This window comes from Adiantum capillus-veneris, chromosome 21 (assembly GCF_014529385.1).
Source record: "Adiantum capillus-veneris isolate H3 chromosome 21, ASM1452938v2, whole genome shotgun sequence".
Classification (NCBI taxonomy): Eukaryota; Viridiplantae; Streptophyta; class Polypodiopsida; order Polypodiales; family Pteridaceae; genus Adiantum; species Adiantum capillus-veneris.
This window is the reverse complement of record NC_140951.1, coordinates 139,021,604-139,093,692: the sequence shown is the minus strand read 5'-3', so window position 1 is coordinate 139,093,692 and position 72,089 is coordinate 139,021,604. Positions and strand designations below refer to the sequence as shown.

Below are 72,089 nucleotides of genomic sequence, written 5' to 3'. Positions count from 1 at the left end.
AAATCCCCAAAAAATAATTTAAAAATCGCGATAAATCCAAAGTTTAGTAAAACAAAGCCAAAAAGTATGCCAAATTTTTTACAAATTAGGTAACTAGTTTCTGATCAAGAAAATATTTTTTTTTGCTTTATAAAAAATATTTAGTCCTCCATAATTGGTCTATTTTTGTGCTTTTTCTCAATTTCGACCATAGTTGCCCATATAATTAGGAAACATACAAAAACTTACAAGTAGGGAGTATATACAAGAGTACGGGGTTACTTTTGGTCCTGACATGACCTGATCCCCCTTTAAGTACTTACGGGCATTACTTAGCATTTATATAAAAAACAAAATCGCAATAAATGCAACAAGGTCTAAACCATTGATAAACAGTGCACGTTAGAATGTATAAATTCGTAAATCTATTGTTCCATGGTTTTATATGCCTCCCCCCTCCCGTGTCTAAGTCCTCCAAGACAAACTCGAAATTATGGGTACAAGGTGGGTGGAGCAATATTTCTTGGCCCATATAGCTTCTATTGTAGGAGTGCAACACGAGTTTTCATAGGCATCTGGAAAAATTCAACTAGGCTGGTCGTGTTGATAACTTGCTTGGGCTACTTTTCCTTACCCGACATATGGTTTGGATGTTTACTTTGTGGTGTTGCCACGAGGATCCATATCCAAGGCTGATTTCTTTGTGCTGGGCATAACCTATTGAGTACTCAGATTTGCTTTATTGACTAGGTTGGTTTTTGAGTCGCTAATTGGTGCTTGGTCTTTTGGTTTGGCTTCATAGAGAGTTTTGATACACTGCACTTAGGTATCCAAATAAGCTTCTGTGTTTTTTGAGCTTAAAATTAACTTTTTTCGTACCCATATTTTTGTGATAGAATCATGAGTGGGCCATATGGGTGATAGAGTTTGTAGTGGTTTGTGGACTTGTAGTGATTCTTGTGCACCTACTACATCTTTTTTGATCCATACCTGCTTCGTTAGAGTTCGTCCTTGGGTATCCATCTTTCTCTTTTGTTGTGTGTTTGTCTCTTCTAATCTTCTGTCACTTTTATCTAGGTGAGGATGATTCCACCTTGGTTTGAAGTGTTGGTTCTTGTGGCGACTCTTTAGGAATCCACTGCATGCTTCCTGTATGAAAGAATTGTTTACCCTTGTCAGTCATGTTTCCTGTTGCTAGCTCTGTTCACGTTACTTTAGTTAATGAAACCATTTGATCTTGTTTTCATTCTGAATCCACACCAAATCGCACTTCCAATCTATTTGAACAATGTACTTCCTTTGTCATGGTTGTCCCATCAATAATTGGTGTTGATCTTGTTGATTTTCTACCACATAAAATTTGTGTGGGTAGACATATGAATTGATTTGAACAAATAAGATTACCCGCCCTAGTCCTTTGATTTGGTGATTAGTTAGCTCTGTATTTCTTGTTGTGTTCTTTGAAGCGTCACTCCTTGTCCAAGCTATGTATGTAAGCTGAGAAAAATGACATTTCCTTGGGCTCTTGTATCAAGTAGAGCGGTGGTTTCTACTTGATTATTGACGCTTTTGACCTTGATCCCTCAATCCACCCTATCTTCTTCCAATTCATTTATGGAAATAGCATTGATCCACAATGGTCTCCCATGTTGTTGCTATTGTAAGAGCCTTTGTTTAGCCATTTGTTCTTTAGCCTCTGCTTGTGCTTCTTCAACAATCTGCTGCTTTTTTGTTGTTCGTTGATTTTCTTTATGAATCTGCTGTAGCATTTCTTGGGCTAGTGGCACGTGATACTTCTTAAGCTTGCATCCACTAATCCAGTTAGGCATTTATTCTCCTTCTAATGTTGCAAGCTTGATGACCCCACTTGGTGATAGATCTTTGAGCACAGAGGGTCCCATCCCTTGCTTTTTGAGTTTCTTAGCATGTTGTTTAGGGTATACACCAAGACATAGTCCCCTGATTTGAACTATTTTGACAACACATGCTTATTGAAGAACTCTTTTCTTGCCTTTTCTTAGCACAGATAGATGCTACCACTTGAAGACATAGATCGCCTAGCTTTTCTAAATCCTGTAATATTAATGACAACTCATGACCTGTCCACTCTAATTGTTTAGATATTGTCAAGGTTGGGATTAAGAATTCAATGGGTAGTATGACATTAAGACCAAACACCATATTCTAAGGTGTTGTTCCAATGTATGTCTTATAGGACACTATATATACCCATAAAGCATAATGTAACTTATGGTCCCAATCCATTCGTGAATCTGTCACTATTTTTGTCAATACTTTTCAAAGTGTTTTATTAGTAGCTTCGGCCTTGACCATTGGCTTGTGGGTGATAGGGGCAGACTACTTATGAATAATCATGAATTCCTAAAGAAGATTTTCAATAACTTTGTTTGCCTCTATCACTGACAATTTCTATGGATAATCCATATCTTACAAAGACATGTCATATAGAAATTGTGCAGTGGTTCTGGCATCTACTTTTTGTGTGGCTTTTTCTTTAACCCATTTTGTAAGATAGTCAGTGGTAACAATGATATATTGGGCATGAGATCTGTAAGCGGGTGGTGAGATTGGTCCACAAAACTCTAAACCCCACTTAGCAAAATCCCTTTCTCCCATCATAGGCTGCTCACTATGGAGAAATGTTTTCCACTAACTCGTCCATGTGCTTGCTTTAGGATGGGCAGATTTTCATTTTTCATTGCATATATTCTAAGTTGGTTGTCCTTCCCTCTTTCGTGAAGTTGATTTTCAATTAAGGTGAAGTCTTTAGCTTCCAATTCAATGGCTCCTTATCTTGCTTGCACTATATTTTTTTGGAGTGTCCTTGTTGTTAGGTAATCAACCATATATTGACTCCATTGAGGTGACACTGTTGTCTGAAACAATGTGGCATATTCCACAAGTGAATTGTTCCTACACGTAGCACAATTCATGAGAAATTTACGTGCATCTGCACGCATATCTAGCCAATAGACTCCAAGTTTATTTAGGCATTTGTGTGTCTTCTTTTGGGAACAATGGAAGGCTATGTCTTGTACATAGGCTTCCATGAGATAACATTCATATTCGTCCGGACTTATGCATAATTGCAATATTCCATCTAGATCGAGATGGTATAATCATCCGCCTACAAGCTGAAAGTTTTTGGCTTTTTGAATGTTTGTTGCTTAAGGTCCTATTTTTTCCTATCTCTTGAGACCATTTAGGAACCATCTCAATGTTGAAGAGTTATGCATCCCATATGTCATCATGTACCCCTTCAGGTGCTTCTCCGTTTGGTAGAGAGGTGATACGATGTAAGGTGTGTTTTGCCTTTCTTAACCACTACCGTCAAATCACACTATAGCTATATGATGAACCAATTCTCCTTGTATTGCAAGGTTTGTTGACTAGATGCAAGAGCACTTGATGGTCTATGAAGAAAACAAATCTATTGGACAAAAGATAATGCCTAAATTTATTTATGGCATATATGATATCTAACCCTTCTTGTTATGTGGTTGTGTAGATCTTTTCTACGCTATTCAATTATCTACTAGCATAGCAGGTTGGGAAATTCATTGTAGCTTCTCCTGACTAAGCCAAGTTATAGCCTATTACAAATGCCAAGACATCAATGTGAGCATGGCATATTTTATCCCAATCTATTGCTTTAAGTAGTAGTGGTGCTATTATAAGCACCTCCAATGTTTCTTCACACTCTCGAATCCAATCAAAGAAATTTATTGATCAATACAAGCATTGTGCAATGATTGTATACATGCATATGAACCGTCAGTAGTACCACAGTGTCCCATGAAGGATTGTACTTGCTTGCCATTAGTTGGCCTTGGCATTTCTACAATCACCTTGATCTTGTCAAGATCTGTAGATATACCATTTTAAGAGACGATATGCCACAAAATTCTAGCTTGTCTTACCATGAAGACACATTTTTCAGGATTTATGTAGATTCTATAAGTCTTGTATTTCTTGAATACCTTCTTGAGATTCTCAATGTGTTTTGTCCTAAGGATAGAGTGAACACAAAGTTCATACATGTATATCTCTAAGAATATCTGCAAGTTTTCCTTGAAGGCATGCATCATTAGCCTTTGGAATGTGGTAGGCACATTGGTCAAGCCAAAAGGCATCACCCTATAAGCATGTATTCCCCATTTTGTGGAAATTTTCATTTTCTGTTGGTCTTCTACCACGATAGCCAATCGGTTGTACCCTGAGAATCTGTGTAGAAAGGAGTAGGCTTGCTTGCCAGCCACTCGCTCGAGCACATGCTCCGTGATTGGTAAAGGGTACTTATCTCTAATTGTTGTAGCGTTCACTTCTTGAGATCTAGACAATGGGTGACACCCAATCATTGTGTTCAATCTCATAAATGAATTCTATCTCCTTGATCTTTTCAATCTCTTCTTTAATTTGTTTGGCAAATATGTCATTATAGGTATAGGGATGTTGCCCGCAAGGTTTGGCATCAGGCTTCAAGGGGATCGTATGTTGACGTATTGATGGATCCACTCCTTTGAGGTCCTTATATGACCATGCAAAAACATCTCTATACTTGAGGAGCTAGATAAGTAGCTCCTCTTCTTCTATGCTCAATTCCATTGCTATGTAGACTGGTCTTGCATCCTCTCCAAGTTCTACCAGGTCTATTTGTTTTGCATTTTTGTGCCATCATGTGGTTCATTTCCTTTTTTCTCTCTTATTGGTTGTGTCGTCACTATTTTCCTATCCTAAGTTGTTTTTTTATAGTGGGAAGGGACATTCATCTTTTCCTTTTTGGGGCTCTCTTCTTCCTCACCTTTTATCTCCATTGTCCATTCTTCTCTTAACGTTCTCTTGAGGTCTTGGTATTTCTTTTTACGCACTATCTTGGTCCATTTTGGCTCCCCGAACTTATCTATACCTAGTTCTTTTGGTTTCTTATGTTTCGTCTCATTTTCAATCTTCTGAGCTTGCTTCCTCACAAAATCCTAATGCCTTCTTTTGTTTTTGTGTCCTGAGTTTTTGTGAATTGACTTGAGATTTTGTCCTTTACACAATCTTCTGCCCTCACAAGCATTAGGAATCGCGTTTTACCTTTTACTCTCGGCAATCAAATTTTCTTTAGCCATGTTTGAGGCTCTTTTCTTAGTATAGCATTGTTGCCTTCTTGGTTTTGATTTGGAAGGTCATAAAATTTGACATCTGGTATGGTCTATTCTTGATCAGTAGGGTTGTCAGAGCATTTGTTATTTACATCATTATCAAATTTGAAATGTTCTGGAGAGTCGTAAAACAAATCTTCCTCTCCTTTTTTGTCTTATTTTCTCATTTTGGGTTCATTCGAGGCTTGACTCTTTCCCTCTTCCTCAGTTGCATTGAACATGTGATATGGTATTACACCATAGCCAGCCATCCTTGTCACAAAAATTTGTTGTGGGACCATCCGCCTCAACAACACACATCGAAGGTTGAAGGAATGTGTTCCCATTCTAAAGTCTCTAGTGCTTCCTTTGGAAAGGATTGTGGGATGTATTCTTTGCCTTCTAAAGCCCTTTCTAGGATACATTCTTCGTGCTTAAAGCTCCCACAATTTGAAGTTCCACATATCCATAGTCGTTTGGATTGAGCTAACCATGCTGGGAGTTCCAATCGAGCTAATGTAGCTAAATCAAACTCTTCAATAGGAGTTCTTGTCAAAATCCTTGTAGCTATGGTTTTTTAAGTTTATTCTGGTTGTGGTCTCCATGTTTCTTAGGTAAATGTGGTTGTATCCCCAATCCTTGACCATTTTAGTTGTCTCATGAATGGTCTTCCAGTATGATGTCATAGTTTTTCTTCTTTCCAAAATCAACAATGGCAAATGTATGCTCATATTCAATTCCACAAGAGGTGACAATCACTTTCTCTACAAGTCCTAAGGGTTTCTCCATATATCCATATGCGATCTAAAGTTTCATTCTTGTTGCTCTTAAAGCAGGTTTTTCCCATTATTTTCATGTTTCTTTTGTAGCAATGGCTACCCAGCCCTGCTGTTAAGAATTTCCATGGTTGTGACTCCTTGAAATTCTACAGGAATATTTGTGTTGCCATCTTCACCTTCACATTATTTTCCAACTTTGTTCAACGGTATTGGCCTGGTAGTTAGGTGAGTTTTCTCAAGTTCTTGGATTCCCCCTTGAATTCACATCAAAGGGTCCTTCACACAAACTTTTCTAGACAGCCTCCTACCATCGTCCAATGTTAGGTTGTATTCATAATAGCTCAACTAACGTTATTGTGCATATCAAAGATGTTGACAAAATGCCTATCAGCCATTTAGAGTCAATGACTTTCTTGGAAGAGAGTCTCTGTGATGGGATTGCAACAACATTTGATTTTTCCTCATGCTCTCCCATATAGATGGTAGTGTTCTTAGAAAATGGGGTTGGCTATCTATAGATAGAAAAAATCCTTGGTCTCCCCAATATAATTGTATTCCTAGATTCATTTGAGATCCTGCCTCCAACTCATCTATTAGTGGAAAAAACACTTATCTCTCCTCACTGGTCTAATTTACGTGTTTGCTCACCTCATTAGCTTCATTGGCCTCTTAGACCTGTTTCCATAGCTCGTCAAGACCATGTATTTCTCTACACTCCTCTAATATGCCTAGGTGGAATCCATCAAAAGACTGATTCATGGTATTTATCGCTATCTTTTATCTTGGTGCTAGTGTTTTGGTTTTTGGTTCGTGCTTCTAGCTAGAATCTAGTTCTATTGGCTCTTGGTTTGGTGGGATTATTGGTGTTGATGCAATAATCACATCTTTTGGTTTCCCAACTAGGGGTTCTTGTAAAGCTTGGGCTGTTTTTCTGACACATTTCAAGCCTCTGCTTCTCTAGTTCCGCAAATGGATATGTCATGTACCTTTGTTCTTGAATTTGGTTGTTTTTAGCCATGCATCATAGGCTTTGAGGAGTGCATCTAATGGTTTGTTAACCCTTTCTACCAAAACCGATCCTCTTGAACTAGCACTCCTAGGTTTCTCAATTGTGCCTGACTTGGTTACTACCGTATGGGTTTCCTTCGTTTGTCTCTCCTTTGAGCTTTCTCAAATTTTCCCTTGTTTGTTTTAGTTCTTCAGCTAAGGAAGTATGTTCGCGTTCCCTCCCATCTTTTATCCTAGCCTTTCTAGCTTTCCAAGTGCTTTGTTGACTCTTTTGTTCAATGCTAGGGGCATCAATTTTTGGTTCTTTTGTGATAGGTTTGTTTATCGTTTTTTGACTCTTGTGATCACCTAGATTGGTATCACGTTTTTGTTTTTGATCCACTATTAGATGGTATTGCCTCTAGTATATTCAACATTACTTTTGCTCCTTTGTTAGGGTTCTTTGGACACTTAGGAATTAGATGAGTGATTCCAAACTGAGGAAAATATGCACTCACTCTTATGATTTCATCATGAGGATAGTCTCTTATTAGGTGGTCACCACCACACTTATAACATGGTCCATTGGGTTGTTGAGTTTCTCCTTGAGTAGCTCTATGGTTGTAAGCAGTCCTTGATCTTGCTAATCTTCCATTAGCTATAAATAGTAATGTGCATTCACCCAAATTGTATCTACCTTCTCCTATAGCATGTGCAATAGTTGGTGATGCAATAGATCCAATCATGCTCCATGGTTCCGAGACTTTGGGTTCTTCAAGTGGATAGTATGCCTTAGTGGTCATATATCCACTAGGCTTTTTGTATTATGCAAGGATTGGCACAAGTGCCTGCTCCTCAAATTATTCTATAGCTAGTGCATATCTGACTCTTACAGCTCTCTTTCATGGTAGTGGATGTTGTTTTCCTAAGACTAGTTGTGGTCTTTCAACTCCAAATGGTCCTGGAATATTCTTGTTGTGTATCTTGGTACTAGTGGGGCTTGTGCTTGTGCTACTTAGGCTTGTAGGGCATACTGGCATTCTTTTACATAGACCTTTTTGTAATAGCACTCTTCAATTGTGTGATTTGTCCATTTTTTCTCTATTGCACACCACTTAGGTTGCTTAGCCTGTGGCTTACCAAACAGATTAATCCTCTTGAGCACTTCTTTGATGTATTATTCTTGATTTAGTAGAGATTCAATTTTTTGTATTGACTTGGCAGATTTGGATTCACTATGATGTGACAAGGAATCATCATCTAAAATCCTTGTATTCTCCTTCCTAATAGACATCAAAATTATCTATCAAGTATAGATCTTCTTTCGTCAACTCATTCAATGTGCTCTTTTTCATGTGTAGGTCTTTTTGGAGATCTGTGTTCCTCAGTCCTTGGATAAAAATGAGCATTTACATTGACTGGGTTGGAAGTTCTTCTACTAGATAGAACTTTGAATATCTCTTCAATCGTAAGGCTGCCTTTTGCAAGAAATTCCCTTCTTTCTGCTTGAATTTATGGATTTGCAAGACAGTGGTATGAGCTATCCCTCTTTGAGAGAATTCCTCAATAAACTTTTCAAAAACCTCCTCGATTGACTCAAAATCCCTACATTCTATGGAATCAAACCAAGTGGCAGGATCCTCTTGGAAAACCTAGGACTTCCTCATCCTTGATTACATGCACAAAGGCTACCACATGATCCCTAGGATATTTGCTCTCAAAATATCTCGTCTACCCACTTCTAGACCTGGGATGGTCTAATCCTACGGTGATCTACCAACCTAAGCATTGGGTTTCTCAGGCCTCCTCTATGAGTTCTTTATGGTCTTAGGTGTGGTAAGGTTTTGCTCCTAGAGGCTCTCCTAATCCATAATTCTTGGCTGGTCTTGCAGGTGGATATTCCTCTCTTTGGAACCTTTCTACTCATTCTTTTTCTTGATGTGCTGCTTCTACCCTTGTCAAATTTGATGCTATTTTTCTACTCTCATCTTGGTATTATTGATGGAGTGGTGGTATTGCTGGTTCTCCTAGACTTGACATTGATAACCCCCTTTGTTTGCATTCTGTTATGTTGTTGCATATTGTTAGAGTCATGCTTACAATGATGGCGTGTTGCTTGCTGGTCTTGATGGTTGGGCAATGGTTGTCTATTTGTCCACGATGTGGTGTCATAATCATCGGAGAAAGGAGTGTGGACTTGCTAGGGGTGTGTAGGGATTTTGCTTCTCTTTAGGAGCCTTAGTCAAAAATTCTAGAGTTAGCACTCTTTCCACATCCCAGGGATGGATTGACTCATATTCACGTCCATACTTATCGCCAAAAATAATGCTAAGTGATGTTTTCGTGTCATAGGAAAACAAGTACATGAATTTGTCTATGCTTGATTCATTCACATGGGGTTTCATGCATTGGTAGTATGAGATGACCCTCCCATCCATGTGCTTGTAAATCCCAATATTTCATGAATTGTAGCCACTCTCTTGTCATGAATGTAAAAATATCCAGGAAGGTTAAGCTTAGGAGGTAGTTCTGGGGTCTCCATGACCATCTTTCCTTTTTCCACATTACATCCATACTGATTGTAGTTTTGTGGGTCTATGACAATGAGGTACTGGTTCCCTTCCTCATCGCGGAATCTATCACCATTATAGTGTATTGGAACTATATGGATAAGAAGGAATTTAAGTGGACTAGATGCGATTTGACCTACTGCCACCTCAAAATGATGTTCACCAGAGCACTGGTCCTTTTACCTTTGGATTGGAGAAAGGATTTCTATGTATTTATTGATGCTTTCGATGTCACAACCGGAAGTATACAATTATAGAAACCAATTAATGGATGGTTTTGACCAACCTACTACGCTAGCAAAATCCTTTTTGCAACCAAAAAAGAACTATTTGATGATGGAGAGAGTGTCTGAGAATGGTGTATGTGGTGAAGAAGTTCCGACAGTATTTTCTCCAAAAAAAAAATATCATGTGGATCACTCGACATTTTTGTTCCTTGTGCAACAACAAAATTTGGTAGGTAGAACGGCCAAGTGGATGATCCTACTACAAGAATTTAAGTTTTAAGTGGTACATTGACCAAGAGTGCACCATGTGCAGCATGTGATCACAAACTATTTGTCCCGACTAGATTCAGGGAAGGCCCCCACTGGTGTTGAACATGAGTTACTAAATACACATTTGTTTAGAAAAGAAGCAAAACAGGAAGATTTTACACATCCGAAATCTTTTCCATGGACATGGTATGATGAGAAGATGATCTTCTTGAAGGAAAGCATTATGCCGGTCCATTTGACAACCGATCACAGGAAACAAGTGGCATTGGAAAGTAACATGTTTAAAATTCTATTGGGTTATCTTTATTACAGAGATCTTTGGGGAGTACTATTATGGTGTGTTCAAATGCCAGAACAATGAGAAATACTTAAGGAGACTCACGAAGGTATTGTTGGTGTTCATTTGTCCAGGCCTTTAACTCCAAGAAAGGTGTTTCAAGTCGAGCTTTGGTGGCCTATAGTTCATGCAGATGTAATGAGGTTTGCAGCTCAATGTGACATCTACCAAAGGATTGGACAGCCAATGAATAAGGATAGGTTACCCCTCAGTTTGATTTTACCACTTGAATCGTTCCAAAAGTGGGGGTTGGATTGTATATGTCTGATCAAACCAACAACAAAATGCTCTCAATGCAGATACATTTTGACTTGGATTTTGTACAAAGTGGGTTGAAGCTTGGGCCTTAAGAGAAGATAACGTGGTTTTAGGTGCTGAGTGTTTCTATGATTGGTTTACCACTGGAACTGGTTAGTGATTGAGATACCCATTTTCTAAATAAGGTAATAAGGGAGTTGTTGTGGACTTTCTAGCTCATCCATAATAAAAAATACCCCTTATTATCCGCAAGAAAATGGCTTGGCAAAAGGTATCAATAAGATATTATGTAGATGTTGAACAAGTTAGTAACTGTTGGATGAGATGATTGAGATTTGAAACTCTCTGCGGTGGCACTTTGAGTGTACCGCACTTCATTTAAAGTGGCTACGGGGTTTACTCTATTTAAGTTGGCATTTGTAATAGAATCCTCCGTGGAAAGTTGTGGTGCCTTGTATGCACATTGTGGTGTTGATTGATTGTTACATGAGGATTTGGTGGTCTATCAAATAGACCAATTGCTATATTTGGAAGAGCATAGATATACCAGTTTTTTTCTGATGCAGGAGTTCCAGAGAAGGAAAAAGAAACAAATGGATCAGAAAATGTGGCTCAAGATACCTGAGGCATGAGATTTAGTGCTAATGTTTAATTCTTGACAAGGAAAACATAAAGCAAAGCTTAAATTGCAATAAAAGGGACCATATTGTTTTTAAGAAAGTCTCGATGCAAATGAATTTTTCTTGCAAAATTTGGATGGAGCTATGGTTCCAAGTTCAATGAATGGATTCATTTTGCCTAGTAATCATAAGAAAAAGCTTAGGGTGCTAATCCATCCTGCTAATTGTTATAATCAAGCTAGCATATGGCTTTGACTGTGGCATTAATTCTTGTGGGAGATATTTGAGGCATCATGAGTAGGATTCTATAATGTGTAGGGTGATTGTGACAAGGAATTGTGACTCATTAACTGTCACACATGTGAACCCTAAAATTGATGCATGTTATGCAGCAATATTGGACATGAAAAAGGGATTCTATATAAGTGGGACGAGTTATTTGGACCCTTTTTTACTTGTTATCCTCTCTTGCTCTTGTGTGCACGTTCTATCTCTCTCTGAGCAACTCTGCTTGATGCATAGCTTTGTGCAGTTTGTCATTCTCTCACTGCAATTTCTTGAGCTCTCTGCATACCAAAACTTAATGTCACTAGTTGTAGCGCTTGTGCTTGCAGTACTCGTGCATCGGCACCTTCATCAAGTCTTCATAGAAGCGCTCATCCCAATTTGACATGGGAAACTCGACATGCAGCATGCTCGACCTTACAATGGTGTATCGGCCTCACTTTTCATGTCATCATAGATAAGCCTTTCTGAATCCAAAATTGTCTTGATCATTTCATCAATTTCAAGCTCAAACATAGCCTCGTTGGGAATGTGCTTTGCATCTTGTGGCCTCACATATGCTGATTGAGTAAAGCGCATGCGAGCACGTCTATTTAGCTGCAAGATTGTTGCATGTTGGCCAGCATTAGATTCCGACGAGTTGTAATTGACAACAACTTGCTCAATTAACATTTCATATATACCAATACCAAATTCTGTATCTAATGGATAATATAGTCATTTAGATTAAAAAATTTGATCTTTGATCATTACAAAGTGATATCTTAAAGTTGTATCTCTGTGTGTCCACCCTTTGGGATGACCTTTCACTACATGTACATGGAGAAGGATCAAGTTGTTACTTGCATCCATACAAAAACATTTAGTTAGGACTGGTTATGTTTGTGCGTTTTGCAGGTGTCAACACTGGATCCAGTTATCAACATGTCACACCTGTAGACCTAGTTTACAGCTTACCCTTAGGATTGACTATTAAGTTAAGATTTTAAGTAAGATAACCTCTAAATGTAGATTCATGTGTATCCCAATATTCACTGACTTCTCTCAAAAAACTTTAGTATGGATTACCATATATGATGCAAATACCTATGTATTTATGGGTTAAAGATCAATGTAGAACACCTGGCCAAAATCGGACAGCACCTCCTTTGTAATTTGAGTAGTATTTCAACAAAATCACTTTATGCCATCTCCCAAAGAGATTCTCCATAGGAGGTTTACGGCTTCAGTAACTAAAATATATCTCATGTATCACAAACGAGCAATAGATCATATGTTACTAGATCAAAAAAATGGTAGCAACTAATATATTTTTCAAGACACTCTTTTTTAACATTCCATCATATCATATATGTTCAATCATGAATGAGAATCAATAGTCCTCCCGAACTCACTAGTATCAACAATGATTTTTCAGCTTATGTATTGTCAATCACCATGCAAGAATATGAATGAAATGTCTGTACTATAGAAGTAATTACTATCCCTTACCTTGGATAGTAACTTATCCTTTAAGTTATAAAGATAAGAGCATTCTCAAGTCTTTCTTTTGATGAATAGATCATCATCTAAGTTACTCGTGATGTAGAAACATGTCAAAAAATAATCATGTGACAAATGAATTTAAAAGAATATCAGCATGTCAGGCATACCAAAATGAGAAGTCTCCTAAAATATATTTTGCCGATAATCATCTACTCATATGTTAGCTAGGCATATGTCCTAGTAGCTGACATTCATTTTTTACTTGGATTAGCAGATTTTTGACAACATCTCCCCTCTATTTTGAATACAATTTCAAAAAAATCAAAAAATGTATGCCATCTCACTTAGAGAGCCTCACAGGAGGATTAAGGTCAAACTATATATCATCTGACTACACATTTGCATTCCATGTTCAAAATCACCTTACCAAAAATGCTTTAAAAGTCATAAAGATCAAAATTTATATTCCTTTGCTCAAATTGAACCCATGAGTTCCATACTATCAATCCCATTAACTTGGATACTCCATCGTCAATCTGCTTGTACTATTTAATCAATAATGAGTACTAAAACTTATTATTTCGAAAACCAATCCAGATTTAAATGAGCTTCAACCAAGATGCATAAATCCTCATTCAAAGAAGGTCCTTAACAAAGCTTGTATCAGGAGCTATCATGTTCAAGTTTTCATCTGCAAATGTGCACAGTAAATTATATTCAAGTAAATTATAACATATTTTCCTACTTCATTCAATTGATAGTAGCAATTCACCAGAACCATTCTAAGTAGGTGAAAATCACCTACCTGATGTTGTGCGTATACCAGATGTGTGAGAATGTCTCCATTGCGAGTTGATTTCCAAGGTATTGAGCTTCGATGGCTTTTGTGATTTCCTCCCATCTGTGTAGGCGGTTGTTGCATATTTCCCTTATGGTAGATAGAGAGCCAATTGTTGGAGTTCAGGCATGACCATTGAGAGAGCCGATCTTTTCAAGCCAAGGCCAAAGGAGACACATCAAGAGAGGTTGAGAGTTCATTGGTCCTCCTTCATGCAAGAACCTCATTGCATGTTCGTGCGGTGTGTTTATAGGGTACACAGAACTGGAGGATTACGACTGCATGCACTAGCAGAGGGGTATCTCTTGCGAGCAAGCCCAAGATGATTCAAGACCTATGCGGCATGCCAAGAAGCACCCAAGAAAGGGTGTGAAGCTTACATAAGGGTGTGTGTGTGTGTGTGTGTGTGTAGCTGTTTAACTTAAATAATCAACACACCAATGAACAAGAAGTTCAAAAAGACGACTGGCTAAAGATGTCAATGTAAAGATAAGTACAGAAACAACTCAGTCTTTGAATCATAATTGCACAATATAATAAGAATGAAGTATCATTCCAAATGAATTTGTACAAAGGTACCAGAACTTCACAATTGAATCATTAAATGCTTCTGAAGTCGGACTACAACAAGCTAAACCTCTTTCAGCCAAGATAGAATTCTTACCTGCATCCATATAGTCAAGACAACAGATATGTTAGACTTTGCTACGTATGGCAGGCTTCAAAGAATCCATCATTTGTTATCCATGTCAAACTTAAAAAGATTTAGACTAGCTATTGTCCTGCATATTAAAAATCTCCATCATATTACAAATAAATTTTCAGATCCAGGTAACCCTAATATCCAGCTCGATTAGTAGAGCAGGTATTATACGCACCGCGATATAATGATAGAAATGCATCGAATAAAATCACCACACACCCAGGTAAGGGCCTTAAAAGGGTATTAAGTGAAATTGGCTGGAGCTAGGGTAGGAGCTGATACCCATAAGGTAGCCTTTTATCAAACCATGCACAAAGTAGGTTAGCAGTACCAATTCTGAGTTCTTTTTGGAATCCTTTAGGTTATGAGTAGGTTTACTATGGTCAGCTGCTGTGATAAAGTGTGTGTGTGTGTGTACCTGCCCTAACCCAGGCGCCATACACAATGGGTCTTGGCAGTAGGCCCATTGTGTATGGGCCCACTGCCTCACCAGAAAGATTAGATTTTTGTTTAGCATAGAAGAGCTAAAATAAGAGTGACCCTGAAAAGGGAAGAAATGTATGTACAATAACAGATAAAGTCCTCAAGGAAGACATTACTCCTGTAGGAGTTTTAAGGCTTTGTTAGCCAGTTTGAAATAAGTATTGTTGTCATTGAGTTTTAAAGCAAGTCATCTTGTCCCAAAAAGTCAACAATTGAGTAGTATGTACCTGTAATTGTCACAAATAATTAGCAATCAGCATAGGTAAGTAGAATTGGATTATCCTGCTACTTAAAACCGACTGAGCCATAAAGACTACAATAGTCGTGAGTAGGAATCCAGTCTATAGTCAAGGCGAGACCACCTAACACCTGTCGACCAGTAAAGGATTTATAGACAGTGGTCCACTCCAAGCCTACATACAAAAACATATCTAAAGCCAGCGTCCTGGTGCCTGGAAGGGCCTGGTGTTTAGGTGTGTGTGTAGCTATTTAACTTAAATAATTAACACACCAATGAACAAGAAGTTCAAAAAGACGACTGGCTAAAGATGTCAATGTAAAGATAAGTACAGAAACAACTCAGTCTTTGAATCATAAGTGCACAACATAATAAGAATGAAGTATCATTCCAAATGAATTTGTACAGAGGTATCAGAACTGTCACAATTGAATAATTAAATACTTCTGAAGTCGGACTACAGCAAGGCAAACCTCTTTAAGCCAAGATAGAATTCTCACATGCATCCATATAGTCAAGACAACAGATATGTTAGACTTGGCTACGTATGGCAGGCTTCAAAGAATCTATCAGTTGTTATCTATGTCAAACTTAAAAAGATTTAGACTAGCTACTGTCCTGCATATTAAAAATCTCCATCATATTACAAATAAATTTAGCTTCTTGTCATATAATATCTGTCAATGTAAAAAATGTCAAATTTTCCCTATCTTTGTAAGTAAAAAGCTTTTGCAAGCAAAGCTAAGCTAAGTTATTTTATCCTAAAAAATGTGTTCCGATGTCGAGCCCTTCAAAGCAAAAAATAACCATGATTATCTTTTGGCCAAGCAAGCCATATCCAGAGACTAGGTAAAAACCAGAAGAGTACACTGTAGATCACTTATCCCGCCAGATCTTGGCAGAATTCGTAATACATATGATTATCCAAAAACTAACAAATCATCCGTAGCATTTGGGTTATTTTTCCAAGTATTCCCAGTACTATCATATGCTATCAAAGCAAAACACACTAGGACCAAACAACTATCATTATTAGTTGAGAGCAACTATATAACCTTTATCTTGAGTCATTTCCCAAAGTAGCTTAGTTAACTCGGTGCGGTTCTAAGAAAAGAACCCACCAGAATGTGACCCATAACATTTTGGTAGCATAACAGCAGTGACACCAAGCTTTCAACATAAAATTAACTAGGGTTATCATTCATCCGAAACTTAAACCTGGTGTCAATAAGTTAATCAATAGTATGCAGGAGGTAATGCATTTTTTTATATTCCTATAATGAGTTTCTTTTGAAACTTTAGTAAGAGCTGAATCCTTAGTCCAAAGAAGTAACCCGAGAAGTATCAGCCAGAGCCTTATTATACTCATACAGGTCAGAATCATTTTTTATGCCCACATTTAAGTGAGGTTTTAAAGGCAGTAACATCAACAAGAATAAGATGGTGTAAGAAAGACCAGAATTAAGCTAGGCAACTAGGTAATAAGCAGAAGCCAACAGAAACCAGGTAATAGGATTGTAAGTCAGCATCAGAGCCAGATCCGGCTATCCCCAACCATACCCAAGAGAGTAGGATCTTGTTAACAAATTTTAACAAATTTTCTACATTCAGTGAGTAGGACTGGAAGCCAGCAAAAAATCATATTCTTTCACTATGCCGAAGTAAAAAACCTGTCATCATTCTCAATAGAGCAATAGATTTCTAGACCTCCTGAAATTTTAAAGGAATGTGGAGCTAGTGAGCAATAGTAAACTCACAATAGTCTCCTAGGAGTTAAGATTAGGTAAAAATCCAATTAGCTACAACTATAACTATCAAAATATGGCAGCATTCCAATAACCAGAAAAATCCATGCATAACCAGCACCACCACCAGGCTTTTAGCCTTTATACTCACCATCTGCTTAAAAACAAATCCAAATAGCATATGTATGATAAATTTGATGTGATATTCTAGCACAGTAGCAACCAAACAACTAGAGTGAATATATGTAATCAGTACCATGCAAAAAAGAAGGCCCCATTTGTGAAAATCATGTATATCAACCCAGCTCTGTTTAATGGAAGAACCAGAACCATCTACTATTCAATCACACCTGAAATTAAGCCTGAAGATCTAGAGTCCAGCTAGTCCATGCCAAGTATAAGCTCCCCCCCTTTTTTTTTAATTATGAATGTAACATAACCCACTGCAATTATCAGAAAATGGCAATATGACCAGTATCTTCCTTTAAACAGGAAAAACATGTATAACCAGCACCCACTAGGTATTCAAGCTTTATATTCACCATCAGTTGTCAAAACACCAAAATAATAACCATATGTATGAAAGTTTTGACCTCATTTTCTGGTAAAAAAACCATTAAAAAAAAAAGGTCCCAACCTGTGAGGCATTGGGCGTCCAACCCCATGTATTCAAGAGATGAACCAAGCATCATTCCTTCCAAACCAGCCGATGCAACCCAATAACTATAAATGAAAAGAACAAAACCTCGTCTAAGTGAGGGGAAGAGCCCCTCACCTTATATGGTAGAGGAGGCAAGGAGGATGTACTCATATGCGGGGGTGCTTCATCAGCAGAGAATCTCTCATCGTTAACAGCTACACGTCCTCCAGGTGAGGTAGGTAGAGACCTCGAGCCAGGTAACCCTAATATCCAGCTCGGTTAGCAGAGCAGGTATTATACGCGCCGCGATATAATGATAGAAATGCATTGAATAAAATCACCACACACCCAGGTAAGGGCCTTAAAAGGGTATTAAGTGAAATTGGCTGGAGCTAGGGTAGGAGCTGATACCCATAAGGTAGCCTTTTATCAAACCATGCACAAAGTAGGTTAGCAGTACCAATTTTGAGTTCTTTTTGGAATCCTTTAGGTTATGAGTAGGTTTACTATGGTCAGCTACTGTGATAAATTGTGTGTGTGTGTGTGTGTGTGTGTGTGTGTGTGTGTGTGAGAGAGAGAGAGAGAGAGAGAGAGAGAGAGAAAAAAAAAGAGGAGGGGGGGGGCATACTTGTATCGCAGAGAGCACCAAAACTCAGATCTACAGATCTAAGTTTTTGGCACTCTCGGATTATTTTTACAAGGTCAGTGTTGCTATAGGCATCGCTTTGAGTGTCTCTATGTAACAAAGAGTTTAGTGACACTCATAGCAACGTCGATACTTTTCCACATTTCAACCTTGCACTACGAGCATTGCTACACTGAAGAACCTCTTGTAGTGCATGATGATTCAAGTCTGTTTAGTCAACAAAATGGCGTGATAACTTAGAGCAGCGAGATAGGACATAGGCAGGTTTTTCGATCAGAGAGTGGTGATTAAGTTGTTGAGTTGATATGTTTTCTTGCTAGATTCACTTCTTGAGGTTGGCACCCTCAAAGAGTCTTCATGCCCCATTTGAGCCACTTCCTTGAGTACTGATGTATTAAATCCCTTTGTATCGCAGAAAAATCCCACAAAGTCTAAAGCCGTTGTAATATTGTTGATTGCCAATGAGTCTAAAGCGGTTGAGGGCCCCCAAGTTTGTAATCGTATGCAATTTCTAAGCATTGTATTGAGCCCAAATAGCTAAAAATCATTTCTTTGAACCTTGGCTAAGGTATAAAAGCCAACTTTTGTATTAAAAACCTATGTTTTTGGCTAATGATAGTAAGCGTTTGTTGCAGAAGCTCGATGTGAGTCTATTGTTTCTTTGATTATTTGTGTCTCTCTCATACGACGTTGCATTGCTATTCCGAGCATACCAATGTGTTTGCAGATGAAATCTCTTCCATTTAACATAAGTTTCTCACCATGAAAGTGTGATTTTAGTCGTGCTGGCTACAAGTTGATTTTGCTCCCTATGCACCATACACACACCAAAGCTGGTTTTTGACCTTAGGAATAGGTAGAGCACGTCTAGAGGAAGTTATAGAGTGCTTCAGAGTCTGAAGTTGACTAACCTAAAATAGGTTGTTTATCTTAGACATGATTTTGTCCGAGTGTCAAAAATAACATTTGAGTACACGAGAGCATTAAGGATACTTTGCTCATGTTAGGCATAAAGTTCCGTTGCATTCAAAGACTCATAGCTATACCAAATCATCGAAACAAGCTTGTGGTAAGGAAAACAGCTTTTTTGATGTTTGACACACATTTGAGACTGAGATAGGTAGGAACCGCTTAGATTTGGGTTTTTTGAGAGATTAGCTATCTCCTGTAGCCTCCATACACTAGTCAGTTACGTCCCATGGATTGACAATTTTTATGTTTGTGGTTATCACTTTGCTAGCATTGATATGGTGAGGCTTGGCATCCGATTGACATTTTGGCAACCTAGACTAGAGAAAAACCCAAAGTAATTACTTCAATTTCTAGTACTTCCTCTAGTTTCGGCTATAGTAACACCTTTTCTGACTTTATCTCACGACTGAGAGGTGCTTGAGAATATGGATACTCGGTAAGGACCTCAAGAGCTTTAGTTTAGGATGAATTAGGTAGAGGGTCCTTGAGATGAGGTAGTGGTGGATAAGGGCACCACCTAAGTAGGAAGTAGAGATTTCAGACTGAGGGTAGAACATTTTACCTCTTGTACTGTTTTTTCATGTTCAGTAGGCTTAGGGTAAGTAGAAAACCATGAGGATTGCATCTGATTTGAGGTGCACTGAGAAAACCACAAAAATAGTCAAATCTATCTTAGGCATGTCGAAGATAAACAAAGGGTTTTTGAGACTGACATGGTACAATTGAACTTGCAAGGTGGTATACCAACTTGATTAGGCCACTCCCTTTGATTTTGGAAACATTTAGATCACTTAAACACTAGGTCAAGCCCAAAATTGAAAAAAAACGCAGATTTCCAAAAAAAATCACATGGAAAACCCAAATCATGCTAAAACTTGAAACCAAGGTGTAGGAGAAGTAATCTGTGAAAAAAAAAAGATGAAAAATGTGTAAATCTGGAAGAGTTGTATCTTCAGCGTGCCGAAGATAGAAAAATGGTATTTTAACAAAATTTGAACTCATAGAGTCTAATTAGACCATAAGACAACTCCTGAGCAAGTTTCATCAAATTTGGAGATGTGTAAGGGTACCAACACCAAGAAAACTAGAAAACCAAGCCTCGGGAAAAACAGTGATAAAAAGATTGGTGAATTGTCCAAACTTTGTGAAACTCATTGTACAAGCTTGAAATCACATGAGAAATCCACTCCAAGTCACAATAGCCAAAAATACGTTGAAATAGAGAAGTTTTATCTTAGGCACGTCGAAGATAAATCTTCCCCTAGGAAATCGGTTTTGTCATTTTGACACCAGGATTGACTTTGGTAGGTTGTGGAGACCAATTGTGTGATGAAAAGTTAAAATAGACCCTACAAATAGGTGCAGCCATCTTAGGCGTGCAGAAGATTAAACTGAGAAGAATTTCACATTTTTTGCACATAAGGTCTATTAGGTACTAGAAAAAGGAATTTTTGTATATTTTGTGATCCAAGATTGACAAATTGTGGAATCACAAACGGCTTTAAGTGTTGTCATGCAGGGAATTGCGACTGTGTGAAGGACAGAAGAGCAAATGGCAAAAGCATTGCGTTTGAAACCAAAGACAACCTTCCACATTTGAAGTGTCAATTCAATTAAGTTGTGTAAATCCATATATGAACCTAAGATCTAGTAGAATTTTGGGAAACTTGATTGACTTAGGGAAGGATAGGAGTAGAGGGTCCACAGAAGAGAGTGTAAACCAAGGGAGACCATTAGAAACTATTGCGGAAGAAGAAGTTCCAGACACTTACTCTGATTCAAGCTCAAACATGTCTTCTTTTTTGACACAATCAAGAACTGGGACCTCTCTCAAGTTCAAGCACATCTTGACTTTTTTCAAGACGTTGCAACAAGTATGAAGCCCAGATTTATTTGGACCCAAATGAAGAGTTTGCAGTGAGGTTAGATGACCATACCGTTGATTTTCAAGAGGAGGTTAGGGCAAAAAAGCATGACGACCTGTATGTAGACCAAAATGGAGTACATTATCACAAGATACAAGACCCTGATTCAGTGGGAAAATGGCGACTAAAGGTTGATACTCTAATACCAGATAAGATTGTAAAGGAGGGACCTCCTATGTTAGAATTAGAAGGGTATGAGATAACCCAAGACTTGGAGTTATCACTGGAAGAAAACAATATTAAGGATTTGGTATGAACTACCAATGCCAGATTAGGACAATCGGCATCCTTGAAAATTGTGTATATTTTCAAAATCAAGAAAAGGGACTAGCATAACTTCTCACTCATCTCTTTAGGGATTGTTATAACAATAATTTGTCATAATGATTCTGAAGGAGATCGAACAAGCCAAATATCAGCAGGGACACTCAATCTGTGAAGTGACAATGGGAACCGTACAGGAAATCGATCGTAATGTGGATCCAAATGCTAGATCTTATGATAGCATGGCCAATCAATGAGGAAGCACAAGAAGGAGTAGCCACCTCAATGATACCAATAGAGAAAGAAAAGCAAAAACCACAAATAACAGGGGAGAAATGAGTGACACGAGGACGAGAAGAGGTCCACATGAGTCACACTTACCAAACATCTGGTTTGAGGGATTAATGGGAGAGACACAGTCTAGAAGGGAGAGAGTGGGTTCCGAACATAATTGTAGAGTCAGACCAGTAGATTTCCAACCAAAAGTGGGTTAAAAAACATAGCGGGACAGGGACCCATATGACCATTTGGCCAGCTTCATACAAGTTTTGAGAGCTAAGCGCATAACCGATTTCCATACATAGTTTGAGGGATTTGGGATGACCTTGGAGGGCAATGCCTTGCCTTCTTTCAAGAACATACCTCCTGGATCGATCACTACCTTGCCAAATTCGGCCATGATATTTGTCATTATTTGTTCCAAAATGGGCATGGAGCATTGTACTGTGGCACAAATCTATAGTTTCAAGTAGAAACAAGGAGAAACTGTCAAAGATAGTGTGAGTCGAATGAGGCAGTACATCGACAGATGCCTAGAGTTGGAGATTTCAACCGAGGAAAGACTAGTCTCATTGTTTCTAGAGGAAGCTATAGAGTGCTTCAGAGTCCAAAATTGATTGATCTAAAATAGATTGTTTATCTTAGGCACAATTTTGTTCGACTGTCAAAAATGACATTTGAGTACACGAGAGCATTAAGCATACTCTGCTCATGCTAGGCATAAAGTTTTGTTGCATTCAAAGGCTTGTAGCTATGCCACATCATCGAAACAAGCTTGCAGTAAGGAAAGGTATGAATGGATAAGACTTGGGTTTTCTGAGAGATTAGCTATCTCTTGTAGCCTCCATGCACTAGTCAGGTCAGCTACATCTCACGGATTGACAGAAGAAGAGTGGTCTAACCAACCTACTCCAATCCCTATCAAGCCGATTTGCCAAACACCCACTGATACATCACCTTTTTATTTTATTGCAAATCAGGGGTCGACACCACCTATGGTCAAGCCAATGCCCAAACCAAAAAGTGGAAATTGTCACATTTGTGGAGCGGACGACCATTGGAAAAATGACTACCCTGAACCGGATTAAGAATGTGAGACCTATAAAGACATATTGTGGAGCGTGTGGACGCAAGGGTCGACACTTTCTTGAGGACTACCCTAGGAATCTGACAAACAAAGGGAAAACTATCTTAAACTTAGGTCAAGTGGTGTTGAGTAGTTCATCATAAGGGGAACCTATAATTCCAGTTCAAGTGATGACTAGAGCACAAACCAAGCAAAAACAAACAGAAAAACGCAAATGGATGGGATAAATCCAGCAATTCCTCCAAAACCTCCAAGAAAGAAAGATGCAAAAGATACAAACTCAAGAGATAAAAATAGTGAAAAGAGCTCGAGGGGAAGATATAGAAGGAGACAGAAGAAAAAATACAGACCCCTTCAACGGACTTTAAGGAACCCGAACCAAAATCAGCTGGACTATTCTGGTTGACAAAATTTACGAACCAATCAATGTAGCTTTGCAAGCTTTTCAAGTTGGACTAAAAGCAGAGAAACGTTGAAAAGCCAATGGAAAAAAACAATCCAACGCCTAAAATGGAAGCAACTAAATTAGAATCTCACAGAAACCTAGTGCAAATCACACAAGCCCTGATGGATAAACAGAACCCTCAACAGGAAGATATAGGAGAACCGAAAGAAGCTGAGACCAAAATTCTAAGAAAAAAAGCTCAAGAAAAGGAAAAGTCAAAAAAATTGAAAAACGAGGAAGTACAACCACCTAAAAACTGGAAGTTCTTAAAAGTGAAGAAGGATGGGACGTTGTGCCGATAGTTGAAGACGATTGGCCAAACTACCTATGGAAACGAGTTAGGGAAGCGAAAGATCGGAGCCTGACTCTAAAATCAGCACCAATAGAAGAAGTTTGGTTTGACAGATCACCCTTGAAACTAGATGAACAATCATTGTATGGAGATTGCGGATTGGAACAGTCAAACTCTACAAAAGCTGAACCTTGCGGACACTACCATCTTGCTTATGTGAGAATGAAGAGAAATTAATGGTTTGCAAAACAAAAAAACTGGAAAGGCCAAGACAGACTTTGGATGTGGCTAATTTACAATCCATTATGTCAACGCCAATTCAATGCACAATCACTTTGGGTGAGCTGCTAAAACTGAGATCACACCTATGGGGAGATATACAAACTACCATGGGAAGGATGGTATTGAAAGGAGTATCTCAAATGAACCTAGAAAACTTGCAAAAAGAAGAGACACGAACTATACTTGTCAAGTCGGTATCTATGAATAAGGTTGGGGACTATTGTGAAAGGAATGAGAGAAACGTGACCCTTCCAGTACAATACAATGATGTAACAACTATGACTAAGCTTGGGGAAAGCCAACAATTAGGCAAACAAGAATGAAATTGCAATTGGTAAATGGACAGATACTAGAGAATGTGATAGTCACCTCTTGCGGGATTGACTACCAGCACACTTTTGCCATTGTAGACTTTGGGAAGAAACTCAATTACAAAATCATCTTGGGAAGAACGTTCATGAGATAGATACAATTAATCCAAGATTGGGGCAACGACTATCTCTACCTGAAACAAGTAGGGACAGTCACTCAACTTGAAAGACCATTCTTACAAGGAAGTCCTGAGGACACCAATATAGGAACTGCACTTGGAAACTTGTGGTAAATTGAACTGCCATCATAGGTACAAATAAACACTCCAATTTGGATGTGTGGTGCTTCTCAATCGGGAAAATTGTGTTTTGGATAGAGATGTAAATGATGCAGATTACATTCCATAACCATTTCCTGAACATTTGTTTGAATCCTTTGAATGGACTCAAATTATGGCCACCATGGATATATGTATTAATGATTCTACACCTACACATTTTTGTGACAAAGAGATATATGATATAGTCCCCATCCAAATGGTAGCTATTGAGATGATCGAGGAGCAACAAGTCTTCTCTGATCACTATTACAATGCTACGGATGAGTGGGAAGAAGAACCAATTACAGCAGAGGGATCGAACTCTGAGAAGGAGTAGTTAGTAAGAGCCAAGCTTCTACTCAAAGGAGGGGAAGGAAGATTTTTTGAGTTTCCAAACCAACACCGAAGATGCCAACAAAGATACCAAAAAAACCAAGACCATAGCTTAAGAAAGAAAACTACAAAACGGTCATTGGAAACCAAAACTCAATTCTTGATGAAAGTGAACGTAGCGGTCTGACAAGATAACTGGAAGTTATCAAAACGTATGGCATGAAAAGATACAAAACCAAACGAAACCAAGGTTTATTAAGCCAGATAAAATCATAGGGAAAGAACCTTTGATGACCAAGATGGAGCGAAAAGAAAAATACAAAGAACTAAAACAACCTTGAAAGAAGTATGGACCACAAAAATGGAATCAGATAGTGAAAAATTGGGACAAATTAGTGTTCCAATGCATTATAAGAAATACACTTTACAAGATCATAGGATCATTGTATAGCAACTCTTGAGACAATCAATAGAACTGGTAAAGTTCTATGAAGGGCAAAAAAACTCCAAAGGAATTGACCTTGCTGAGCCTAGAGAAGATCCAAAACCGGCATACATAGCCAAGGATCTATGGCAAGAAGAAGAGGAGATTCTCATGAGAATTGTAGTCAAATTTGTGAATGACAGATGTACAGTTCATGATCTCAATTTTGGTGATGAAATTGTTGCATCTGGCCTTTTGTGACTGGGTTGTATAAGCTCACTTTGTATGACAAGTGTGGACATAATTTTGCAAATACAATTGCAGATTCAAGGGCTGTTTCAGATGCAAAACTGTGGCATGCACGTTTTTGGCATCTGAATTTTTCCAGTTTGCTGCCTTTGCAGAAATTTGATATAGTTGCCTCTTTGACGCCTCTTGAAGCACCTGTCGAACATGTTTGTAGGGTAAGATGCAGCATTCAAAGTTTCCAAAGGATGGTTCAGTTAGGGCCACATGCAGGTTGCAGCTTGTGCATAGTGATGTTTGTGGGCCCATGCAAACTCCATCCTTGGGAAATTACCTTTACTTCGTTACTTTCATTGATGATTACTCCAGGCATGCATGGGTATTTCCGCTTAAAGCGAAGTCCGAAGTTTTTATGTGCTTCAACCAATCTCTGGCTATGACTGAAAATGTATCGAAATGTACTATGGGCACCCTCCATTCCAATCGAGGGGCAGAGTATATGTCTCACAAATTTAATGCATTTCTGGCTAGTCATAGTATAAAACTCCAATGTACAGTGCCTTATACACCTTAGCAAAATGGTGTTGCTGAGAGGAGAAATAGGTTACTTATGGAAATGGCACGGTGTATGGTCAAAAGCTAAGCTTTGCCGCATTCTTTTTGGCTTGAGGCCATCATGTGTGCCACCTATGTACTTAAGAGGTGTCCTATGAAAGCTTTGTAGTCTATTACCTCATATGAAGCATGGTATGATAGAAAGCCTTCTATTGAGCACATTCATGTTTTTGGTTGTTTGGCATAGGCTTTGGTGCCACAAACACAACGCAAAAAATTGGATGATAAGGATGTCAAATGTATTTTTGTTGGTTATAGTGCTGAAAGCAAAGGTTACAGGTTGTATCATCAGCAAACAAAGCATATTTTCGTTTCACGAGGTGTAGTGTTTGTGGAAGATTTTGTTCAGCCCTTGCTGTCATGTACTAGAGACAGTAATGTAAGCTCACATGACATTTATGACACTTTGTTGCCTCTTTTCAGTGGTGGAGGTTTGAATGTAAATTCCAATGAGGAAAATGTACATCCTATGGGGGTTTTTGAAAATGTTACAGATCAGCCTATTACTGATGCAGATGTGCATGATGTACTTGATAAGGAAAGGGCTGAAAATGAGCAGGCTAGAGGTATGCCAAAATGGCTAGTGCATACATTGCGTGATAGTAAATTGGATGCACCTTTGTCTAGTCGTACTTGTTCAGGATCTGGCCATGCATCTTATGCATCAGATTGTTATGCTTTGACTGTGTCTAGCTTAATGATGTTGAGGAACCTCTGTCTTTTGATGAAGCACAGAATTTAGAAAATTGGATGGCTGCGTGGCAATCAAAATATGATGCACTTATAGAAAATGACACATGGACTTTACGTGATTTTCCTCTGGCAAAAAGGCCATTGATACAAAGTGGGTTTACAAGTTGAAACGCAAGCCGGATGGTGATATCAATCGCCATAAGGCTCGACTTGTTGCAAAGGGTTATGGACAACAAAAAGGCATAGATTATGAAGAGACTTTTGCACCCATTTGTCGTATGACTACTGTGCATTTTCTATGTGCATTGGCAGGTCATTTTGGTTGGGATATACATCAATCAGACATTGGGCATACAATTTAAGCAGTGTGATGGTGATATTGCCTTGTGTCAGAAAAGTTACATAGAGACATTGCTATGTAAGTTTGGACTCGAGCATTGCAAACCTATTGCCACTCGCATGGAAACAGGTTTAAAATTGAGTCTTCATGATGCTGGTGATCATGCAGATGTCACTCTTTACCAAACTGTTGTTGGATGCCTCATTTATGTATGCAACACGAGACCGGATATTCATTTGCAGTCTCACAGGTTAGCAAATTTATGCATAGCCCAGGGTCTAAGCATTGGCAGGCTATCAAGAGGATTTTTTGCTACCTTAGTGGCACTTTACATCTTGGCTTGTTTTATCCCAAGGGGGGATCATTGCCACCAGACTTGCATGCTTTTTCGGACTCGGATTGGGCTGGTTGTTTTGACACGCGAGTGTCCACAAGTGGTTTTTGTTTCATGCTTGGCAGTTCATGTATATCATGGTTGAGGAAGAAGCAACCTAATGTGGCCACTTCTAGTTGTGAGGCTGAGTAGAAGGCAGTCTTCACAGCTATGATTGAGTGTGTATGGCTCAGACGCCTTATGGCTGATTTGGGTGTTGGACACACTGCCAACACTATCTACACTAATAGTCAGAGCACATTGGCAGTTGTGAGGAACCCAGTTTTTCATGCTCGCACAAAGCACATTGAGGTGCATTACCACTATCACAGAGAGTCTCTCAGTAGGAGAGATCAGCTTGGCTTATGTGCCAACATAGGAAAACCTTGCAGATTTTTTCACAAAGGCATTGTCTCGTGAGAAGCTCGAAGCTTTTCGCAAAGCTTTGGGCTTACTCCCCTTTGTGGACTGATCATGTCCTCAGGGCATGGCACTTCCCTTTACTCATATGTCAGCTCTTATTCACCACATCACTCCTGATAGGATTTGTTACCATATACATGTGGTAGCGATGTGTGTGAACACACTAGGACCACCGGGGCATTTTTTCCCTCTTTAGGAGGTTTTTCCCCCGTGCATTGTATATACGCCCATCACTCTAGGGCTGTTTATCTTTCCATTTCACACTAAGTAAAACACTCTCTATTGTGTGCCTTGAGATTCCTTCATCTTCTCCAAGCTGTGTGTGTTTTCTTGTAACCCTAATTCCAACAACCACGAGGAAAGTACCTAAAGGGGTAGACGATGACTTACCCGATGCATATCTATTCTTTGTGGAAATGATTCCAAGATAGTCAGAAGAACTTGTGTCTTTAATGACTATAGCACAAGTGGATTCTCAAATGCCAATTCCTATTACACCACGATTGATTGAGCAATCGACTCTATATCAATTGTTGGCAGGAAGATTGTATCGTAAAAATAAGGATGGAATCCTGCTCTTGTGCATCAATTCTGAGGAGCAAGATGCCTACTTGAGTCAAGCTCATACCACAATCATAGTTCTACATTTTGCGTGAGACCAAACCCTACAAAGATTAACCTGGTTGGGTGTTTACTGGCCTACCATGAAGAGAGATGTTCATCTCTATGTGAATGATTGCTCTCAATGTAAAGAAAAAGCTGCCATACCCCATGCCACTTATTTCACATTTCAGTCACACTCTAGTGGAGCAGATACCTGGTTGAGTATTTGACTAGAAGAATATTCCCAGAGGACATGAGTAAAAGACAAAAAAGAGCTATAGAAACTGAGGCAGCTAACTACACAATGATTGGAAACAAGCTCATGATCGACACGGGAAAGATCAACATCTCAGACTGTGTGCCAATGAAGAGGGATACCTTCCTATTATGGAACAAGCTCACACAGGGCTAGCAAGGGGTCATGTCTCTCATGAGACCACAGCCAAGGCTATATTGATGGCAGGCATTTGGTGGTAAAATTTATTTTCTGACGTGAAAGAGTTTGTTTGACGATGCGATGCATGTCAACGAGCAAAGATGCCAAACAAGAATGGATAACATGCCACGTTGACCTATGATGGGAGCACGCGTATTTGCTACATGGGGTATAGACTTTGTAGGTTCAATACTTACAAAACTTAAGCACAACATATTTATTGTGGCAATAGATTACTTAACCAAATGGGCTAAGGCACGAGCCACCCGCAAGAACAATGCTAGAATCATTATTGCATTCCTGTACAAATGCATCTTTACTAGATACGGACTTCCTATTGAGCTTGTGAGTGATCACGGATTGCATTTCCTCAATGAGATGATAGAATATCTATTATATGAGTTCACGGTAATCCAAAACAAATATGCACCCTACCACCCCCAAGAAAATGGTCAAGCAGAACATACAAACAAAATTTTGAGCTCTGTACTAACTAAAATTATTAGTTCAGGTAGAACGGACTGGGAAATGCGTCTTCACTCTACCATAGGGTCTTATTGAGTTTCCTTTAAAACGGCTTTGAACACGACTCGTTTTCATTTGGTCTATGGCCTGGATGCAATATTGCCAATGGAATTACTACACACACTCAGAGTTGCAATTGAGCTGGAATGGAAAGGACACGAGTTGTCAGAACAACTCGAGGACTTAGAATGCCTAGATGAACAATGTTTAGCGGCCATTGGCCATATATATGCACAAAAACAAAAACAAAAGCAATCCTTTGACTCGCATTTGCTAACTAAAGTTTTAAACCAAGGGATTTAGTCCTAGTATATTCGTTGAAACAACATATACCCAAGTTCAAGAAAAAAGGACATGGTCCTTTTGTCATTGAAGATGTTTCACCAAGTGGGGCTATCAAGTTAGCCATGGTAGATGGAGAAATCATGGAAAAGTGGATTAGTGGATGTCGACTCTGCAAATACAACCTTCCCTTGACTAATGAACTTCTGTAGAGAATGCATGCACCCAAACAAAGGAAGCTTAAACGACAACATGTTATTGAGGAGGCTCAAGAAGAAGCTCACATTCGAGTTCTAAAACCAAAAGCTGCATGGCAACCTATTCTCCAAGCTGTACCACTTAGTACCCTCCAGCACCCTCCACATTCAACGCTTAGCAGAGAATGAGGTGGAGACTGATGACGTGTGTCTAGATAGTCTTGAGATGTGAATCAATGTGAATCTGAAAAATGATTACAAAGTTAAAGTTTTCGCAAATACAGGAGGCTAAGACAATGCAATTAACTATTCCACTTATTGCAAAGCAACTACTCAACCACTTGAGTACTGTTGAGCCACTATCAAGGGCTACAACAAGAGTGTCACTCCAACTTTAGGGAAGATCAACTTGAATATTGTGGTTCGTGGATTCTCTTGCCCACATACTTTCATATGTATAGCGGATGAACACATGAATGAGGACCTAATATTAGGTGTTCCGTGGTTGAGAACCTACAAAGCAGTTCAGGATTGGGATGCCAAAATTCTAGAGCTCACACTCAAAGGAGGACAACTAAAAATACCATTTGCCTACATTAAAGAGGAATGGAAGGAAGCTCTAGGTGATTTCCAATCAAACAAGCATGAGTCATCAACCACAATTACAACTACAACTCCAATAAAGACTTCTACTACTCCACCAATGCAGGAAGCCAGGGAAGTTTGGATACCCAAAAGTCAACTGGTCAAGCAATCTCAGCAAATCTGGGTGCCCAAAATATTGCTATGCACCACCAACAATCCTAAGAGAAAAAATTTGTATCCATCTTTTCAACAAGAACCACCGCTACTAAAGATGAAATGGATATGGCAACCAAAGGAGAAATGTGCAACTCAGAGTAGAAGACCGACTGCCCAAAGTAAACAAGTCAGACTATGGGTACCAAAGACCCCACTGCAACTCAAACCAACCTCCATTAGGTACAAGTGGATACCTAAAGTCAAACCACCAACCATGATTAGACCCATCAGTTATAGTCATAACACAGCATACGGTACATATCGCACCATAAAAGAATGTGCTCAAGTGCTACAGACTTTACTCTTCAAGAGAGTTCAACCACAACATACCTCGCCACGAAAAACCCTTGAGTACAATACTCAAGACCCACCTCTTGCACATCATAGCGTGTTTAACTGCATTGACATCAATAGCATCATAGGCCCAATCAAGGCCATGCATAGACACGACTTTGTAACCTACGCATTGCACAACCAGAATACTCAGTTATTATGGCAGACTGAAGCAAGGGAGGGGGGGAGACGATTTGAAAATGGACAAAGCATATTAATCTGGAAAAGATACGGACAATGTTTTGAAGTAATTGTGTGTTAACGTACGATCTTTCTTGAATAAATTAGCCGATTGCCCACATAACACAATAATTGGGGAATGCAATAAGTTAATCCTTTGATATGTGTATATATTGTACATAACTACCAAAAGCCATAAATAGTTAGCTTAATTTTCCTTTTATTTTGCTAATACAAGCTAATAAAAGTTAGGAAAATAAAAAAATTAATGAGCAGGAAAGTCAGAACTGGATCACGACTTAAAACGCTAAATCTTGAAGCTCAATGGAATAGCCAAATTTTTTTTGAAGCAAATCCAATCAAAAAAACTCAGAGGCCACTCCAACTCACTAGTCATCGGATCCATGGATGTCAGTTTTTATAGATTTTTGATCCAAGAGTACATGGTAAGGCCTATTAGACTCACCAGGTAGGCATTAGACACGGCGTGTTGAAAATGTCCAGGTATGTATAGTCCCTTGGGCCATATTTCCTCTCATTTGCATTCTAGAATTTAGAGGGAGAGCTCTGAGTTGTAGATTTTGGCAATCTTCCACGCTCTCCTACGCCCTATTTGTCGGCTCTTACTCACTCCAACCATGAGGAGTAAGTTCCTAACTATGTCTAAAAGCATTCTCAACCACACCGGCCACACTATACCTCCATATTGCACCAAAAGTGAACCAAAGGCTCTTCACTAGTAGGGCAACACAATGCTAGCGTCAAAGATGCAGAAAGTACCAGAAAAAATGACCTAGTATCTTCGGCGTGCCGAAGATAGAAGACCTAGATATGAACCAAATTTCACAGATCTTTTGGGACTATCATGTTAGGGATTTTCAGAGAGTTAGGGATGCAATAAAGGTCCAGTCAGACACATGTCACAAGGCTATCACTTATGCTTCTTTAATATCATTGGCTAATCTTTCCAAGGTCCAATAGGATGCCCAGCATGAGTAAAAAGCAAGAGGGGTCGACCAAGAGAGAGAGAGAGAGAGAGAGAGAGAGAGAGAGAGGGGGGGGGGGGCTGATTTTGGCAAGGCATTATCACACACACACAGTCACACAATCTCATGTGTGGAGTAAAGAAGACTCAAGCTTTAATGGAAAGCTCATTATCTACTCCAAGCTTGTGAGAAGGGAGGCCTACACCAACAACTCTTGGCTTTGTGATGCAAATCCAACCAAGAGCCAAGCTCCAATGCATGCTCATCTCCTCTACCATGCTAATTACTAAGATATGCTAAGCTATTATGAGTGATTATGTGAGGAGACATACTTCTCTCTCGTAAGAATACTCCTTCTTCCTCTCACTCTACTCTCATACCCTGCTAGCTCTCACCATCTTCGGAGGTGTGTGAGGTCTTGGGTCTAAGACCGTTAGAGAGGGGGAATGGGGAACACACCCAACACACACGCAACTGCCCCTATATAGCTCAAGGTATTCACAGCACCCTTGTCCTCTTAAAACACCTTTATAAAAAATAGCACACACAACCTACACAATCCTCAAACAGCGATCACATCGATATTGTCCTCTTCCAGCTCTTCCACAACTCAACACCTCTCTCTCTTTCTCTCTCTCACACACACAGGGGGCCCGGGGGGCGCACAATGCTCACACACACCGGCACCACACAACCTGGAGACGAGCAAAGAAGAAAAGGGGGGAGGGGGGAGATACGACGCCAAAATCGGCAATGACAGCTTCTCCTTCAAACAAAAAATCCATGTACAAGATTCGTACAGTCTGCTCTAGGCCGCACCACGGCCATCACTATTTCACACAGAGGGACACACACATCCCTTGCCACTTGAATTTGTCGGCACACACCTCGACAAAACTCCATTGTTGACTTCGCTTCGACAAAAGCCGCTTCTCTTGGCAGCCCTTGCTGGCTTCTTTTTCTACAAGGCTTTTGCCCTTCCGAGCCTCTTCACGACGATTTGACTTCCATGCTTCCTTCCATCCTCGAGCGCACGAAGCGTTTTTCCCTTTCTCCAATTCTCCTCCTCCTTTTCCAAGCCCCAAGGGGAAACAAAACCTTCTTCGAAAAAAACCCTGCTCGCCTTTGTTTTTTCTTTTTTCTTTCTCAATGAAACTTCTCCAGCAATAGCGCCAGGCGCCTGGCGCTATTGCCTTTGCCTTTTTGTAACTCCTCCTAGTTTTTTCTTCTTTTGTAACTTGCCCTTAGTTTTTTCAGTCAACCTTCCTTTCCTTTTCTTTTTTCAACTCTAGCCAACCTTCCCTTTTTCATTTGCAAAACAAAGAGAGCTCTAGCCTTTGATTCACGTGCCGTTGGTGCTACACGGGTTCGGGTTCGCCTAGCACTCCTCTCGTCAAGTTACCCTCTGCTAGCTTCACACCTAGAGAGCTTTTTCGCATTCAGAATATTTCCCATCCTTTTATCGCAAGTCGCCCCCTTGGAAACAAATCAAGTCCGCCCCCCTCTGTCGTGATTGTCCGTCCACTTGAAGTGGGCGCATCTCGATGCCCCTAACTCCGATCGGCGAGCGGAAAATTTTAGCTGACTCCTCAAATTGCATGAAACTTTCCAACACTCTAGCGAGCTCAAAAAACTCATGTCGGCATGCCCACGGATGAGCACATACCCGACCCCCTGCAAATATTCCTCAGGCCATAACTTGCCCGTCTGAGCTTCGAATGGCAAACCGAAATGACCGGCATGCTCCACAGCTTGAGCTTTACACGTGTATCCAATGATCCTAGTTTTGGCCACATGTCTGTACCTGCCCTGTCCATCGGGACCTGCGAAGCCTTCTAACTTCGGACTGGCATATCTTTCACACCGAAGCCCCGTTTGACGAGCCGTCTAGACGAGCTTCTAGAGCATCTTGAATACCACATTTCGGGACACATTTCCCGCATTTTGAACACCTTGACTTTCCATCATCATTATCTCAGTTTGGAGGGGCCCCTGCCTTAAAAAAAACTTTAAGCACGCATTTCCGTTGCCATTGTCCTGCTGAGGTCTCCCACACTGGCTTTAGCCCTCTACCATGCACCTATTAGCACCCTTTTCACTGCATAGCACACTTTATAGCGCGGACCAACTTTGGCTGCACCATCATTGCCCACCCCCTGTTGAACATTCATGTTCAACCAAAAGTAGCCTTATTGAACTTGAAACTCGTAACACTTTGCAAACACCCAAGCACGCTGGAAAACACACCACCATATGTACAATATGTATAATATGTACAAAATTGTATGTTTGTTACTCTTGAGCCTTTTCAGGTGGGTTGCCCAACCCCTTGCTCACAATCTGACTTACATCGGGCACCACTCCCCTATCAAAGTACAGCTTGAGCTGTACACCATTTACCCTGTGCCTGAGAAGCTTACCATTGGCTCTCACCAGCTGATAGGTCCCATTTAAAAAGGCCTTTTGTACTTTGTACGGACCCGTCCATTTCTTTTTAAACTTCTTTTGGAAGGTGAAGTCTAAGTAGCTCTCATACTTCATTACTAGGTCCCCTTCTTCTATCTTTTTTTCTGGCAAACTCTCATTGACTTTGGCCATTCTCCTTTCCCGCTGCTTCACGTAGTAGTCTGTTGCTGCCTCTCTATCCATCTAAAATGCCTCAAGGCCGACAATCCTATCTTGTAAGACAGCTTGTGGAGTGGCATTGATGCGCCACATACCTTTCAAAGCACCCAGTTGTGCATGCATTGGCAGCACTACCTCCTTACCATAAACCAACTCAAATGGAGTAAAGTTGGTCGCCACTTTGTAGGACGTCCTGTAGGCCACCATAGACACTTCTCTAGATTGATCTCCCATTCTGTCTCCTTCTTATACACATACTTCGTGAGCATTTTGATGATTTGTCCATTGGCACTCTCCACAAGACCATTTCATTGGGGATGATAAGGTGAGGAGAACCGATGCTGAATCTTTAGTTTTTCCACCAATGCCTGCATAAGCTTGCTTCTGAATCCTTGTCCTCTATCAAAAATGAGTACCCACGGCACTCCAAAACGGCAACAAATGTTATCGAAAACAAAGTGGGCCACAACCTGTGCATTTACCTCCTTCACAGCTTTGGCCTCGACCCACCTGGTGAGGTAGTCAATGGCTATCACAACATATTTCTTGCCACTTGTAGACTTAGGGAGTGGATTGATGGCATCCAAACCCCACTTCTCAAAAGCATTCTGAGCAATAATGGCTCCCTGTGACTCAGCTACCAAACGCCTCTCTCCTATAGTCTAACATTCATGGAAAGTCTTGCACCAATAGTGCACATCCTTCACCACTGAAGGCCACCAAAAACCCGCTCTCAACACTCGAAACAGTACTTGACCTTTCCCCTGGTGTCCGCTCTCCTCATGGCATTGCTCCAGCACCAAGTTAATCTCTTCTTTGTAGAGTACTCTCCTCAGCACCCCGTCTTTGCCGTAGGTCACTAGGTCTTCACCTACTAGTGTAAATTTGTGTGCTTTCTGAACTATCCTCCTCCTTTGCAGGTTTGACAAACCTTGAGGACACTGCCCTGTACCCAAAAAATCTTCCACCTCCTTCAATGACTCCCTACCTATGTATGTGGCCGGGGCCACATATATACCTGTGACATGTACCTGCACCTTACTGCTTGCTAGCTGGTCTACCTCTTGGTTGTGCTCTCTCTTCACATGCTTGAACTAGATCTCTCTAAAGAACTTCAACAACTTTTTGATGGCAAAGAACCAATGTTTTAAGGAATCGCGCTTTATCTGCCATTGGCCTAGCAGTTGCTTGATGACCAATAACGCATCACCTTTGACCACCAACCTGGAAATGCCAAACTCAACGCATTGTTTCAAACCTAGATGGAGGGAGAGATATTCTGCTTCTTGTTGGTATGAACATCCTCCAAATCATAGGCTTTTGAGAAGATTACTTTGTCGTGTGGATCGTGTATCACCACACCTCCTCCAGCTTTCTTTATCACCCTTCTATATGCACCATCAAACCACATGGTAAAAGCTCCCATCAGGTAGGGCTCCTCTTTGGCTTCATCTCGCACCACTCTTGGATAAATTGGCAAATCTACGGCCTTGCTGACCACAATGTCCGCCAAACGGGACCGATTTGTATGGTCAATATTGAACTCGAACTTGAATTCCTACAACTCTATCACCCACTTCATGATCCGCTTCCCTGGCTTCAAGTGTATTACTATTTCCGGTAATAGATTGTTAGCCGTCAACACATAAAACTTATGCACAATGAGGTGCACTTTGAACTTTCCACAAGCGAAAACCAATGCCATGACCCACTGCTCTGCTTCAGTGTAAGTCACCTCTCCAGGACTTACTACCCTGCTTTCAAAGTAGATAGGTTTATAGCTCCTTCCTACCTTCTGCAGTAACACCGCCCCAATAGCCACGGTACCTACCGTCATTGCCACATAGAAATCATCCTCTTGGCTTGGAGGGCACACAGTTGGTAGCTGACACAAAAGAAATCACCCTGTTAAAAGCTTCTTGAGCATCTTCATCCCATTCAAAGACATGCACCTGTTGAGCTCTCTTTTGGAGAGGATACACATACTGTGACAACATCCAAAAAAAAAACGCGACAAGTAATTTAGCTTATGTACAAAGGAGGCCTCAATTCTGGATTTGCCTCAATTCCATCTTGTGACACCACATGACCTAGCAATTGCGCTCGAGGTTGTGCCAGCTTGCACTTCTTAGGATTTAACTGACCTCCTTCTTCGTCCAGCCTTTGAAAACATAGCCGGAGCTTTGACAAATGATCCGCCCTTGAGCTATAGCATCCAATGTCATCTATGAAAACTCTAATGAACCTTCCCAAGTAGGGATCAAACACCCTATTCATCCAGTCTTGGAAGGTGGCGTAGGCATTCACTAAACCAAACGGCATCCTGCGATAGGCAAAGCACCCCCATGGAGAGATAAATGTCATCTTCACCTGGTCTTCAAGAGAAATCCCTATCTGAAAGTACCCTAAAAATCCATTCATAATAGAGTACCTCTCATGACCGGCCATCTGATTTAAGATTTCATCTTGGAACGGCAGCGGGTAGTGGTTTCTCTTGGTTGCCGCATTCAATGGCTTGTCATCGACTCACACCCGCCATTTTCCATTCCTCTTAGGGGTGATAACCACTAGAGAAACCCACTTCGACTCCTTCATGGGGTATATGATACCTACATCTAACAACTGGTTAATCTCCTACCAAAGAAACTCCTTAATCTCCCCTAACCTCCTTAGCTTTTGCGCCTTTGGTTTGCATCCTTCTTTAAGAACTATCTTGTGCTTTGCACCCTTTGCTCCTCGTAGATCCTCGTACTTCATCGCAAATAAATTCGGAAAAGAGGCACATAGCTCAACATAGCCTTCTCTCTCTTTCTTGGTCAAATCTTCGCTTAGCATAGTAGTTACCTCCTCCACACCTATGCCACCAACCTGTGGTTACACCTCCCCTTTTACATGGAAGCCTTCAACAGTGACCCCAAACAAGTCGACATCTATCTTTAGCATATATCCTCGCTTTCCTCTTCCTCAGTATCTATGTAGCCCTCATCATAGGCCGTCTCGGCCTCATACTCATAGCTTGTCGTATCATCTTTGTCTTTTTCTGCCACAGGGTGAAAACGGCTCTCTTTGGTCTTCAAATCAAGCACCACATGTCTCCCTCTCTCTTTGTCAGGCAAGGTGAATACCCTGCTCCCCCAATCCTGCTTAGCCCCTATTGCAAGTAGCCATGGCCTATCCAAGATGATTGGATAAGCATTATCACCCACTTTCATCACAAAGAAATAGATTAGGCACTCAATGCCCATCACTTTCACTCTTACATCTTGAGCCACGCCCAAACACCTGGCTTTGGTATGGTTAGCCATTATCATGCGTACATTATCACCCGCTTTCATCACAAAGAAATAGATTAGGCACTCAATGCCCATCACTTTCACTCTTACATCTTGAGCCACGCCCAAACACCTGGCTTTGGTATGGTTAGCCATTATCATGTGTACATTTGATTTAGCTACTGCTTTGACCCCTGTTTCCTTCGTAGCAACTTCCGTCATGACGCAAACTTGTGCTCCACCATCTATATAGGCCTGAACTTGCATCCTCTTTTCAATGACTGCATCCACTAGAGGAAGGACATCTATCGGGCTACCCACTCTCAATACCATGTTTTGTATTGCATGCACATTCCCCTTAGCCTTTGGCAGCCTCGTGCTGACACTTGTAGACCATTGTCTTCGTAGCTTGGGATTTAAAGCCAACAACTGACCAAAGGTAATGTTGGACTTTTGATTTTGAACATCGCTTTCCAGGTCATATTCGGGGTAGCCACGCCCTAGTTGAAAGTCTGTTTGCTTGATTTTGCTCCTCTTCGCTAGTTTCTGGTTGCTCCTTGCCTTCGTACACTTTCTCTTTACCTTTATGGGCCCTTGTTTCCCGTTCTGTTTCTGTCTCTCTTTCCATCCTTTCTCTTTTGTTGGCCAAAACTTCAACATCCTGCTTATCCACTCCAATGATATTCACCCTAGGGACTTCACCACCCTCCTGAGGAGCTGGCTGCACCTGATTCTCGACTACCTGCTCCCTCGGGCCATTGAGATGTACTTGGCCTCTACCTCTGCCAAACAGTGGATAAATACCACCTCTTTCTCTTAGCGGATGAGGGCAATCTAGTGCGTAGTGTCCTTCTTCACCGCAATTGTAACACCGGTCAGGCAGTGGCCTTGCCTTGCCCCTTGCTCCTCTCGGTTGACCTCTATCCATCATGCTTAGCCGCAATTCCTACATTTTCTCAGACAAATCTTGCACAGTTTGCACCCAATTTTGTGGCACAACAGCTACACCTCGGTTTGTTTGGTTCTCATCATGAACCACATATCTCAGACCCTGAGGTTGGACCACTACTTCATAGCCCGACACACCCTGTTCAATCTTCTTTTTTATTTTCCTGCTTTTTGCCTTTGCGATGGCCTCTGCACCATTATAGTTTTCTGGGCTCTCAAAATCCACTTTCTCCCTCACTTTAGGATACAGGCATGCCATGAATTTATCGAGCTTGAAGTAGTTTCCATTGGCCAATTGCATGGCACCCGCTAACTCTACCCAACACACTTCAAAACGATCCAAAAACAAACTGAACTCTTCACTTACATCCTGTTTGAGTGCCTTCAGTTTGGCATCCATCTCGACTGGAGACACCTCTTTGCGGAAATCATGTAGGAAACGAGCCCGCCGCAGAGCCACCCAAGCATGCCTCGGCTCACCTTCCAAAGCTTCGTACCATACTTTTGCCTTCCCGCGCATCACCAAAGGAAATGTCTGCATCTTGCTGTCCTCATTCGGCATACGCAACAACAACATATACAGCTCAAAGTCTGCAACCCACTCATCAGGATTTTCTTCACCTGTAAAAATTGGCCCATAGCTTCGAAACGCCATGTCAACCAACACCAAAAACTGCTTCTCTTCACTTAACTGGGAGCAATTAGTGTGCTCCTCCGTGGGGGCACCAGAACATGGAGAGGGGGAATGGGGAACACACCCGACACACATGCAACTACCCCTATATAGCTCATGATATTCACAGCACCCCTGTCCTCTCGAAAACACATTAAAAAAAATAGCACACGCGACCTACACAATCCTCAGACAGCAATCACACCGATATTGTCCTCTTCCAGCTCTTCCACAACTCAACACCTCTCTCTCTTTCTCTCTCACACACACAGGGGGCCCAAGGGGGCGCACAATGCTCACACACACCGGCACCACACAACTTGGAGACGAGCAAAGAAGAAAAGGGGGGAGGGGGGAGATACGACGCCAAAATCGGCAATGACAGCTTCTCCTTCAAACAAAAAAGCCATGTACAAGATCCGTACAGTCTGCTCTAGGCCGCACCATGGCCAGCACTGTTTCACATAGAGGGGCACACACATCCTTTGCCACTCGAATTTGTCGGCACACATCTCGACAAAAACTCCATTGTTGGCTTCGCTTCGACAGAAGCCGCTTCTCTTGGTAGCCCTTGCTGGCTTCTTTTTCTATAGAGCTTTCGTCCTTCCGAGCCTCTTCACGATGATTTGCCTTCCATGCTTCCTTCCATCCTCGAGCGCACGAAACGTTTTTCCCTTTCTCCAATTCTCCTCCTCCTTTTCCAAGCCCAAGGGAAAACAAAACCTTCTTCGAAAAAACCCTCCTCGCCTTTCTTTTTTCTTTTTTCTTTCTCAATGAAACTTCTCCAGCAAATAGCAAATAGGAAGCCCCAATTTTTGAAACCAATTGTTTAGGTAGAATCTAGGGGGATACTTTTGTTTAAAAGAATGTAAAAGTGAAGTGTTTTAGTAAGGAGGACCCATTATTTTTCAACATTTTCTTTTTGAAGTTGGTCTTTTTTGAAGTTGGCACGTGTGTGAGGCCGGCAGGCGAGAGAGAGCTGATTACACGCAGTGGTATTTGCACAGACATTGGTCCCTCTCTCTCTGGGTTTTCTGAGAGTATAGTGTACCGCAGGTCGTCGCGATAAGGGTAGAAGCGGGTAAGTGGTGGCCTTTGGTAGGCGCAGACACAGCAGGGCACTGTGGATCTCATGAGGAAGTACTTGCAGAGTAGCGACTTGCTGTCGGGTCTTGTGTCGTGTGCGTCTTGGTTTGCACAGCGACTCCGGGTGCTGATGAAATGACAAGGAGACCAGGGGCAGGCGATGCCTGCGTGCAATGGGTCTTCGTCTTTAGCGTCAAGCGACACACAGAGAGAGAGAGAGAGAGCAGTATATTTTTTTGATGCCGACTGGAGAGGGGTTTCAACGCCCTAGTACATGGCTTGCATTAGGGTTACTAGGCTGCAGGTCATTTGCAGGGCAGGCCCTAGGTGCAAGATTATCATTCGCCTCCATCGACTGCAGGCCTTCCTGGGCACAGAGGGCGGCTATGGCGGAGTGTGCGGGGGAAGAGAGAGGAGAGATGGAAGAGAGAGGAGAGAGAGAGGGACGGGGGGATCTGGAGAGATTCCCATTAATGAGGCGTGTAGACCGAGTAGTAGCAATAGTGCCCGGAGCTATTGCCTTTGCCTTTTTGTAATTCCTCCTAGTTTTTTCTTCTTTTGTAACTTGGACCTTAGTTTTTTTACTCAACCTTCCTTTCCTTTTCTTTTTTCAACTCTCGCCACCCTTCCCTTTTTCATTTGCAAAACAAAGAGAGCTCCAACCTTTGATTCACGTGCCATCGGTGCTATACGTGTTCGGGTTCGCCCAGCACTCCTCTCGTCAACTTACCCTCTGCCAGCTTCACACCTGGAGAGATTTTCCACATTCGGAATATTTTCCATCCTTTTACCGCAAGTAGCCCCCTTCGAAACAAATCCGCCCCCCTCTGCCGTGATTGTCCGTCCGCTTGAAGTGGGCGCACCCCGATGCCCTTGACTTTGATCGTTGAGCCGGAAATGTTGGCTGACTCCTCACATTGCATGAAACTTTCCAAAACTCTAGCGAGCTCAAAAAACTCATGTCGGCACGCCCACCGATGAGCACATACCCGACCCCCTGCAAATATTCCTCAGGCCATAACTTGCCCGTCTGAGCTTCGAATGGCAAACCGAAAAGACCGGAATGCTCCACATCTTGATCTTTACACGTGTATCCAATGATCCCAGTTTTGGTCACACGTATGTACCTGTCCTGTCCGTCGAGACCTGCGAAGCCTTCTAACTTCGGACTGGCATATCTTTCACACCAAAGCCCGGTTTGACGAGCCGTCTGGACGAGCTTCTAGAGCATCTTGAATACCACATTTCGAGACACATTTCCTGCATTTTGAACCCCTGCCTTAAAAAAAACTTTAAGCACGCATTTCCGTTGCCACTGTCTTGCCGAGGTCTCCCACACTGGCTTTAGCCCTCTACCATGCACCTGTTAGCACCCTTTGCACTGCACAGCACACTTTATAGCACGGACCAACTTTGGTTGCACCACCGTGAGGGAATTGATGTTGTGTTTCACAAGCGTGAGCTTGGTGCTTGAAGCTTCCATCTTCATTGCACCAACAAGTTATTGAAGGAACACAAAGTATTGTATTGTAGAATGTCTCCCTTGATGGGGGAAACCTATAATACAAAGCCTTTTGGAGGGGGGACCGGATCAATGTAAATCAGGTCCTCAACTGTTGTCAATAGCTTAATTTCTCTCTCTTTTTGAAGTATTGTTCATGCCTATCTAACTAGGTGTTATGCTTTTGTTGCTCTCTCCATCCAAGCACTCTTGCTATGCTCATCAGGAATCTATCCTAATGAAATGCTCACTATGCCTATGTTATTTTCCGCTACAGACAAGTTATTAGACCATTAATTGCTACAAGTTAGCATGGCTGACAATAATAAAGAGAGTAGAATTAATATTGACAACTTCGATTTTGCACATGAAGGTGCTACTGATGATGTCCCAATGTTTGTGAACTATCTTGTTACTGGGTTGCAACAAGCTATGGGCAATCCTGCCTTGCAAGCCAAAGTTACCCAACAACTTCGTGGTTATGGAGTTTCTCTACCTCTCCAAGAAGAGAGAGAGCTTAGGAAGCCTCTTGTTGAGACTTCCAAAAGAAGAATCTCTCCGATAAGAGACGAGGAGGAATCCACTGAACAAGAAAGAAGTGAATCTCCGAATTCCTTTGAAGATGTGGCTCCACGAAGACGGCGGTCTCAACAATCTCCAACTCCTCCCAAGAGGAAAATATCATCTTGTAGTCCTTCTCCTTGTCACTTTAAAAAGGAAGAGAGGAAACGAAGGAAGAAAAAGGCAAGAAAGAGGTCACCCTCTTCTCCTTCTTCGTCACCTTCCTCCTCTTCTGACAAAAGTAGCGGCTATTCTCCTAGAGAATACAAGAGGAGAGGACATCGTAAATCGTATGCTACTTGGAAAAGTTCCTATAAACTTAAGAAGTCCAAAGAGGAAGAAAAGAGTATCTCTTTTCTCACCTATGATGGCACCTTTGGTGCTACAGACAAAGTTTTGGCCTTCATCCAACAATTTGATGTGGCCTTTGGAGACGAGGGCTTCACAGAGTCCTCCAAGCTACATCATGTAGCTATGTACTTTCAAAAATTTGCTCGACAATGGTGTGCTAGCCTTCATGGCAATGACAAAGCTCCAAAGACATGGAAAACTCTACGAGTTTCCATCATGAAACAATTCATAGCAAGCGACACCAAAGATAAAGTGCTCACCGAATGGCAGAGTTTAAAGATACTCTCCAACAAGTCTATCCACAAATATGTGGAAAAGTTTTGGGATTTACATCTCAAAGCTACAGTCTTCAAAAGATAGACTTTAACGAGCAAAAGCAACCGTTTTGTGCAGGACTACTTGAAGAAATGGCCGAGTATGTCAACTCACAGCGGCCTAGTACTATCACTGAAGTCATCCACCACACTATGGTTGCTTCTCGCATTAGTTTCTAACAAGGGGCTAAAAGGAATGCCAAGCCCAAGGAAAACAAAGATCAAAATGATTAATTAGGGAAGAACAATGCTCAAAACTCTTCCCAAGGTAGCTCCAACAACAACAACAAGACCAAGGAGAAGGGAGTTTACACAGGTAAAAATAAACTCTCTCCCAAAGAGGTAGACGATTTTTGAAAGGACCATAAATGTTTCAAGTGTGGGGAGAAAGGGCATGGTTATCGTTCTTGCCCCAAAAGAAATGCATGCAATGAGATTCCTAGAGCTTCCACAGTTGAAGCTCCAAAAGAGGATGCTCATTGCAAAGGGTCATCCCTTTTCTATGCTTGGGGAAAGGTGAGGGAGCATGATGCCTTCATCCTTTTTGACCCTGGCTCTACTCACAACTTTATATAAACGAAGTTGGGCATTCAAGCTTTTGAGTTGGGAGATACCATAACTGGTAATGAAGATTTCAAGGGACAACAAGACTCCATTACTCTCTTGATTGGGAACTTGAGGCTTCATGTCCAAAGCTACGTCGACAAAGAAGACTTTTTTATCTCCCCTCTCCAACATGAAGATGCTATCCTAGGGGCACCATGGTTCAACCGCATGGCTGCCAATATGAAGTTCCCTAAAAGGAGATTTTATTTCACCTACAGGGAAAACAACATATATATAGATGCCAATAAGTCAGGTCATACTATACCTCTTGTAAATTCACCTACTTTTGATAATTCAATGAAAAGCTCGATTTCCTCGTACATGATTTTTGTAAAAGAGTCTCTAAATGATGCTAATGATTTAACAACACAAAGTGGTAGGAATCAAGAAGAATTAGACTTTTCTAATTTTCTGAATAGATCCAAGATGTATTTATAGATGACATCCCTATGGAGCTACCTCCAAAACGAGGGGATGATGACCATAAGATAGAGCTTTTACCTAGGAGCTCACCGCCTAATAAACCTCCTTATAGAGTTTCTCAAGCTCAACAAGAGGAGATTATGAGGCAAGTGCATGAGCTGGTAGACAAGGGGATGGTGAGGCACTAGCTTCTCTCCTTTTTGTTCACCAGTCCTACTAGTGTAAAAGAAAGACAATGCATATCATATGTGTGTCGACTATAGAGCACTAAACCAGATCACTATCAAAAACAAATTTCTCGTACCGTGGGTAGAAGGTCTGTTTGATAAGCTACAAGGATCTACCTACTTCAATAGGATTGAACTAAAAAGTGGCTATCATCAAATAAGGATATTGAATGAAGATATTGTAAAGACTGCTTTTCGCACAACATTTGGTCTTTATGAATATCTTGTCATGCCTTTTGGCTTGACAAATGCTCCGCCACATTCAACCGCCTAATGGAGAAAACTTTTAGGTCCTACCACAAGTTTACTGGAGTTTTCTTTGATGATATCACCACCTACTCCAATTCTCTCGAGGAGCATAAGCAACGTCTCTAGGTAATCTTTCAAGCTTTGAGGGAGAATAAACTTTTCATTAACCCAAAGAAGAGTGATTTTTTTCTTCAATAGATTCAATACTTATGTCACATTATCTCTCAAGATGGTATCCTAATGATCCATCAAAGTTAGAGATAATAAAAGGATGGCCTAACCCAATAAATCTACATGAGTTACAAAGCTTTATTGGTATGTGCGCATACTATAGACGCTTCATAGAAAATTTCTCTCAACTAGAAAGACCACTACATGACTTAAAAAAGAAGAACATTAAGTATTCATGGACTACTAAAGAGAAAAATGTTTTTGACAAACTTAAAGAAAAACTTACCTCCCAGCTAGTGCTTACACTATCGGATCTCTCAAAGCCATTTGAGGTCCAATGTGATGCTTGTGGAGATTGCCTTGGAGCAGTTTTTCTCTAAGAAGGGCATTCCATAGCATATGAAAGTCAAAGACTCAATATCGATGAACGACTGTTGGGCGTGTATGAAAAAGAGCTACTAGGTATTCTACACATTGTAGACAGATGGAAGCACTATCTATTGGGGACTCCATTCATCTTACGAACAGACCACCAAAGTGTCAAAGTACTTCATGACACAAACTAAGCTTTTTGACAAACAAATGAGGTGGAAACTTTTTCTTTCGCAATTCAATTTTTATATTGTTGGTAAGCATAATCAAGTGGCCGATGCACTATCACGATGACCAAGGGCAAATCCAGTGTCTATAGCAACTCACAATTATCTATCTTCCATGATAGATGAGTATGCTATTGACCCTGATTTTAAGGACATAATGCCAGCCCTTGCCTTAGGAAAGAAAGAGGAACCCTTCACCTTGCAGGATGGTTATCTTCTCCATGGCAATATGCTATGTGTTACTCACTCACTTCGTGAAAAAATGATGTATGAATCCCGTGCTTCTCCCTATGCGTGGCATAGGGGGATTCAAACTACTCTTTGAGGAATAGAGATGTACTTTTATTGGCCCACCATGAAAAGTGGACATACAAGAGTATGTTCAAAATATATGGTATGCCAAAAGACAAGGTATGATAAAAGGAAGCAACCTGGATTACTCCAACCATTGCCAATCCCTAATTCACCATGGGAGAGTATATCCATCGATTTTATCTTTGGATTACCTAAGTCTATCCATGGGAATATGGGAATATGGACAATAGTCGACAGGTTTAGCAAGCAAGCACGCTTTATTCCTGTCAAAAAGACTATTAAGACACACCAAATGACAACCCTCTTCATATCCCAAATTTTCAAACACCATGGATTGACAACATCCATCGTGTCGGACAGAGATCCTAGAATGACTAGTAACTTCTAGAAAGGTCTCTTTGAAAATCTAGGTACAAGGTTGAATTTCTCTTCAACCTATCACCCACAAACGGATGGCCAAAGTGAGATAGCTAACCTTACGATTCTCGATCTACTAAAGACTGGGAGAAGCACCTACCACTTGTAAAGTATGTGTACAATAACATTGTCCATACTACTACAGGAAAGGTACCTTTTAAAACCATTAGGTGAAGACCTAAAAGTCCCTTGCTACTTAAGGTACACGGGAAGATCTTTGCTACCAATGAGTATAGCCAAGACCTACAAGAATCTTTCCAAAAGATTAAGGATGCTATATCCATCTTGCAACAAAGGCAAAAGGTTGTTGCTAACAAGCACAGAAGGGCCTTAGCTTTCAAGGAAAATGCTTAGGTCCTACTCAAATTTCCCAATACTCGATTGAGGCAAAATACGGGCAAAAATCCTACAGGCCACCAAAAGTATTATGCTAAACTAGCAAAAAGATACTATGGTCCTTTTCAAATTCTAAAACCAATCAATGAGATGGCCTATCAACTCAAATTTCCCAACCATTGGCTCATTCACAATGCTTCCCATGTGAGCCTAATTAAGCCTTACAAAGGAGAGCCACCACAAGAACCAATCATTGAGGACCCGCTCAAGATCAAAGATCAAGAAGAGGTGCTTTAGTCCGAATTGATTCTTTGACATGAAGACAACGTACTAAGATATGGTAAGATTATCCGACGGTATCTTATTAAGTTCAAAAATTATCCTTTTGAAGATGTAAGATGGATGCAAGGAACACAACTTTAGGATAGTATAAACCTTGTCAATGCTTACAATGCTACATTAGAGTAAGCAAACATAAATATTTTTTACATGAAAAGTATTTTTGTCTTATAAGACTAGTTCTCTTTTTATTATGCACAAATTTAATTAGTATGCATGCTTAGATCATGTTTGTGATGACGACGTCTCTCAAACACCAAGTAGAATAATTTGTCACTCTAACTTATCTTATAAGACTAGTTCTCTTTTTATTATGCACAAATTTAAGTAGTATACATGCTTAGAATCATGTTTGTGATGACAACGTCTCTCAAACACCAAGTAGAATTTTTCACTCTACCTTGGGAGTATGATATGGGCTCAAGAGCAGACATGCTTGCAACAGCTAAGTCTCCCAGGCCCCAAATGGATTAATCATCCATTTTGGAATGATGTCGTAGGATAAAAAGGGATCCTCTACCTGCAAAGAAACATAGAGTAATGAATAAGGCTTTATCTTCTCTACCTCATAGTCGAAGACGACTATGATTTCAAGAGAGATGTAATGTCATAAAATCTAATATCTAACTAGCCCAAATGATTTTCTCCTATTGAACTGATAATTTAATGTGGGAGAATAAACGGAAACAAGAGTTAGAATATATACATGTGCTTTTAGATTTATCTCAACACAAGACCAAAGGCAATGGGTCCAAATGGGAGACTCGTCTAGCAAAGAGAAATGCCAGCTAATGGAGCTTAAAATAACTAAGGGTTAGCTTCATTAAAGACCTCCAAAGGTTAATGTTAAAAGTCCTTAGACCTAGGACCTTAGGCATGAGCTTGAGGTGGGAACCTAATCCAAGGTTGAGATGCTTATCATGCTTGCTGAACAAGGTGCTTGTCGTGCTTGCTAATTAAGGTGCTTGAGGTACTTGCCATGCTTATGGGACTAGGGTCTTGAGGAGTTTGAAGTCAACAAGACCCTACAAAGAGGGCGGCGAGCCTACAAGTTAGGGACATGAGAGAGCACGCACGCACACACACACACACACACACACACACACACACAAGGCAAGTCCAAGCCACAAGAGGAAACAAGGACACATGTAAAGTTCCTCCCCATGGTTCCCTCATGGAGTGTTTGAATCCTATTGGCTAGGCTTAAAAAGGGTCCAATGAGCATTTAGTTTAACTAAACAATTATCCAGGTATTATAAATCCCTTTCTGTCAAAGGGATAAGGATGAACCTTGTCCAAAGACTACCCATGTTGCTTGAAATGCATTGTGCATGTGATTGTCTAGGCTTAGAGGGGTCCAATGAGCTTCAAGCTTGAGCTACAAAGAGGGGTCGACCAAAGCAAGCAAGGGGGGTGCTTCGGGGGTATGCTCCCTCTCACACACACACACACACACACACACTTTCTCTCATTCTCACTTTGTGAAAGTGCAAGAGTTCATCTCGTTCTTCAAGCTTGAGAAGTTGAGAGCGTACATTAACACTCTTGGTTATGGAATGCAAATCCAACGAAGAGCCATGCCTCAATGCTATGCTAGCCATCTTCTTCATCTCCATTACTATGCTACTATGCTATGCTAAGCTACAAGAGTAATACAAGTGAGGAGTCTATTTCTTTTTCTCGTATCTTACTTCTTCTTCCTCTTCCCTTCCCTCACTCCCTGCTAGCTCTCTCCACCTTTGAAGGTGTTTGAGGTCTTGGGATTGAGGCTAGGGACAAGTTAATGCTTTGGTAAGATGGTTAAGGGCATAATCTTGTTGCATGAAGTTTTACATCTTCATTGCACCAACGAGGTCTCAAGGAACAAAAATCTTGTATTGTATCAAATCTCTCTACATGGGATAATCTATAATACAAAAGACTTTTGGAGGGGGGACCGACTCCAAGTAAATCTGATCCTCAAATGTTGTTAGATTTCTCTATCTCTCACTCTCTTTTACAAGTATTATTCATGCCAAGCTAATTAGGTGTAATGTTCATTTTGCTACTTTCACTCGAGTACTCTTCTTATGCTCCTTAAAGAACCCTCTTAAAGGAAATGTTCACTATGGTTATTTAAATTTCGCTACTATCCTTGTCATAGTCATATTTCATTACATGCTAAAAAATGTCACCATGTGCAATTGATTTTAAAAGCTAGGCTTCATCACTTCAACTCTATGGAAAAAAGATTCCCAAACCTGATCTATTTATGTCGCGTCTCTTAGTGGTTATTTAAAAACCTAATCAAGCAACTCTACTTAGAGTCACTTTTTGCTCCTACCAACATGCATTTTAAGCATCTAAGATGTATTAAAGTTTTTTAGCATGTTTGTGCTATTGTAATAGAACATATGTACTACTTAGTGAACCAAGGTGAACACAAATGCACTACTAACCTTACCAAGTTGTTTCTCTTCTTCACTCGCATGACTTGGACAATTTCCTCAATCACTTACACTTGCCTACTTTGAGTGTTGAGTTGAAGGTAGAAAAAGTTTGGGTGCAAAGGAATTGATGTTGACTTGTAAGAAAACTCCTTTGGCTTGGGATACCATTCCTGATCAAGCCTAACGTCTTTAAGGGTCACTTTTATGTCTTGAACAATAAGCTACCTTCAATGCTCATACAATCAAAGATAACTGATTGCTACAAAGAAGCGTTACTTAACTATACTTGATCATTGTCATGCCCTAATTGTAGGTCTTCCAATGCTAGTGCCCCAAAAAATTGAAATAAGCTTACTTCTTAGAGTGATTTCTATTGAGGGCAATAGAAGTAGTGACCCTTTGTTATGCCTTCTAGAACATGAACAACTTGATGTTATTTCTGATTTTTCTTTCTTGTAGTGTTGATGTGTACATTTTTCATTCATCCTTTTGATGTTATAGAGAGTTTTGTGCTCTCTCTCTCTCTCTCTCTCTCTCTCTCTCTCATGTGTGTGTGTAAGAAGACAAAACCGCAGTAACCTTTTTATGACCCACATGTGGAAGATTGGTTATCCCAATTCCCCATTAAATAAAAGATCTTGAGTTGAAGACTCGCTGGATAGACCATTGAAGTCTCTTCGGAGTCTTCCTACGAAGTTAACATTTCTCTTCTTATGAATGTACATGTGTGTGTGTGTGTGTGTGTGTGTGTAAGAAGAGGAAAGTATGATAACCTTCCTATCACCCATGTGTAGTAGAATTGAGATCCGATTTCCCTTTGAAGTCTCTTGGGATTGTTCTTATGTTGTTAAAACTCCTCTTCTCATGGGTGGGTGTGCATGTCTGTGTGAATAAGAAGAGGAAATTGCAACAACCTTTATATCACCAGAGTGTAGTAGTTTGTTAACCTGATTCCTCTTGAATAATAGTTCTTAGGCTCGAGATTATTTGGATAGATCTGAGGTCTTTTGGGACTGTTCTACAACATTAAAACTTCTCTTCTTCATGGATTTTGTATGTGCGTGCGTGCGTGTGTGTGTGAATAAGAAGAGGAAATTGGAATAACCTTCCTCTCAACCAGATGTGATAGATTGGTAGATCTTTGAAGTATCTTGGGCTTGTTCCTACAATGTTAAAAATTCTCTTTTTATGTGTGTGTGCGTGTGCGCGCGCGCACGCGCACGCGTGCGTGAGCGAAGGTGCAATTAAGAAGATGAAAGAGGAATAAATTTTCTATCATAATGCATCGTAAATTGGTTATACAACCTCTCTTTTGGATAACAAGTTTTGAACTAAAGGCTCGTTGGATAGATCTTTTAAATATCTTGGGACCATTCCTACATTCTTTAAGCTCCTCTTCTCATGGGTGGGTGTCCACGTTTGTGTGGATAAAAAGAGTAAATTGCAGAATCCTTTCTATCACTCACATGTGGTAGATTGATTATCTCAATTCCCCCTTGAATAATAGGTATTGGGCTTAGGACTTGCTCGACAGATCATTGAGGTGTCTTGGGACAAAATTCTCTTCTCATAGGAGGGTGTGTGTGTGTGTGTGTGTGTTTACGTAAGAAGAGGAAATTGAGATAACCTTTGTATCACCCATATGTGGCAGACTAGCTATCCTAGTTTGACTCATTGGGTAGAACTTTGAGGTCTCTTGGGATAGCTCTTTCTACATTAAAGTCTTTGTTTTTATGTTTCTGTAAGCCCTCGCAGATGGATCACCATGGTAAGGGATAGCTACAGAGAAAAATGCCCACCATTGGATGTAAGTGCACATGAGAAACCTTGTCACATGTGAAAACGTGGTTGACGTTAGCACCAACCTCCAATGGGTATGTTACACATGGGCTTTCTTGTAGCTGAAATGCACAATGCAAGTAGGAATTGTAAGGTCCTCCTCTTAGCCCTTACTCTTGATGACATATCTAAGCCGTCGACTTTTCAAATACAATTGAATAAATTTGGTCTATATTCAAGCACCCTAGCTACCCACGAGATAAATTTCAATTTTCACCATGAGAACGTGGATATAACCAATGCAAAGCTACCCACGAAACACTTTCGGTTTCATCATGGGAACGTGGATATAACCAATGCATGATATATTAGTTTTATCTCAAGAAAAAAAAGAAATGCATAAGAAAACAAAGAAAGAATAAGGTAAGGTGAAAAAGTAACTTGTTGAAAAAGTAGCTTGTTGCATAAGCCACTTGTTAGAAAAGTAGGATCTTGCATAAGCCACTTGTTGGAAAAGTAGCTTCTTGCATAAGCCACTTGTTAAAAAGTAGCTTGTTGCATAAGTAGCTTGTTGGAGAAGCTTTGAAAAGAAGAAAGGATATCAAGATATGCAAAAGTAACTTATCAAGATAAATTAAGTGCCTTATCAAATTAAGCTTAAAAGAAGGCCTTCCCTACTCATTAAACACTTCACTTCTCTTCACATCTTGAAAGTGCAAGCTTGATAGTGAGCTATGAAAGCCAAAGCTAATCCTCCTTCACATACACCCCTACACTACCCTCTCTCCTCTAGAGAAGCCATAACCATAATCCAAATTAGCATTACACTCTTCACCTTCTCTCTCCTAACCTACAAGCTTTCCATAGCTTGAATTTTCTTAACTTCTCTTTATTTCCATAGCCAAATCGGTGGTTTTCAAGCAACGTAAAGCTGAAAAGAACCGGTTACGTCAATACACTTCGTCGTTGCTCTTCCAAAGCAAGGAGAAGACCCTACCATATACACACTAAGGTAAGGTTATCTTGTTATTTCCCATTCTTGAAAGAGATTTACTTTCATGCTTACTTAAATTCACGCTTAAAAGCTCTTCAATTTTCATAAGCAATAAAAGAAACCAAATGGAAAGTTCTGAAACCATAAGCTTCTTCTAGCAACATAAATAATCCTCTCCATTGTAGTAAAGGTATGCTTAAATCTCTTTTTAAAGAAGAATTTGTTAATCATTCATACACTATTACATGCGTATTTTACAATGCACTAGCATGTCCACTCTTAGGAACTTTGTAATTTTTACATTACCATGCATAGAAGGGTTTCACTCTTGTATAAGCACTCAAAGGAAGTTTTTGATTAATTGTCAAAGATTGCAAGTTGGTGCATTTCAAAGTTTTGTGTGTACCACGCATAGACACACCAAAGCAAAACTCATTATAGAAAGCATATGCATTGTTCATTTCAAGTTTGTTTTGCAAAATTGAAGGGAGGAGTAAGGGGATAGCTTCACGGATGTCGTGACCGTGTTGCTTGAACATAAAACTTCCATCGCTTCCATGGAGATATCCCATGGATGGAAAATGATAAAAAGGGGCGAAAATGGGATTCATCGAAGTTGGAAGTCAGGGTTGACTCAAAACTTACGTCGAGACAAAACATTAAACTTCCAAGAGATTCGTCATTTTTTTAAGGTCTTGTTTTGAGTAGAAAATTAAAAGGGCATAGGAATTAAGGGATTATAACTCAAGGAGCTTCATCTAAATTTGAACTAAGATTAAAAACTTTACCGAGAAGGTTGATGTGGATAGCCCTAGCATAACATAGAGATTTAAATGTGAACTTGTCTTCGTGTTTGAAAAAAGGACAACACAGGTGTTTACCTGTGGGATACAATGGGAGATGGTCCTTTTCGGTCAAGACTGATAACCGTTGGTCTATGTTTTGAGATTGGGTTCATTCATTGCCCTAGAAATGGGATTGAATAGGAGTGTGTCCCGGCCGGGTGATAGAGACTCGCGGATGCGTCTGGTAATCCTCCTAGTCCGGGTAGGCCTGATGCCGACGGGAAAAGGAGGAAGGAAAAAGGATCCATGGAGGGATCATGATAAGGGAAGAGGATGTGATTTAAATAAGGAACTCTTCCAATTGTTTGGTAAAAAGCAACCTTGGAAAGGCTAGGAACCTAAAGGGGCTATTCCGCAATTGTCCTCATCAGCCGGACCTTTTCTCTTCTTCTTGGGATTATTGATTTAAAGAAAACCTAAAGTAGATTATGTTTGAAGCCTTTCCCACACAAGATAAAGAAAAATAAGAATTGGAATATGTGTAAAGCATGTGGCGGAGGAGACAGGATCCCGAGTCCTAGGATGAGCTTAGGGATATGCCTGGATGAGTATATGTGATTGCTTGAAAGATAACTAGATAAGTTTATTTATTTTAAAAGGAAGTAAAAATATTTTATAAAGGAAAAAGGTGGGAACGACCTGATAAATGCACATTTGCAAGGGTATGCAACAGTTTGCATGCTGCTTTCAAATGCTTGAAATGTATTCTTGGTTTGACATGATTGAAATGTTGTTTTCTAGTATCATAGTATTACCTTGGGAAGGTGCATTTGTCAAACAGTTCGGTGGGTGTGGGTGTATTCCGGAGGGTTAATTGTTGACCAGAAAGTTGAACCCAATTTTATGTTGCGGGGAAACGGGATTCCGATCTACGGAGCGGGAAACAACTTGGGATCAAGGGATTCGTATAGATTATAATACACTCACCTTAGGGGAACACATTGATCACTAGTCATAACCGGGAAAAAATCGTCAATGACTTTGAACCAAGGGTGAATTAAAGAACTCCCATCAGTTGACCTTGGAAGGTTGAGTTCCAAGTTAGTCTGATGACTTCGATTGGTAAGTTTGACTGGTAAGCAAAGGTTCTTTGGGGCTAAGGGATCGATATGAGAGAAAGTGAATGTTATCACCCCCTTGAGTTGGCATCAAAGAGCAGGAGGAGTCCTATCTTGGTGTCGGTCTCAAGCGGGAGGGATGTCGGAGATCACGGTGTATCCATTTGGAGATGGTACAGTCGGTGGTCCTCGGGCATAGCCCTCACAAGTGGTATTAGAGCGCGGTTTCTGTCCTTGGATAGATAAAGGTCTTAATTGACTCTTGTAGAAAAGAGTGAGATAATGAAAAATAACTTCTCAAATTGCATGAAATCTTTTAGATGACGTGGACCTCTCAAGAAGAGGAAGTACTCAAAATTGTCCAAAAGAAAATGGAAGAAGCAACTATGGAACAAAAGGAGGCCATGTTGGAACACTTTGTTCACCTCCTCTTTCCTACCAAAAGGACAACCGGAGCTCAACAAATGTGGAAGACCAAATGCAACATAACTGAAGTAACTCTTTGGGGCCATGAACACCTTCTATATAATCTTCGCCTGGCAATGATGAGGGAGCAATTGGGACTAGGTCCCAATCGCTATTGTATTATTGGTTCTCATGCCATAGAATATGAAAGAAAGCTTCTTCTGTTAATAACCAATCTCCCTCATGATAAGATGTTTATCTACCCACGACAAAGAACAGCACTTAGTGGACCATTTACACATAAACCTTGGAAACAAGTTGGTGAGGCTATGTGCGCTTGCAAGTCACTTTCTTCTTGAGTCCGCAGGCTTGTATTTTCTGTGATGGGTAACCTTAAGGCTTTAAAGTCCGTACTATCAAAGCAAGAGATGGAAGAACTTGATGTCTATAAATTACTAAAGAAGTGCAAGCCTATACCAGTAATTATTTCCCCGAGATGTAAAAAGTTTTTGGCATAATAGAACAAAAGATTGAAAGAGAGAAAAATAACAAAGAGTTTACCTTTTTGAAAGGTCTATCTCTAAAAAGAATTTAACTAGTCTTTTATATCTGAAAGGTTTTTCAACTCGATTGCTAAGAGAAATTATATTTTTTAAATGTCACGACCATAAAAAATATGCCACGTAGACTCACAAGAAGTCAGGCTGCTCAGGATTTACCAACAGTCAGTGCTTCAAATCATATACCACTCAATTCACAAGTGTCATTGGCACCCAAGTTACCCCTGTGCCACTTCCCAACCAAATGTCGCTTGTTGCAGCCCTTGTAGAGGATTTTGGGCATGACAAGGATCTCAAGGCCCTTCTCAAATTTGTGCAACCGCATCCATTTTTAGGCATGGGTGATGATGTGCCTACCTACTAGAAGAATGGATAATTCAATGGATGACTACTTTGCTCTTGCTGGTTACAATTCAGTAGCTCAAGGGATAATGGGAAGAGCCAAGCTAGAAGGACCTGCAAAAACATGGTGGAAGCTCAACTGTCAATCTCGCCAAGTAGCAGAGGTGACTCAGAGTTGGGATGAGCTAAAGCATCATCTCAAGGAACGATATCTACCCCTAGACTACTCCACCACTAAGATGAATGAGTTTCTTTCATGCAAGGTGGGGAATAGGTATGTCGAAGTTTACTATGAGGAGTTTGTCCAGCTTTCACGATATGCTCCTCTGATGATAGAGAAACAAAATCTAATTCACTTCATCCTTGGACTTGGAGGAGCTTTGGCTCTCGAAGTAGAGTCCCTCCGACCTGTCTCACTCGCAGACGCTTTAATTCGGTCCAAGTCAAAGCATAAGAGTCTTATTAAGGGAGGCACCACAACTAATAGGAAGCGAGAATTTCCTTCTTACCACGATCAGCCCTGTCAAGCAAATAAAGTACCATTTATATCAAAGCCAGCTGCCCAACCCCAACTGCCACCACACTTTGTTCGTGTGAATGCCCTTCTTGTCACTCAAAGTGGAAGACAAATTCAATGTTACAAGTGCCTAGAGTTTGGTCATAAGAAGGAAAAATGCCCTAAAGGGAATGACTCCAGTAATTTGGGCCCCATGTTAACCGTCTGAATCCACCCAATCAAGGGGGCCAATTCAGAAACCTTCAAACCAGAGGGAGAAATCGAGCACAGGCAAGACCTAATCCTATGCCTCATCTTCATGGACAAGATCCAACCAACAACCCACCTAGAACATCAACTGTGAACTTCATTTCAGTAAAGGATGAGATGGAGGAGCAAGCCCACATCTATGCTACCTTGGATCCTAGTGGCCGAAATTGACAATTCTCCATTTTTGAGACTAAGGGAGAGTCTGAGGGTAAACCTCTTTCCTTTCTTATTGATTATGGTAGCTCACATTTATTTTTGTCACTTAAGACTGTAAAAAGGTTGCAAGTCACCTCCCAACCCACAGGTCGTAAGTTACGGGTTTCTCTAGCAACTGGATCCACTATTTTGAGAGATGAATAGATGATAGATCTATCCTTTCAACTAGAAGGTCACTCAACCCAACAAAGATTTAGAATCCTAGGGATGGATTGGCTGAGCAAAAATAAAGCCAACATCCATTGCAGTGAAGGAAGCATCTCTTTTTCAAACTCAAAGGGTGAACAAGTCTTAGTGCAAGGCAGAACAGGGAAAGATCCCCTGAAGGTGGTCAAAGCCAGTTGTTTGGTTAAGGGGTTAAGGAAAGGGCTATCAATTTATGTTATAAGACTCAATAAACCAAAGACCAAATCAGAAGAATCAGAGCCTGAATGGCCAGATGAATATCAAGATAGTTTTCCAGAGGAGTTGACAAATCTTCCACCGCCTAGGAAATTAGTGCACGAGATCGAGCTCATTCCCGATGCCCAACCAATAGCAAGGACTCCCTACAAGATGTCGCCTTCAAAATCCATAGAGCTGAAGAATCAATTGACTCAGCTTTTGGAACAAGGTTTCATCAAACCCAGTGTCTCTCCCTGGGGTGCTCCTGTACTCTTCCAAAAGAAGAAAGATGGAACATTCAAACTTTGCATAGATTTTTGAGGCCTACATCAGTGCACTATCAAGAACAAGTATCCCTTGCCTTGCATAGATGAGCTGCTTGATCGACTCGGTGGTTCCAAATTTTTCACCAAGATTGATCTTAGGTCAGGCTATTACCAAGTTGGGATAAAAAGGGAGGATATTCCAAAAACAGCTTTCAACACAAGGTTTGGGCATTATGAGTTCATCGTCATACCTTTTGGCCTAACTAATGCCCCTGCCACATTTAACCGTCTCATCACTGACCTCTTCAGGACAGAGTTAGATAATTTTGTTCTAGTCTTCTTTGATGACATCCTTATATATTCAAAGACTAGAAAAGATCATGAATGGCATGTATGCCATGTCTTGGAGATTCTCAGAAAATCCCAACTCTACGCCAAGTGGAGCAAATGCTCTTTCATTGTAGATAAGGTTGCGTATGTGGGATACATAGTTTCAAAGTATGGTCTTTCTTCCGACCTAGCTAAGGTGGAAGTTGTAGTTTAGTAGCCCATTCCCAAGACTGTTTCAGAAGTACGGGGATTCCTTGGCCTCACAGGATGGTGTAGAGTATTCATAAAAAACTATGCACTCATTGCAGGTCCTCTCACTGAACTCACTAAGAAAGAGAACCCTTTATCAGGTCCGAAAAGAGAGATAGAGCCTTCAACAAATTAAAGGAGATCTTGGCCAGTGAACCTGTTCTCAAACTTCCAGATTTTCCACAAACCTTTGAGGTGATAGTGGATGCTTGCATACAAGGTAAAGGTGGAATCCTATAGCAAGACGGCCATCCCATAGCTTATGAATCACGACAACTCAGGATTCATGAGAATAATTATCCCACCCATGACCTCGAACTACTAGTTGTGGTTCATACCCTCAAAAAGTGGAGATACTATCTTCTAGGTCAGATGTTTGAGCTTGTTACTGACCACAAAAGTCTCAAGTGGATTTTCACCCAGACAGATCTCAATATGCGACAAAGATGATGGGTTGAGTTCCTACAAGAGTTCACTTTTGAGATCAAATTTAGACTAGGCAAGGAAAATCAAGTTGCGGATGCTCTGAGCCAACGAGTAGTGGCCCTTGCCATTAGACTAGTCCATTCAACTCTACCGGAAGAAGTTCAAAACGCCCTCCAAATTGATGAGTAATTTGGTCAGTTGATCCAAGAAGTCCAAGCTCAAGTCCAAAGGAGACTAATTATTAGGAAGACTACTCTATTCAAGATGGACTCTTATTCTTCAAAAATCGATTATGCATGCCTACATGCTTAAGGATGCAAATTCTAAAGGAAGCTCATGAAACTCCCCTTGCAGCTAACCCAAGTTATCACAAAATGTTTGCTTCTCTTAAACAAAATTTCTACTGGCCTAAGATGAAAAAGGATACCTTAGAGTATGTTAAGAAGTGTTTGGTATGCCAAAAGGTGAAGGCTGAAAGAGTTAAGATTCCGGGGAAGCTACAACCATTGGATATACATTCAATGAAGTGGGAGTGCATCAATATGGATTTTGTAAGAGGGTTACCCAAGACTGCTGGAAATTTTGATTCAATTTTTGTGGTGGTGGATAAACTCACCAAAGTAGCTCACCTTGTCTCATTCAAAACCACTGCCTCTGCAACAGATATTGCTCAAATTTTTGTAAAAGAAATTATCAGACTACATGGAATACCTGCCAGGATAATTAGTGATCATGATGCCAAGCTTAACTCTAAGTTTTGGAAGGCCATGTTCCAATCCTTAGGCACTCAATTAAACCTGAGTTCAGCCTATCATCGAGAGACAGATGGACAAACCGAAAGAGTTAATCAAGTCATAGAAGATATGTTGAGATCATATTGAAGTCAACAACCTCATCTTTGGATCAAATATTTACCCTTAGTGGAATTTTCTTATAATTCTTCCTACCATAGAAGCCTAGGAATGTCCCCATTCAAAGCTCTTTATGGACAAGATTGCATCATTCCTCTCAGAATGGCCAACCCAAGTCTCCCAGTGCCTGCAGCAAAGAATACACTTGAAGAAATGGATCGCCAAATCAAAATAATAAGGGAGAACCTTAAGAGAGCAAGTGACAGGCAAAAGAGTTATGTTGATTTACATAGATCCCCCTGGATTTTTTAGGGTAGGAGATAGAGTTTTCCTTAGGGTCAAACCAAAGAGAAGTTCACTCAAATTGGGAAAAATACAGGAAGTTAGCATATAGATATTGTGGACCTTTTGAGATTCTGAGAAGGATAGAGGACCAATCTTACGAACTCTCTTTACCCCTCACTTGCATGTGCACAATGTTTTTCATGTTAGCTTGCTAAAAAAATATGTTGCGGATCCCCTTCACATCCTAAATGATGAAGATACTATTCTTAACACACAGGAAGAATACTAGATGGAGCCACAACAAAATTTAGACATGAAGGAGTGGAAGCTACAACACCAAACAATTCGGAAGGTTTTGGTCTAGTAGAAGGGTTATACCATTAAAGATGCCCCTTGGGAAGATTGGGAACACCTTACTTCTCAGTTTCCTCATCTTTTTTTATCAGGATTCTCCTCTTTTTTGTACTCAAACTAAACCGTGTTAGCCCATGTAACTACAAATCCAAGTCTTTTGTAACGTGACCTTTTGCTAAATAATAACAAGATTAGCATTGTCCTTTACATCTTGTGGCTCGGATCTGTGTATGGAATTACAAATCAATAAATAGATTTAGCTAAGTTTGAAATTCTCTCAAGGACTTCTATTAAAAACCAAAGGATTCAGAACCAATTTCATTATATCCATCAAGAAAAATCACAAAAGAAGGATTTAAGACACGCACCAAGATCTTAGAACATGATGAACATATTAAGGAATACAACAAAGATACATTTTCTAGAGGTCAATAAACCCATCCATTACATGATCACAAAAGCAACTATCACACGCAAGTCACATATTAGGCCTCTCATTAATAGGAAGGATTCACTGTGAAATTGTTACACTGATCTCTCTAGTATGCGGTGTCAAGTTAAAGGGCTCTCAAAGTGGTAAATCAAAGTGAGGGTAAAGATATATCTTTTGATGAGGAAGGAATTGACCAAGAAAAAAGACTCGTTGTGAAAAACCTCGATGCATTGACCTCATCACGCAGTAATATCGAGGACCCAAACCCATAGCTTCAGTAATCATGGCCAAACGGACATTATTACGAAAGTGATCCCAACCCCAAAGGGTCACCCTTGTTATAAAATGTCCGCCATTGGGTTTGAGCTACTGAAGTTTCCAAGTGAGGAAATAGCAGGCGCCCATATCGCTCCACAAAATCTCTCCTCACGCATTTACTTGTTTGTTGTAGATGAGGAATGGCCACATATAAAACTAGCTCTTGCCACCGATCCTCCATAAAGTAAGATAATGAGCAAAGAGACAAACTTAAGAAATTTGACAAGAGATGGGAAGGAAAAGTGAAAGACAAAGAGAATAATACTGTAAGAAATGAAAATATATTGCACTCACTATATATAGGCAAGCAAGCCAACGAAGGCTAAATTAGTGTTACCCAGAAGTTGAAAGTGTAACTTGCGGATGAAGATTTACCACCTTCCTTATTTGTTTCGAGCTGAGGATAGCTCTTTCTTTTTGTTGGGGAGTTTGTAAGGTCCTCTTATTAGCCCTTACTCTTGATGGCATATCTAAGCCGTCGACTTTTCGAATACGATCGCGTAAATTTGGTCTATAGTCAAGCACCCTCGCTACCCACGAAACAACTTTCGATTTTCACCATGGGAACGTGGATATAACCAATACAAAGCTACCCACGAGAAACTTTCGATTTTTACCATGGGAACGTGGATATAACCAATGCATGGGATATTAGTTTTATCTCAAAAAAAAAAGAAATTACATAAGAAAAGAAGAAAGAATAAGGCCTTAGTAAGGTGAAAAAGTAGCTTGTTGTATAAACCACTTGTTAGAAAAGTAGCTTCCTGCATAAGTAGCTTGTTGGAGAAGCTTTGAAAAGAAAGAAAGGATATCAAGGTAACTTATCAAGATAAGTTAAGGGCCTTATCAAATTAAATTTAAAAAGAGGCCTTCCTTACTCATTAAACACTTCAATTCTCTTTACATTTTGAAAGTGCAAGCTTGATAGTGAGCTATGAAAGCCAAAGCTAATCCTCCTTTGCATACACCCATACACTACCCTCTCTCCTCGAGAGAAGCCATAACCATAATGCAAATTACGATTACACTCTTCACCTTCTCTTTCCCAACCTACAAGCTTTCCATAGCTTGAATTTTCTTAACATCTCTTTATTCCCATAGCCAAATCGGTGGTTTTCAAGCAAAGTGAAGTGGAAAAGAACCAGTTACGTCAATATGCTTCGTTGTTGCTCTTCAAAAGCAAAGAGAAGACCCTACCATATACAAACTAGGGTAAAGTTATCTTGTTATTTCCTATTCTTAAAAGAGATTTACTTTCATGCTTACTTAAATTCATGCTTAAGCTCTTAAATTTTCATAAGCAATAGAGGAAAATATAACTTCTTGGTTGGTTGTATATGTGCAAAGTTTTGTTAGTAATGCAAATTAGATTAATACTTAATTTTCTCAAGGAGAAGTTGAGGTTTTGAAGGTTAATTTAACATAACCAAAGGAAGTTAAATTGAAAAAGAGAAATTCCCACAAAGTACTCCCCTCTTTTTCCTCTTACCAAATGGAAAGTTCCGAAACCATCACCCTCTTCTAGTAACATAATTAATCCTCTCCACGGTAGTAAAGGTATGCCTAAATCCTTTCTTAAAGAAGAATTTGTTAATCATTCATACACTATTACATGCGTATTTTACTATACACTAGCATGTCCACTCTTAAGAACTTTGCAATTTTTACACTACCATGCATAGAAGAGTTTCACTGTTGTATAAGCACTCAAAGAAAGTTTTTAATTAATTGTCCATGATTGCAAGTTGGTGCATTTCGAAGTTTTATGTGTACCACGCATAGACACACCAAAACAAAACTCATTATAGAAAGCATATGCATTGTTCATTTCAAATTTGTTTTGCAAACTCAAAGAGGGGAGTAAGGAGATAGTTTCACGAACGTCATGACCGTGTTGCTGGAACATAAAACTCTCATCGCTTCCATGGAGATGCCCCATGGATGGCAAATGATAAAGAGGGACGAAAATGGGATTCATCAAAGTCGGGGTTAACTCAAAACTTACGTCGAGACAAAACCTTAAACTTTCAAGAGATTCGTCATTTTTTAAAGGTTTTGTTTTGAGTAGAAAATTAAAAGGAAATAGGAATTAAGGGATTATAACTCAAGGAGCTTAATCTAAATTTAAAGTAGGATTAAAAACTTTACCGAGAAGGTTGATGTGGATAGCCCTAGCATAACATAGAGACTTAAGTGTGAATTTGTCTTCGTGTTTGAAAAAAGATCGACACATGTGTTTACCTGTGGGATACAACGGGGGATGGTCCTTTTCGATCAGGACTGATAACCGTTGGTCTATGTTTTGAGCTCGGGTTCATTCATTGCCCTAGAAATGGGATTGAATGAGAGTGTCCCGGTCAGGTGATAGGATCCGCGGATACGTCTAGAAATCGGCCTAGTCCGGGTAGGCCCGATGCCGACGGGAAAAGGAGGAAGGAAAAAGGATCCATGAAGGGATCATGATAAGGGAGGAGGATGTGATTTAATTAAGGAACTCTTTCAATTGTTTGGTAAAAAGGAACCTTGAAAAGGCTAGGAACCTAAAGGGGCTATTCTGTAATTGTCCTCATCAGCCGGCCCTTTGCTCTTTTTCTCGAAACCTAAAGTAGATTATGTTTGAAGCATTTCCCACATAAGATAAAGAAAAATAAGAATTGGAATATGTGTAAATAACCTCCGTTTTCGGCCCGAAAACGCAGCATAAACTTGCTGCTGTTACACTTGCTGTAATTCATAGCAGAATTTCAGAAAATGGGCATCACCATTGCATCCGAAATGTGCCAAAATCCCAACCTAGATTCCTGGATCATATCCATCCGACTCCGTGTGACGGAGATATGCAAAAAACAATGTTTCGGGAGCCAAAAACAGCAAAAACGAGCTGCAACACTTCTCGTTCCTGCTTTTTTCCTGCAAAATTCAGCAATGGCTTGCTACACAAGTTGAATATACATGCATAAGCTGAGATCTGACACCGTCGAGCCGTATCCACCTCCGTCGAGCTCAAGCTGCCATAGCCGAGCTCTGTCACTTCCGTCTCGTCGGGAAGCCGTCGCACGCGTCGCCAAAAGCTCTAATATCAATTGTGAGTTCGCAAATGGGGTGCATGTGCAGAGAGTGAAAAGAGGAGAGAGAGAGAGAGAGAGAGAGAGAGAGAGGATGTGAGTGGAGCTCCCAAATCTCACTGTATGAGCACAATGTGTAATGAGTGAGAGCTCGTTATTCTTTATATGTATAAAGAATAAGGAGATAAATGTGGACGATCGAACATTGGCCGGTGAACACGGGCAAAGCACGGTGAGGCACACCGCCTTTACCTAACAAGTAGTGGGAGGTATAATGAGACAAAGCGTCCAACAAGGATCGAGCTCACATCCTACGCCTCTCAACGATTTTCGAACTGACATAACCGCTTCAACACGTGGATTTTCATGTCCCATGAAGGGTCTAAACTCTACTTAAGATTGGGGGGACACAGGTCCCTTTACAGGGACTCGGCTTTTTATTGGCCCCTTTACCCTACCCACACGTGGTAGATTGGTTATCCCCACTCCTTCTTAAATAATGTGTCTAAGGACTTGTCTCTTTGAGGTCTCTTGAGATTGTTCCTATGGTGTTAAAATTTCTCTTCTCATGGGTGTGTATTTGTAAATAAGAAGAGGAAATTGGAATAACCCTTCTATCATCCATTTGTTGAGTTTCAGACTTGCTGGTAGACTTTTGAGGCTCCTTGGATTGTTCCGAAAAAGTTAAATCTTTCTTCTCATGGGTGTGTGTGTGTGTGTGTGTGTGTGAATAATGTTGGGTTCAAATGACACGGTGGAAGAGTGTGTGTGTCCAGCATGGCGTACAATGATTGGGCAGAAAGAAGCGAGCCCCGTTTCGGACCCACCCAGTTTTGGGCGACCCCCTCCCGCCCCTCGAAAATGCTCATCTACCGCGTAAAGTGCGGATTGTGCAGCTCAGGTCCAGCTCGTCAGGCTTCAACGCGAATGATTGGCTCAGAAGAGGTTCATCGTTTCAATTGAGGAGGGTGCCTCCATCCCTTGTGAAAGGGTGCGCACATGCAGCTGAAAACTCATCATAGTGGCAAGAAATGCAGACGTGGCAGTAAAGATTCGTCGCAGCGCCAAAACGCATAAAGTAGGACTCTGTATGTAATTTGCCGTTGTGGGCCCAAAAATAAAGCCTGGAGCAAGAGGGGAAGATACCGATTCCGAGGGGGATGAGTTTATCAAGTGCATGAAGCTGCCATGGCGGTAGCCTCTGTTACTTCAAGGAGCAAAATTGTTCCCAGGCACAAGTTCTCATGTGCGCACCCTTTGAACAAGCGGCGCTAGGCAAAAGAGAGAGCTCGTCTCTGCCGTCGGCTCGTCGAAGAAACTTTCTATCACCCACATGGGTAATCCCAATTCTTGGACTTTTCTTCTCCTTCTTCTCTCTCTAAACATCTCCGTCACTCTCCAATGCTCACTTGTAAAGTTCAGTTTGGTGCTTGGGGATAGAGTAGGTGAATGTGGCGGGGTTCGGTAGAGCCTGTTGTTGTTCATATAGAGCTTGTTGTGAAATTAATTAAGGGAGCCAAACTATGTTTGGCTTGAGAGATCGTGCCTCGAGCTAAGAGAGCGCGCGAGTGAGCGTGGACCTACCCTCTCGAGCTGGCTTCGGGGCCCTTGCCCAAACTCCCGCATTTGGAAATCATACCGTATTTGTCTTCCTTCTGTGTATGGTCGTCCTTTTCTCCATCGCCATGGCGACCTTCGCAGGAGCCTCGCAGTCACAGATACCTTAGTAAGAAACTGTCTATGTTTCATGCGGGTGCTCCTTACTGGATAACTCGCGAGACGACCATGTTTTCCGCCCTTTCCCCTATCAAACTCCCTGGCAGCATTGCGTAGCAGGTACATTGCGCAGATAAAGATCAGCCATGAATGGAAATCTTGCAATACAGCATTCTATTTCGCCGTCAAGCTTTCTAAGAAATCTTTCGCTTGCAAGCTGTCCTACTAGGAGAGAAGTTTGTTTCAAGGCATGACACTTTTTACGTACAACCGTCCTTCATCTTTTCACTTCGCTTTGCATAAAGGACCATACACCGTCCATGAGTGTTAAAAGAGCCGAAACTGCGTCAAAGAAAAGTTTCACCAAGGTATTGCTCAAGGAATGCACTTCTCGCTAGATCGTTCTCCCATTGATATTTTGCAGTTGTTGCTTCCCTTCTCAATTTGTGCATTCGGTCATCCTGTAAATTTCAAGCAGCCCTCTCTCAGTTTGCTTGCGCTGATCGTTTTTCTTTCCACTTTTCTTGTGTCTTGAAGGGCCTTTCCTATTTCATTGCATCGGCATGTGCAGACCGGTAGCAAAATTTTCCTTCGTTTTTCCTGGAGATTTTACTGATCAGCAGATGATTACAACATTGTCCTAGTACCAGACATGCAGATTGCTTCATGTACATTCATTGCAGTTCTTTGGATTGCGTGGCTTCCCTTTTGCTTCTCCCTTTCACGAGAAGGTTAAATATATTTGCATTCATTATGACCAAGGTACCGAGGATGAACAACACTCACAAGAAGCTTTCCATGAACAGGTTCAATACTCTTCAATTTCAGCAGAAATTTTCATGCAGACACTCTTGGCGCTTTCCATGGATGGAACGACACAGATGAGACCCCTTGTGGTTGGTCTGGGATCATTTGTAATGGGGGACACGTGAAAATCGTGTAAGTACACCTGCAGTTGTGCCCCTGAGAAAGCATAGATGACAAAGATTATTTTCTTGTCTCAGAATGTATAACAATGTGGGTCACGATAGCTGGTTCTAGGTAGCTACAGTTTCTCACTGCACAGTGCATAGCAGATAGGTGATAACTTCGGGCTGATGAGAGACTTATTTCAATTTGTTCATTTCTTAATGGATGAGGATATGCCTTGCGAGGATGTTTAACTGGCATCTTGCAGTTGCATTGTCTTTTTGGCAATGTTATGCCAGAAGTCATTGACTGGAAAAGTGGTCCTTGCACATACCGGAGAAAGTTAACGATAGATGTATTGTAAGCCTTTGTTAGTTTGATGTGATGCGCTCACGTGGCACCACAGATAACGACTGAGCTAGATGACTTTGTTAGCCATTAATCCGGTCACCTATAAAAATTGGTCAGGCTATTAGAATGAAGAACTACTTTTATGCACGTTAAATCACTGTTGTGCACAAAATGCAGATTGAGACATAGAGTTCATTAAAGTTTTTGCTTTGCTTGCAACAGAAATCTAAGCTACCAACATCTTGCTGGTCCACTAGATCCTCAATTGGTCCAAATTTCTACAATTCAAATCTTGTAAGTGTATGATGTTTACTTATAAATGTTTTCAGCTTTTCAAGCCTTTGCGATTCACGCGAGTTGAGAGCTACTTAATGAAGATGCGCTTTGGTCGGACATTTTAGTAGTACCTCACACTGTAAGGGAGGAATTTTGCCATCGACTACATTTTGGCATTAGACGTTTATGCCAGACAAATATGGTCAAGTTCAAACATTGGTATTGAAGCATTTGAGTGAGATCAAAGAGCCCGAGAAAGATTTTTGTGTTTCTGTGGACTCGAGTCTTTAGCGATGAGGATATGAGAGAGAGAGAGAGAGAGAGAGAGAGAGAGAGAGAGAGAGGGATATGAGAGAGAGAGAGAGATATTTTACAATGTCCACCCAGGCTTCTAGCTGGTAATCGGCTGAATGGGTCCATACCGAAGCAGCTTGGAAATTTGAGGGAGCTGACCATCTTAGATTTAAGTCACAACCGTTTCACGGAAAGAATTCCTCCAGACATTGGCAACGCATCAAATTTAACCAAACTGTGAGTCTCCAACCTTTTAAACCATGACTACTATTTGAATTTATTTGCTTCTTACAGGGTGTTTGCTTCAGGTACCTCAACAACAATACCTTACAGGGTAATATACCAGCTGAGCTAGGTAGTTTACGGAGGTTAAGGGAGCTACGTCTTGACAGAAATCAGCTATCTGGTTGTGTTCCGGGAGTTTCAAAAGAGCATTTTACCAAACTGATGCATCTTGAGAGTCCGTATGTTAACTTTTTTATGCACTGAGAGAGAGAGAGAGAGAGAGAGAGAGAGAGAGTATATCAAACGTCTGGTAGTCTGAAGTTGTAATACCCTTACTGAGTTATCCTGATGAAATTGCAGAATGTTGGATAGTATACTAGTAGTTTAATGATAACCGTTGACCTTCTCTGAGCTCGTTCATAGATATGAGCAATACACTCCCTTCTTTGGAGGATTCTTGTAAAACGTTGTATGGACATGATCTACTACTTACTAAAACCAAGAACTGATCTTGGTCACCTTGGCCTTGGATTGAGGACTACACCTCTGTTCCAAAAATTGGTGTAGTTTGCTTCTTTCATTCAAGTACCATTGACCAATCTCATGGCCCCACGGGCAGCTCACATTGCAACCGTCTTCTTATGTCTCAGCATGCTGAAGCAGTGGATTGCAGTCGTTCAGGCAAACCTTGATGCCCTCTTTCCAAGTCGGGCAAATATGGCTCATGCATTTATGAAGTTTGGGAGCGCACCTATAAATAAACAAATAAAAGTAGTATATGGAAAAATAAATTCAGACATAAATATAGATTGATAGATCGAGTTAGAAACAAGTACACATTCACATATATATCCAAGTACACAGGTAGACATGGTGTATATAGTTCATCTGTACACGCTGTGAATATTCTCTCTCTCTCTCTCTGTCTCTCTGTGGGAGTGGTTTTGGCCATGACGGTACCTGACCCACTTGATTCTTATGCTTGAGACTTGAGTGGAGACTTCGCTCCGCTTTTGTCATGCTGCAGCCTGCTATCCTTTTTATGCAAATATCTGTGGTGTAGTACAGTAGTTCCAAAGGGCCTATTTATTTCATCCAGGGGTGACAAATTTAGTGTTGACCTTTCGTATATCTGTATCGCCAGGTTGGGGGTTTCCCCTGGGCCCTTCTGGTTTGTACACACTGTCTATCTTAGGGGGGTTTCCCCGAGGTCATCTTGTTGATTGACTGTAGTACTTGTTTTTTAATCAGGGTGTAAGCCAGAGAGAGAGAGAGAAGAAGAAAAGGGGAGATAGAGAGAGAGAGAGAGGTGTTACTTTCTTTATGTGCAGGGGTCGCCCAAATAAGACACAGCAAAATGGACTCTGCTCTTTGACAAACTTGGAAGTAGCAAACTTTGCTTTTAACTACCTCACTGGTCCACTGCCTTTGTGTCTTCATGGTTCAAGGTGCTCATGCTCTTTCCAACGAACTGCCTGGTTTGGTTTTGTGAATTGTGCCAAATGTTTTCACTTTCGTTTTCAGCTTGAGCTTCCAAGAAAATTGTTTCAACTCTAAGCTTCCAAGGCAGCGCCCAGCTGAGCAGTGTGGTAAGACCTGTTTGGCTTTTCAAGGTCATTTCCCTCGTTGATTATATTCATGGATGTAGTTGACCTCTCTTTATCATTTGCAAACGCGTAGGTCATTCAAAGGCAATTCAATCGTCTTATGATAGTGAAAACCATGAGCAACGTTCACGATGGAATGGACATTTACAGTCAGCTCTTGTTGCTGGAGCTTTCATTTGTTTGCTTCTTTTGCTTGGAGCCTTTTTTCGATACAGGCGTGGTGCTGCTCCTGTCAGTCCATCCAAATCAGGCTACTTTGATGTTGTTCACAAAGCAGTAGCCACAGGTGAGTAGCTCTTGCCATGTGGTTGTGAAGTTCACAGGTTTTTCTCTAGTGACACAATTAGTCTGTGTCTCATAATTCAGTACCCTATTTTAGCTCATGGGATTGGGATGCCAATTTCTTCTCTTCTCAACCTATGACAGGAATTCCAACGTTATCCCGGACAGAGCTGGAAATTGCATGTGAAGATTTCAGCAATATAATTGGTACTTCTCAAAGTGGAGTAATTTTTAAAGGAACATTATCAGATGGCACTGAAATTGCTGTTACCAAGGTTCAGACCTCCAGTTGGTCGAAGGATTTAGAGTTGTACTTCCGATACAAGGTATGCTGCTCTACTCAGAGCATTTTCTGGCAAAAGAATGGAAAATGAGCAAGAAAGGCAGAACTGGTGGAAGGGCAGGATGTAATGTTTCCTATCTGATGGCTCAGGTGGATAGGCTGGCTAGCATCAATCACAAACACGTCGTGAAGCTACTTGGATACTGCTCTGAGGATGAACCTTTGACAAGAATGCTGATTTGTGAATATACACCCAACGGGACTTTGTTCGACCTCCTACATAGTATGTCATCTGTGCTCACAATAAATTTCCTTCATAGCATTCTTTTTGGTTCAATTACACATGAGTATATATTCATATACGAGTGGCAAGTAAATTAAGTTCCTTTATTGATGTCTACATGTGAAATAGCAACAGTCAGTTTTAGTAATATTTGACCAGTAATGGATGGCTACAGGTCTGCTCCTGAGTCGTAAGCTATAGAATGTTGAGACATTTTCAAAGATGTTTGTTTTTCTGTGTCATAGAAGGTGCTAGTTCAGCGCTGCTTGTGTTGCCATGGGTCTGAACATTTAGGTGATTGCAGATTGTGATGCTGAGCAACTAGATTGGAATGCACGTATGAGAATTATTATGGGTGTGGCTTATGGTTTGGAGTACTTGCACCACAACTTGTCACCACCTGCTGGCTATTCTAAGTTTGATTCTAGCTCAGTATACCTGACTGAGGACAATGCTGCAAAGGTGAAGTTCGTGGCTTAATTCTCAGAGTACGTCAATCTTCCACTGATGTCACGTGTGTCCTGTAACTCCTGTTCACAGCTTGCTGGCTTCGATGTGGGAAAGCCACCGTTTCATAAGAGATCCAAAGGGAAGCCCTATGCAGGTGAACCACTTTCAGGTTTTGATGGTCTAGAGAGGAATTTTCAAGACTTCGAGGCCAATGTATTTGGTTTTGGGGTCCTTTTACTGGAGTTGATCAGTGGAAGGCCACCATACAGCAAAGAACAAGGGTCAATAATTGATTGGGTAAGCTAGTTTGTTCGCTTTGATGCTGGGGAACGTAAGTGTGTGAGGGCAAGGTCCATTAATTTTTGGTTTCTATATCTTCGTCTAGCAGGCTGCAGACTATCTGGGTAATCCAGATGTTATCTCATACATGGTGGATCCTATTTTAAGATTTTTCAACTACAATCAGTTGGAATCTCTTTGCGAGATCACTCATTTATGTGTAGGTGCAGACTCTAACAGGCCAAGCATGAAGGTAGTCACTAGCATGCTGGAAACTGCGCTTGGAATCACTTCGGAAGCAGCATGCCCCAAGCAGTCTCCCCTTTTATGGGCTGAGTTGGCCATTCTTACGCAAATGTAAATGGTCCCCCACGGTCCGCAATTGTAACTTTGAGAATTTATACTATCTTTCTGTCCCAAAGTAGCAGGCAAGCCATAACAATGCGAATTGATTCCATTCATGTGGGCAGTGCCAACAAAATCTTCTGCATTCCTCACAACTCAATTCTTTGCCAGCAAAAAATTGTAACTTTGAGAATTTATACTATCTTTCTGTCCCAAAGTAGCAGGCAAGCCATAACAATGCGAATTGATTCCATTCATGTGGGCAGTGCCAACAAAATCTTCTGCATTCCTCACAACTCAATTCTTTGCCAGCAAAAAATTTCAAGCACTTCACATAAGTCAATTCTTTGTATCTTCAAGGGCTTTGTATAATACTCTTTTTGACAAATGTCGTCAAAGATAAAGGGTTTACTTAGTGGTCTTCTCTCTCTCTCTCTCTCTCTCTCTCTCTCTCTCTCTCTCGGGTAGAGAAACACACTTGAGTGTTAGGGGGTATGGCACAAGGTCGGCCATATCTTCAAATATGTGTTCTTCCAAGGTTCCCTCTGCTCCCTATCACTTTGTTTGCCCGTTGGTACCATATCGATATATGGAGCGACTTTCCATTCTTTTAAGCTTCCATCTGTTTCAAGTTTCTGTCTGCTTTATCCTCAAGCTTCCATATAATCGTCTCTATCACGTGTTTGCCTCATGTATCTTATTAGTATTGGAGCTCCACACTCTTTAACGCTGCCATTCATTTTGCGTCATCAAGCTTCCATCAATCTCGCCCTCCCAAGATTTCATTTGTGTTGCCATATCACTCTGTTTGCCCTTGTGTATCTTTGGTGATTATATGGATTTGACGTCATTGATAGGGAACGATATCTACATCTTCGTTGTCATAATGTCCTTAAGCGATAGATGACAGCAATGACAATGGCATCTTCAATTTACTTATAGTGATACTACCTCTTCCTGTTCATTGTTGATGTTACAAAGTTCATTTGCGATGTGGACATCAGCAACCAAAGCGCTATTTCCCCCCACACTCGTTAAGTCAACATCAGGGAGCAGCATCTTCGTCTTCGTTCTTGTAAAGCTCATCAGAAATAAATTTTCAACCTTGTGATTTATAAAGGGGATCGTCATCCTTGACTCATAAAGTTCATCGCTAGCAACATCAGTATCTTCATATTAGCCAACGCCGGGTGGCAACACAGACAACATGATCAACA

The 72,089-nt window shown here is 40.7% G+C and overlaps 1 protein-coding gene across 2 annotated transcripts; it reads left to right on the top strand.

Annotated features, from left to right (window-relative positions):
• The first annotated feature begins 65,078 nt into the window (after window positions 1-65,078).
• On the top strand, window positions 65,079-71,287 carry LOC147431827 (putative LRR receptor-like serine/threonine-protein kinase At1g63430). Of its 2 annotated transcripts, none has more exons than XM_086494297.1 (15): window positions 65,079-65,408; window positions 65,518-65,656; window positions 65,826-66,019; window positions 66,095-66,227; window positions 66,771-66,842; window positions 67,212-67,355; window positions 67,427-67,582; window positions 68,675-68,791; window positions 68,868-68,932; window positions 69,024-69,236; window positions 69,377-69,558; window positions 69,666-69,798; window positions 70,103-70,260; window positions 70,339-70,545; window positions 70,637-71,287. In XM_086494297.1, exons 3-15 carry the CDS (start codon window positions 65,941-65,943, stop codon window positions 70,886-70,888), a joined length of 1,911 nt encoding a protein of 636 aa, XP_086350423.1. In that variant the 5' UTR covers window positions 65,079-65,408; window positions 65,518-65,656; window positions 65,826-65,940; the 3' UTR covers window positions 70,889-71,287. The 2 variants fall into 2 exon arrangements, with proteins under 2 accessions (XP_086350423.1, XP_086350422.1); XM_086494296.1 differs by having other exon boundaries at window positions 65,506-65,656.
• The last annotated feature ends 802 nt before the right edge of the window (window positions 71,288-72,089 follow it).

What these genes read in the sequence shown, in the direction of transcription:
- LOC147431827 (XM_086494297.1), top strand. Translation starts at nt 65,941, where the DNA reads ATGCAGATTGCTTCATGTACATTCATTGCAGTTCTTTGGATTGCGTGG. An exon ending in GGGGGACACGTGAAAATCGT is followed by an intron (nt 66,228 to 66,770) that starts GTAAGTACACCT and finishes TGCTTGCAACAG; the next exon opens with AAATCTAAGCTACCAACATC. An exon ending in TTTGTTCGACCTCCTACATA is followed by an intron (nt 69,799 to 70,102) that starts GTATGTCATCTG and finishes AGGTGATTGCAG; the next exon opens with ATTGTGATGCTGAGCAACTA.